The sequence below is a fragment of the Aquarana catesbeiana genome, linkage group LG03, assembly GCF_042186555.1.
Source record: "Aquarana catesbeiana isolate 2022-GZ linkage group LG03, ASM4218655v1, whole genome shotgun sequence".
Taxonomy (NCBI): Eukaryota; Metazoa; Chordata; class Amphibia; order Anura; family Ranidae; genus Aquarana; species Aquarana catesbeiana.
In genome coordinates this window covers 400827954-400900042 of record NC_133326.1, presented here as the reverse complement: position 1 = coordinate 400900042, position 72089 = coordinate 400827954, and positions in this window count along the sequence as shown.

Here is a 72089-nt window from a genome sequence, read left to right as displayed (position 1 = left end):
AAGTTCAGATGTGGTTTAGGCTAGATTCACATTGCAGCATTGCAGTATACATATTGGTGTAATGAGCTGACTACCATTCAACCATCCTGCGTTATGTATTGCTTGCAGTAATACTGACAACAGTTTATTGCAAGTAGAGAATGTTGGCAGCCAATCTGTCATTTTGCATTCTGTATTTTTTCTTGCAAATAGCTCCCACGTGGTCATGCAGCCAGTACAGTTATTAAATTGCTGACAAAGAAGATTCTAATATTGAATTATTTAGTATTTGCCAGTCAGTTTTAAGCATATATTGTGGCAAGTAATCCATATTTCTGGGGTTCTCACCAAATATCTCTCAGTTTGTACCTTTTTGAATTGTTATATTTTATTATCGTAAACCTTTTTAAATAAGTTTAAAGAGCACTCAAAACACCTTTGAGAATTTGCCTTCTAGGCATTGTCATCATTGATATTAGTTGAAACTATATGCTTTAAAGCAAACCTGTCACAATAATCGGTAACTGTCTGAACATGTATGACATACTGGTTTCAAGGCAGTCACATAATTTCCAGGGAAGCTCATTAACGTTGGGTTCAATCCCCTGCATTTAACAGAGCAGTGAACCCAACAAGTTCAATGAGTGAGCAAAAGTAACTTAATTTGGGTATTCTTATACAGAACATTTGCTCTGTTAAAGAGTTTCCCTTGAATGCCTAAAAGGAAAAATAAATTTTGCATTGAATATTAGGCCTGGGGTAATCCATGGCCACCTTTTAGAAATCCACTTTCATAAATTGTTTTGTTTGTTTCCTATGGCTAGAGAGAGAGAGAGTTATAGAGCACCACTCCCTGTTGCAGGGTTCTTTATAGTCCTATATGTACCGCAACACATGCTGTTTTATCATGCAACAAAATAAAAGTGTTGTGTCTACCACATAAGATGAATGAAATGCACACTGCTCTTTGTTCTCTAGAAATAAAGTGCAATGGTATAATAATGAGAAAATGAATTAGACAGCTCCATTGTGTGGAATTTTACACAGGGTGGATTAACCTGAATAATAATGAAATATTATCTTTTGCCAAGTACATCCTGAGCACAAATTATTTTTCCAATAAATTGGAGCCTCTATTGCTTCTTAAATCCTACACACAGCTTTATTTTGAACAGTTCCTTCCATCTGCAGAGAATGTCTTCATGTTTGCAAAAAAAAAAAAGCTGTTTTGAATTACAATTTAGTTTACTTTCAGAATTATTTAGCAGAAAGATCCATCAAGAGCCAAAGATAAAATATAAAACATGAAATGCATGCAAATCTGTTTCTGATGATTTTATTTCACTTCAGAAATATACTTGCCCTTTTAAGTTGCTTAGTATCTTCTTAAAATTGTTGCCTTCTAAATTGTTTTGCAAATAGAGCATTAACCACCCTGGTGGTGTGATTATTTCCGGTTTTTGCGTCTCAAAGCGGTACATTGTTTTGCATAGAAAATTAGCGTTTTATATTGTAGGCCTGTGATTCTTAGCAATAACACACTTAAATCTGTCCAAACAAGAGTCTAGTAGATATCCCGGGTATGATAAAGTTTGAAACACAATATCATAAATTATAATATAATAAATAACTATAAATAATTATGTAGCACTTACCCCCGAAGGAGCTGCTGATATTTGATTGGGCCTGTACTCTGCTAACCTTACCCCCTATAATTTGCTCAACCCGCTTGACACAGTTGTGGTGTAGTGTTGGTGTGAAGCTTAACACTTAAGGACACTCCCACAATATACAATACACAATAATGTACATTTTACCAGTTCCTGGGTATCCATAGCTTCACCTGCAGGAGAATTAACAACACCTCCACGCAATGAATTTAACCAGAATGTAATTTTACTGAGACTGGTATGAACAGTAATTACAATGGCTGCACTGCCACACAAACGTAATGGGACAATGAGCTGAACTTTCACAACTTATTAAGATATAAAGATTTTGTAGATAATCCCCTGCAGGTGCGTCTCTAAGTGGGACTAATGCTCAGAGTGCACAAAGCCTTTACACTGGGAACCTTCCCACTTCCAGCACGCTGTACTAAACACAGTACAATACAATTGCTAGTGAGCTCCTCCTGCTTTATGATGCAGTGCTTGTCACTGTGACTGAACCTGAAGGCCTTACAATGAAAGATGTAGTCTTTGATCCTCTGTCTTCTGCTAGCTATTATATTGCAGTGATTGTAATCCAAGGGTTTAACAAGCAAAGCAATAGTGTAGAATAATAAGTGAAACTGTTCTTGCTGTAAAACACACTTGTAGCTGCCTCCAGTACAGTTGTCTCTGAACCACACAGTATCAATCCTCAGTGAAGTATAGGCTTGAGGCCTGCTTGAACTTGGTCTATTTGAATGAGACCCCTCTGCGGAACTGCAGGTCTCAGCACATCTGTAGTATGATGTCTAAGTGTGTAAAGTGCGTTAAAGAACATTGGGCGACAGCCCTCTCACCACACCAGGCCTGGAAAGTTGGAAAACCTCTGCGCCGGCTGTCTCAGTCTTGCTGCCAGTCAGTACTGTCACACCGTTCCACTCCACAAGATGACCGGGACCCTCAGATGGCTCCGTCAGGCGTCTCTGGATCTTTTCCAATCCAATCACACTGTCTCTCTAACACCCAAGTGTAAAGCAGAGTTGCTGGTCGTTCCACTCCACGCGATACAGGCCGCTCTCTCTGGAACACCTCCTTCAGATCCCTGTAGACAGGCCACGCATTCCCCCAAAGAGAAATAAAATGGCCACACTGGGCCTTTTATATCCCACCCACCATGCAGTTCAGCCACTCTGTGTTTCTGGGTAGGTGAGTGGGCATTCTGGGTAGGTAAGTCCTTTTTCAAAGTAAATAATTAAGTCACTTCCTGTATGGGTTCCATGTGAAAGATTAACAAGTCTATTCATAAGTACACCAGTAGAGGGAGCCAAATACTAATTTATAACATTGTCCATTGTTTAACATTACATGGCATTAGAAGGCAAAAACGCCAGTGCTACAATTATAAAAAATAATAATATAATAATAATACAATTGATTTCCCCACGATTCACTATCGCTCAATTCTGCTATCGCTGTTTTCTAGCTGGTCTAAAACCACTTTTGACGCAAAGGGACACTATTTAGTTGCTGTGGACAATCTCAAGTTTCCAGACAGAAAGAACATTGTATATAATATAAAACTGCATGATGGGCATTGAACAAAGCACTAGGGACAAAAGGGATGTGACATGATTTCATACAGTAATGTAATCTGTAAGATTACATTGTACTGTATGTGTTATGAATTTTCCATTTTTTTCATTTGTCGCCGGGCTCTGCCCCATGCATTGCGATGCTCGCAGGGAACAGAGCCCAGCACACACAGGCATCGGACAGAGGACACAGCCCACTGACACAGCGGGGGGACATCACAGGATCCTGGGGACAAGGTAAATACACTGCACAAGGATCCTGCAATGCAATCCCGAGTGTGGCTCGGGGTTACCACTAATGGTACTGGAATTTAACCGCCAGCCACACTCGGGAAAACTGCCAGGGAGGTTAAGGGTTGTTCTGAACCAAACAAAAAATTCCCTCTTAAACCCATTTTTACCAGAACATATGTCCCTTTTGATCAATTAACCTTTTTTATTTCTTTTCGTGATTTTGCATCAATTTTTGGCGGTTGTCACTAACACAAACCAATATAAAGTGAATCGCCTCAGTTGGGACACATCACTTCTATACGCTATCTAAAGCTAAAAAATGTAAAGCTTTAAAAGTTATTTTATACATGTCATTTCACTAATGACCGTTTGTAATCCAGAATTTTATTTTTTATTGTCAGTTTAAATAGGCACTTGTCTGACAACAGTTTTTCATCACCTTTAACACTCCATGCAACAAGTAGAGGATTATTTTGATTTATTACCAGAGATAAGTCCTTTTAGTTATACATGTATATTAAGTGCCAATAGATATATAAAACCTAGAAGTACCTTCATCCTGGGATCACTACATGAAAAGTTTGAGTTTAGAGGCTGTATGGACTTTAATGGCATTGGCACAGGGCCTGTTGGGCCAGGGTTATTCACATACCCTCATGAAAAGAGCTTTCAACAAAACTGTGGCCCGACTGAGGACCTCTTTGCTCTACAGTGCTGCCTCCAACACTGTAATGCCCCGTACACACGGTCGGACTTTGTTCGGACATTCCGACAACAAAATCCTAGGATTTTTTCCGACGGATGTTGGCTCAAACTTGTCTTGCATACACACGGTCACACAAAGTTGTCGGAAAATCTGATCGTTCTGAACGCGGTGACGTAAAACACGTACGTCGGGACTATAAATGGGGCAGTGGCCAATAGCAAAATTTTATCTCCTGCTCTCCAACTTTGTGTGTTGGAAAATCCAATGGAAAATGTCCGATGGAGCCCACACACGGTCGGAATTTCCGACAACACGCTCCAATCGGACATTTTCCATCGGAAAATCCGACCGTGTGTACGGGGCATAAGGCTGGTCACTGGACATTTGGTGCAGGAACACCAACTGCGCTCTCTAATGTCCAAACGCTGGCATTTTTTAACAGAAGATTACACAAACTCAAAATACATCAGACCAGTCCCGTAATTAGTCTTTAGACGTGCTACGTCTCTAAGAGGCCAACTCACATTTAGTCATTATGTGAAAAAAGGAACAGAACTTAATCACCATGCAGTACATACCGATGTAGCAGATGGTCACATTGTCCTTGTGTCCATGAAGGCATTTATCTACCCAATGGCCAATGGCACCAATTACTGACCTTTGCCAATTGTACAACACAAGGCATGATTTATATTATGCTTTGCCAATGCAAATACTTTTACTTTTATGTGGGGAAAACCATAAGACAATTCAGACAAATAATTGGAGACCACATTTTGTTACTCAGGAAATGATAAAATTGTGACACCTGTTACCAGACATATTGGTTTACACCATAAATATAAGAGCCCTTTCACACTGCCAGCACCCAAAAAATGCTGGTAAAGCGCCGCTTAATATAGCTGCGCTTTACCAACATTTTTCAAGCGCTAGCGGAGCAATTTTAACCCCTGCTAGTGGCCGAATAAAGGGTTAAAAGCACCCACAAAGAGCAGCTGGCAAAAGCGATTTGCAGGCACTTTGCAGGCGTTTTGCAGGCGCTTCCCATTGATTTCAATGGGAAGGCGTGCTTTAGGAGCGGTGTATTCACCGCTCCTAAAGCGTTGCAAAGAAGCTGCTTGCAGGACTTTTTTTGATGCCCTGCCAGCACAGCGCCTCAGTGTAAAAGCACTCGGGCTTTCACATTGGGATGGCAGATGAGGCTTCTTTCAGGTGCTTTTTTAAATGCTAAAGCGCCTGAAAAACTCCCCAGTGTGAAAGTGGTCTAATAATGAGGTGTCCTTCTTTGTCCTGGAAGTGGTCCAGCCTGACCCCAGAGGAGGGAAATGGGACGAGCATAAATGAGAGCGTGAAACCCTATGGATTGAGCACTTAAATGCTATGGTCCCCATGAGAATTAACAAAATGAACACATATAAATCCTTCTTACAAGAGATACTGGAATAAAATAGGTTCCCTTTTAACCACTTCAGCCCCGGAAGGATTTACCCCTTTCCTGACCAAGCCCTTTTTTGGGATACGGCACTGCGTTGCTTTAACTGACAATTGCGTAGTCGTGCGATGTTGTACCCAAACAAAATTGACGTCCTTTTTTTCCACAAATAGAGCTTTTTTTTTGGTGGTATTTGGTCACCTCTGTGGTTTTTATTCTTTGTGCTATAAACAAAAAAAGCGAACATTTTGAAAAATAAAAGCAATATTTACTTTTTGCTATAATAAATATCCCCCAAAAAATAAAAAAACAAATTTTTTCCTCAGTTTAGGCCGATATGTATTCTTCTACACATAAAGTGATTTATACAAATTGTATGTATACATTCAAAACCATGTATAAACGCGTATTAGTGAATGGCTTCACTTTATACGTGTGCACAAATGTCTCCGAAAAAATAATTACTATATTTATGATTGTTCAAACAAATATATCATGAAAATTTCAAAACAGTTCATCAAGTTCACCATACATGTGAACGATCGATTGGAAAAAAATTGTTGAATGATTTCCAGGATTCAAGGAACTTGATTGACTGGAACTAAGAGGCCAAGCCCAACCCCTGAAAAACAACCCCACATCATAATCCCCCCTCCGCCAAATGGTTTTGGACCAGTGCACAAAGCAAGGTCCATAAAGACATGGATGAGTGAGTTTGGGGTGGAGGAACTTGACTGGCCTGGACAGAGTCCTGACTTCAACACAACAGAACACCTTGGGGATGAATTAAAGCGGAGACTGTAAGCCAGGCCTTCTTGTCCAATATCAGTGTCTGACCTCACAAATACACTTGAAAGAATGGTCAAACATTTCCATAGACACACTCCTAAACCTTGTGGACAGCCTTCCCAGAAGAGTTGAAGCTTTTATAGCTGCAAAGGGTGGGCCAAATGAATTTTGAACCCTACGGACTAAGCCTGGGATGCCATTACAGTTCATGTGCGTTTAAAGGCAGGCGTCCCAATACTTAAATCAAAATATTGTATATTGCTTGTGACACTGAGCATGGCTATGGACTTAGAGCTAGTTCACACCACAGAGATGCAGAGAACATGTGTGAGGCTGCCTGCTGGCTAAGTGGGTAGCACTTCTGTCTAGCAGCACTGGGGTTGCTGGTTCAATTCCCCAACATGCTTGTGTTGAAGTTTATGTCTGTGTGGGTTTCTCACCACAATCCAAAGACATGCTGGCACCTTATTTGTCTCCTGTTGAAATAGTCTCTAATATAAGAAAGTTAGTTTTGGACTTTAGATTGGAAGCTCATTGCAGCCAGGGACTGATGTTAATGTTTGTTAGCACTAACCATGCCCAGGGATAGGGATGAGCTTTGAGTTCGAGTCGAACCCATAATCGACTCGAACGTCGCATGTTCGACCGTTCGTCGAATTGCAAATGATATAGGCCATTCGCGCCAAAATCGAGTGGCGTGTCACGGCCCATAATTCACTGCAGCATCGCAGTGCATTGCTGGCTGATGAATGGCCAAGCATGAAATATGCCGTCTGTACAGAGAGCTGTAATTGGCCAAAGCTAGGGTGGCTTTGGCCAATTATGGCTCAGGGGGTTTAGTACACGCCCCACACTATATAAGGCTGCCTGCACGTCGGCCCTGTGTAGTGTGTTCCGGTGTTGAGAGAGAGATAGAGAGAGAGAGAGACAGTGTCATTTGATTTAAGTTGGATAGAGTAGGCAGGCGAGTCAGTTAGCTGCACTTACTGTGTATTGTGTATATACAGTGGGGCAAAAAAGTATTTAGTCAGCCACCAATTGTGCAAGTTCTCCCACTGCAAAAGATGAGAGAGGCCTGTAATTGTCATCATAGGTATACCTCAACTATGAGAGGCAAAATGTGGAAACAAATCCAAACAATCACATTGTCTAATTTTTGAAAGAATTTATTTGCAAATTATGGTGGAAAATAAGTATTTGGTCAATATCAAAAGGTAATCTCAATACTTTGTTATATATCCTTTGTTGGCAATGACAGAGGTCAAACGTTTTTTGTAAGTCTTCACAAGGTTGTCACACACTGTTGCTGGTATGTTGGCCCATTCCTCCATGCAGATCTCCTCTAGAGCAGTGATGTTTTGGGGCTGTCACTGGGCAACACGGACTTTCAACTCCCTCCAAAGGTTATCTATGGGGTTGAGATCTTGAGACTGGCTAGGCCACTCCAGGACCTTAAAATGCTTCTTACGAAGCCACTCCTTTGTTGCCCGGGCGGTGTGTTTGGGATCATTGTCATGCTGAAAGACCCAGCCATGTTTCATCTGCAATGCCCTTGCTGATGGGAGGACGTTTGCACTCAAAATCTCACGATACATGGCCCCATTCATTCTTTCATGTACACGGATCAGTCGTCCTGTTCCCTTTGCAGAGAAACAGCCCCAAAGCATGATGTTGCCACCCCCATGCTTCACAGTAGGTATGGTGTTCTTTGGTTGCAACTCAGCATTCTCTCTCCTCCAAACACGACAAGTTGTGTTTTTACCAAACAGTTTACTTTGGTTTCATCTGACCATATGACATTCTCCCAATCCTCTTCTGGATCATCCAAATGCTCTCTAGCAAACCTCAGATGGGCCCGGACATGAACTGGCTTAACCACTTGGCATCCGCGCTATGGCCGAATGACGGCCACAGCACGGACCTGAATTCCCGGGAGGCCGTCATATGACGGCCTCCCCTATGCACGCGCCCTGCAGGGTGAGTGCGCTGTGATCACTGAGTCACTGAGACTCGGCTGATCACCGATCCGAGTAAAGGGCCGCTCATGGCCCCTTACCATGTTATCAGCTGTCAGCCAATGACAGCTGATCACATGATGTAAACAAAAGATTGGTAATCGTTTTTTTTCTACTCACGCTGACAGCGTAAGTAGAAAAAAAAGCCGATCACCGGCTCAGATGTGAGGGACATCATTCCCGAAGTGGAAGAGGCACATCTGCCTCATCTGTGCCACCTAACAGTGCCACCTAACAGTGCCCACAGTGCCACCTAACAGTGCCCACAATTTTCATCTAACAGTGCCCACAGTGCCACCTAACAGTGCCCACAAGTGCCAGCTAATAATGCCCACCAGTAGTGCCAATCAGTGCCACCTAGCAGTGCTTCCTATCAGTGTAACTAATCAGTGCCCATTATTGCCACCCATCAGTGCCCATCACTGCCACCCATCAGTGCCCATCACTGCCGTCTATCAGTGCCCATCATTGCCGCCTCATCAGTGTACATCAATGAAGGAGAAAAATTACCTGTTTTAAATTTTTTATAAAAAATATGACATTTTTTTTTTTTAATTCAGTCTTTTTACATTTTTTTAACAAAAAATAAAAACCACAGAGGTGATCAAATACCACCAAAAGAAAGCTCTATTTGTGGGGAAAAAATTATAAAAATTTCATTTGAGTACAGTGTTGTATGACCGCGCAATTGTCATTCAAAGTGCGTCAGTGCTGAAAGCTGAAAATTGGATAGGAGGGGGGTTTAAGTGCCCGGTAAGCAAGTGGTTAAGCAGGGGGACACATCTGGCACTGCAGCATCTGAGTCCCTGGCGGGGTAGTGTGTTACTGATGGTAGCCTTTGTTACGTTGGTCCCAGCTCCCTGCAGGTCATTTACTAGGTCCCCCCGTGTGGTTCTGGGACTTTTGCTCACGGTTCTTGTGATCATTTTGACCCCACAGGGTGAGATCTTGCGTGGAGCCCCAAATTGAGGAAGATTATCAGTGGTCTTGTATGTCTTCCATTTTCTAATTATTGCTCCCACAGTTGATTTATTCACACCAAGCTGCTTGCCTATTGCAGATTCAGTCTTCCCAGCCTGGTGCAGGTCAACAATTTTGTTTCTGGTGTCCTTCGACAGCTCTTTGGTCTTCACCATAGTGGAGTTTGGAGTGTGACTGTTTGAGGTTGTGGACAGGTGTCTTTTATATTATTATTATTATACAGGATTTATATAGCGCCGACAATTTACACAGCGCTTTACAACATTAGGGCAGACAATACAAGTACAATACAATTCAATACAGGAGGAATCAGAGGGCCCTGCTCGTTAGAGCTTATAATCTAGGAGGGAGGGTCAAGTTATACAAAAGGGTAATAGCTGTGGGGGATGAGCTAATGGAGAAAATAGTGCAGTTGTTAGATGGAGGCAGGATAAGCTTCTCTGAAGAGGAAAGTTTTCAGTACTGATAGTACTGATAACAAGTATAAACAGGTGCCATTAATAAAGGTAATGAGTGGAGGACAGAGGAGCCTCTTAAAGAAGAAGATACAGGTCTGTGAGAGCCAGAAATCTTGCTTGCTTGTAGGTGACCAAATACTTATTTTCCACAATAATTTGCAAATAAATTCTTTCAAAAATCAGACAATGTGATTGTCTGGATTTGTTTCCACATTTTGTCTCTCATAGTTGAGGTATACCTATGATGACAATTACAGGCCTCTCTCATCTTTTTATGTGGGAGAACTTGCACAATTGGTGGCTGACTAAATACTTTTTTGCCCCACTGTATATGCATCCCAGGTGTTTTGTGTATATATATATATATATATATATATATATATATATATACACACTGTATTCAGTTTAGCTAGATCCGTTCCTGTTATTCTCTTACTACTGACAGGCAGGCAGGTGTTTTTACAGTATTTACAGCTACCTGAAGAAAATTGCTGGTGTTCTTCTGATCCAATTAGTCCTATTAGCTACAGTATTTACAGTTAGTGTAGTGCGTCTTCTGCACAGTGTGCACCTAAAGCTACCTGAAGAAAATTGGTGGTGTTCTTCTGATCCTATTAGTACCGCAGACAGCTGCAGTATTTACAGTTAGTGTAGTGCGTCCTCTGCACAGTGTGCACCTAAAGCTACCTGAAGAAAATTGGTGGTGTTCTTCTAATCCTATTAGTACCGTAGGCAGCTGCAGTATTTACAGTTATGCCCCGTACACACGGTTGGACTTTGTTCGGACATTCCGACAACAAAATCCTAGGATTTTTTCCGACGGATGTTGGCTCAAACTTGTCTTGCATACACACGGTCACACAAAGTTGTCGGAAAATCCGATCGTTCTGAACGCGGTGACGTAAAACACGTACGTCGGGACTATAAACGGGGCAGTGGCCAATAGCTTTCATCTCTTTATTTATTCTGAGCATGCCTGGCACTTTGTCCGTCGGATTTGTGTACACACGATCAGAATTTCCGACAACGGATTTTGTTGTCGGAAAATTTTATCTCCTGCTCTCCAACTTTGTGTGTCGGAAAATCCGATGGAAAATGTCCGATGGAGCCCACACACGGTCGGAATTTCCGACAACACGCTCCGATCGGACATTTTCCATCGGAAAATCCGACCGTGTGTACGGAGCATTAGTGTAGTGCATCCTTTGCACAATGTGCACCTAAAGCTACCTGAAGATAATTGCTGTTGTTCTGATCCTATTAGTACCACAGGCAAGCAGCTGCAGTATTTACAGTTATGCCCCGTACACACGGTCGGATTTTCCGACGGAAAATGTGCGATCGGAGCGTATTGTCAGAAATTCCGACCGTGTGTGGGCTCCATCGGACTTTTTCCATCGGATTTTCCGACACACAAAGTTTCAGAGCAGGCTATAAAATTTTCCGACAATAAAATCTGATCACGTCAATTCCAACCGTGTGTGGCCAATTCCGACGCACAAAGTGCCACGCATGCTCAGAAGAAATTCCGAGATGGAACAGCTCGGTCTGGTAAAATTAGCGTTCGGAATGGATAGAGCACTTTCGTCAGACTGCAGTGTTTAAAATTGTTTGATACAGCGCACTCTCTTCTTCTTTATAATGCAGGAAGAACGAAGTAGTTTTGCTGATGATATTCACACATACTTCTCACAAACTTATTTCTTTATTATTTATCGTGATTCCCTCAATTTATTATGATTTGTCACATCTGATTAAAAATCTATATAATTTTTTTGGTGTTATTTTTTTTTTCAAGCCTGATGTGATTTTTTTTATTTTTTTTTGGTTTGTATTTTTTTCAAGGCTGATCTTGTTGTTATTTTTTTTAGTTATTTAACATCCAGAATATTTTTGTGTGTGTTTTGTGTGTCAAGTTACCACAACACCATTATTATTTTGTATTATTTAATCTCAAGGAGATTGCTTGGTGTTGGTGTCTCTTGTTAATTTCACATTGTATTTTTGAAATGTACCTGCCTACTCACAAACAAACTATCCTTTTTGAAGGGAAATACACATAGGCGAGTCTAATTGAAACAAAAAAACCTTTATTAAGGGCTCACAACCAAACAAAGAGGGAGGCAACGCTGGAGAAACAACAGAGGTTGGCAAAGCCTTTGGCCCCCAGGGCAGACATCAATTATTTTACAGCAAAATTGGTGGTCTGAGGAGTCCATATGTAAGTGAGTGCAGTCTGGTCCAGAAATCCCAGAGCTCATGAAAGCAATAGATGACATCTGTGTCCCCAGGCTGTGGTCATACAAGAGCCTGCATCTTTTGCCAGACCAGACTGAACTCAGGCCATCACTCTCTGGTCTTCCTTCCACGCTTCCTTCCACGCTGTGGCTCTGGTGGTGTAGTTGTGGCAGGAGGAGGATGGTCCAACTCACTCAGGTGGGTATTGGGTGTGATTTCGCCCCTCACCCCCTTAGTTAAGACATTATAAAGAAGGTCCTCACACAGCTGGCGTTGGCCCTCCTGCATGCCCTGCAGTTTGGTGGCAGCCATGCAGGCAAAGGCCTCTTCAGGAGTGGGGGTGGCTCTGAGGGACGCAGAAGCCTCCTGAATCAGCCTGAGTGCTGAATCCTGCACGTGACTCCCCTTCCTGGGTCTTTTGGTTGGAAGGCGGAGGGAAGGAGCCTGCTATTCTGTCAGGCTCCTACTGGGCCCAGGCTTCTCCTGGCTGCCACTTAGCCCCGCCTCCTCCTGGCTACCACTAACCCCTGCCTCCTCCTGGCTGCCCCATTCCACAGCCTCCTCCTGTGTGGCACATTCCAGAGCCTCGTCCTAGCTGAGGTCTTCCTGTATATGAAAAAGGGACATAGTTTTTGTTTTTTATTCATCAATCACACACAATTTTCACCTCATGATTGTTGCAAATTGAATGTTAACAAATATAACAGACTATCATTCTGAGACCAGCATTTTTCATTCTTGTCCCAATTATTTTTGCCCACTACTGTCTATTGATATGTAAAACACTTTATTAAATCAGCAATTAGTGATCAATAATAACATCTAGTAAACATCATTTATTTATTGACCAGAAATCTGTAGAACAATGCTATACCTGGCTCAAGCTGGGCTCCTCCACTTCTTCCTGGCTGGAAGTCCCAGGTTGGACATCGGAAGCCTCAGCTAGGGTGGAAGATAGGGTGGAAGGAAGAGTGGAAGGAAGGGTTGAGAGGGATTCCCTGACTCCAGTCTGGTCTGACAGAAATCGCAGTCTCTCATAGTACCACAGCCTGGGGACATAAACGTCATCTGCTGCAGCTCCTGATCTCTGGGAATCCATGACCTTCTTGCGCTCCCTAAGATAAGTGCTCCTCAGGCCACCAATTTTGGCTTTTAAATAGGGGATGGTTGCCGTGGAGACCACCGGCGTCACCAACTCCAGCAGTTTCTCCAGCGCTGCCTGCCTCTTTTGTTTATTGTTGTATTGGGGGTGTTTGACCTGCCACAGACAGGGCAGCACCCTGTATTTGTCTATGAACAGAGGGAGGAAGTTGTGGTCATTGAAGCCATCCATTTTATCTGCAAGACACAACACGAGACAAACCCTAATGTCAGGCAAAACTCTCTTAATCTTGTTACAATATAGGCCTCAATCTAGAAGCAGTATAGGCCCAAGTTTAAATCTTACCTTCGTTATCACGATCGGCGCCTCTGATACTTCTTCCCCCGCTCACAGATCGTACATACTACGCACGCGTGTTACGCTTTATACACACTGCACATGCGTGTAACTCCGCCCACCCCTGACATTCTTTCTAGTCTATTCCCCGCCCCTTTTCATTGGGCGCAGTGGGGGAAGAGCACATGGCGGAGACGCAGCAGGTGCATGCTAATTACAGCAAGGAGGAGGAAAGCCCGCAGCCTGAAACGTCCCGATCCAGAAGGAGAAGATTTAAGGCATCAAATATGTCCTTTGGGGAGATGTTGGAGATGGTGGACATCCTGAAGAAGGCCGACTATGACGGGAAGTATGAACCTTACCCCAACCCCAATGTCCGAAAGGCCAAGATCATGGTGAAAGTGGTTAAAAGTCTGCACCGGAATTTCAAGGTACGACGATCAAAAGATCAGCTCAGGAAGGAAGGATCAGGAGAGTGCTGCAAAAAAAGTAGTTGTCCTGTGTTCCTATTCTTTATGTTTATAACGTTCGTGCTGCTCCATGTGCTTTTCTTAACTGTTGTCCAGTTTAAATTGGCAACTTTCATGTTCATGGGCACATTATTCATTCGTATAAAACATTGTTCGTTCAGCCTAGAAAACACCATTGTTTTGGCCATATGCATTTGCCAACATTTTTTATGGCCTACTTGTCTGAAAATAATTTGGTTGTGTAGATGGGTTTGTAACTAGAATGAAATGCAAACTAGATTCTGTGTAAGGAGAGGACACTCAGCAGCAGTTTTCACATCTGGACACTGGAGCACTAGTGTGGGACAAAAGAACACCTTTTTTATTGGGGGCCCACACAGGTGCTCCAGTGTATACTATAGGGGTGTCTCCATCTGTGAAGCTTGTACAAAACAGGTAAAGTATTGAAGCTTGACAAAGGACAATAAAAATTCTATATCTTGGAACTCTGCCAAAACAGACAATTGTACCCCACTTCCAAGCAATGTTTCATATTCCTATTTCTGCCATCAAGTATCTGTGTGCTAAGTATACCTATTTTTTTTTTACATAGGGGATAAAAGACTCGGAGGACACCCTTCATCCGAGGAGACCAGAGACCCCCCCACCTCATGAAGAAGTGGAGACCCACCAAAGCCAAAAGGAGGAGGAGGAGGAAGGAGACATGTTGGAACTAGTCACCACAACAGGTGAGTGTCTGCGACCACAGGCTCAGGTAAGAGATGGATGCCGGCATATTTATAATACATGGTGTTTTTTTGTATCTATCTTTTTAGGTGATTGTGATGTTGTGGATCAAGATCATTTCACCTCTGAAAGTGCCCAGATCCTGATTGGGGAGATCATGGAGTGTAATAGGGAAAACATCCAGAAAAACATCAATGATGTTCAAAAAAACTGAAGAACATCATTGATGTTTTAGGGAGAGTTTAAAACCAATCAAAATCCCTTCCCTTTTTTGTGCTTTTTGCGATCCTAAAATTTAGACCATTTTTTTTACATATTATAGAAAAGCCAAATTTTGAAGATGCACACAGTGTGTCAACATGTGCTATCTGACATCACGGGAGATGAATGGATGCGTTTTGGGGGTGCAACCCCTTCCTCGATAATAAAGTAGCTGGGAGGGAGGGGTTGCACCCACAAAACACGTCCCTTGATCCCCCGTGATGGCAGGTAGCACATGTTAACATTCGGCAATTTGTGTGCATCCTTAAAATTTGGCTTTTCCAGGGGTGACTTCACCCCATCTGAACACAATATCAAACACAGTTTGTAAATACTCATGTCTGATATTGCCTTCAAGTTCTACCAAATGTGAACTTTGTAAGTTCAAGATTTGTGTCTTTCTTGTTGGTTTTAAATATGCCTGTTTTATCTTAAATGGACATTTCTACTTTTTCTAATGTGACCCCAAAAATTGTTATACAACAAACATGTTGGTTTGTTTTAAAAACCTTTTACAAATGCACATGTGATTGTGCTGGTATTAAAAAGATTGTTAATCAAGAATGTGTGGATTATTGTTTCAACGCTCCAAAACTTTTGTTGTGCTCTAATTGGTGTTTTCACTGACAATGGGGGTTATTTCCTAAGGGAAAATCCACTTTGCACTACAAGTGCAGTTTCAACTGTACTTGTAGTGCAAAGTGTCTTTGCCTTTAGTAAATAACACCCAACAGTGTTTTGTAATGTTACACAATCACGCCATGTTCAGGACTCACCACATTTCTGTCAGGGTCAGCTAAAAGAAACACAAGCAGTAAATGTCACCAAAGATTTTAGTAGTTAAAATGTTATTTTTATTTGAACAAGGTTTCAGACATTGTCTGGCATATTGATAGCCCCCTCTACCAGCAAAGTATTCAAGGTATCTTAGACGGACATCACGGGCACTCAGGGGGGCAAACCAGGGCGGCCACTTTCAAGCACCGTCAGGGTTGGTTCATTTTGAATTCCAGCCTCAGGCCCAACTGAGCCAGCATAGTTGGCAGAATGTTGCCGTAAAAATTTGTAGAGAACACAGCACGCCAGGATAATATGATTCAGTTTGTACTCCGCCATGTGTATGGGTGTAAGAAATAGGTGGAACCGGCTGGCCATAATTCCAAACATGTTCTCTACCACTCTTCTGGCTCTGGCCAGCCGGTAATTAAAAACCCTCTGGTCCGGGGTGAGGGTCCTCATTGGGAATGGCCGCATAAGATGGTCCCCCAGCGCAAACGCTTCATCCGCAACAAAGACGAATGGGAGGTGGCAAGTCCAAGCTGCCATTCTGGAGATGCCTGTAGAACTCCGTCTGGGCGATGAATCCACCATCGGACATCCGACCATTCTTCCCCACGTCCACATACAGGAACTCATAAGTAGCCAACACCACTGCCAACATCACAATACTATTGAACCCCTTATAGTTGAAATAGTATGACCCCGAGTTGGGTGGTGGGACGATGTGGACGTTTTTCCCATCAATTGCCCCTCCGCAGTTAGGAAAGTTCCACTGCTAGGCAAAGTGGGAGGCCACAGTCTGCCATTCCTGTGGGTTGGAAGGAAACTGTGGCGTCAAACAAGAAAAAAAAATAGTCATTTTGCACATAAACAGGGAAAGCAGATTAGACACAAACATTCATGGCCAACATCAAGATAACATTTATTTGAGGGAGTTTTTAAAGACCAAAGTATAATAAGGTACACCTATCAGATTGCCCCTCCCCCCCTATCATGGGCCATTTCTAACATTATAGGGGGGGGCTCATGGACAGGTAACCCTCTCCACTTCATTGAGAGTTGAATGCCTAAATAATGTGTATTACTTTGGCCAGCCCCTCCTTACTTTACACTATTGGCAGCCCACTGGACAGGTAAGAAGTACCTTGTCATAATACAAAGATATAAATATACACTGTACACATTTTAGCACATTTGGACATTCTGCTATTACCTATCAAGATAATAATAGGATACAAAAACTTTAAACAGTACCATTTGAAAGTTTACAGGCAGGCCCTTGCACTACATGCTTTGGGGAATTCATCCATACATCTGACCACAAAAGAGATGGGTATAGTGTGTATGGGTTTGGCAAAGTCAGCAGATAGATGATTGAGGATAGATAGAGAATTGTTATCAGCAGACTTAGCAGTTGGGGGGAGGGAGGGTTCCAAATGATTTGGGGACCCACAAAAAAAAGCCTCTGGCACTCTGCATGAATTTTAAGCACCAATCAAATTTTAAAACATTTTAGGGGGTATTTATGGTTAAGCACTACTATGGAGCTGATAAAATACATTGTTAAGTGACTACACGAGGTGAATATAGGGCCAGGAGACCATGCTGGGGAGGTAAGTGAAGGCAAATATGCATGAAGAACAAAAAAATAATTACATAAAAATCCAGCATGCATGAGAACAAAGGGGACATTCACAGCATATTACAATCATGGTAATTAGGGAATGAGGAAAGAAATACAATATATTATCAAACATTAAATACAGTAAAATGTGATTTTAAAGGATAAATCTTACCTTAATATACTCTTTCTGCAGGACCTGGATGATGGCAGAACAGGTCTCTGGGATAATGATCCCCAGAGCCTGGGGGGAGATGCCTGTCGAGAACTTGAGGTCCTGCAGGCTTCTCCCTTTCGCCAAGTACCGCAGGGTGGTGACTAGCCTCTGCTCCGGAGTGATGGCTTGCCTCATGCAGGTATCCTGCCTGCTAATATAAGGGGTCAGCAAAGCCAACAAATGGTATCATCTGGAGAAAGTTCCTGAAATCATCAGGATTATTCTCACGGATCTCACGGAGCAAAGGCATGTGACAGAACTGGTCATGCTGGAGCAACCAATTCTTGGTCCATGAACTCCTCCCCACCCTGTTCATGGACTGAACTTGTGTCAAAGTAAGGACCCCAACACCAAGCCCCCGCACAGCACGAACTCTACGAGGAGTACGTATACGCAACATGGCTAGAAAACGGTCGGCTGCTCAGAACGAAGTAACAGAACGCACTGAAGAACAACAAGGCCTGTGAAGAGTGACCTGAAAAACAGTAATGAATGAACAAGAACACAATGACAAGAGTCACGCGTAACTCACTGCACGCATTGAAGAGCAGATACAAACCCTCAAGCACAAACTGAACAGCAGAAAATTATCTGAAAACCACGAGTCTGAAAAAGCACGAATTGTCTCTCACCAAACTTTTACTAACATGAGATTAGCAAAAGGAGCCCAAAGGGTGCCGCGCCTGGTTCTGAACTGGCCTTTTCTAGTCTCGTCGTACGTGGTGTACGTCACCGTGTTCTTGGCGATCAGATATTCCGACAACTTTGTGCGACCGTGTATATGCAAAACAAGTTTGAGCCAACATCCGTCGGAAAAAATCCATGGATTTTGTTGTCGGAATGTCCGATCAATGTCCGATCGTGTGTACGGGGCATAAGTGTACTGCATCCTCTGCACAGTGTGCACCTAAAGCTAACGGAAGAAATTTACTGGTGTTCTTCTGATCATATTAGTACCACAGGCAGGCAGCTGCAGTATTTACAGTTAGAGTACTGCGTCCTCTGCACAGTGTGCACCTAAAGCTACCTAAAGACAATTGCTGTTGTTCTGATCCTATTAATACCACAGGCAGGCAGCTGCAGTATTTACAGTTAGTGTACTGTGTCCTCTGCACAGTGTGCACCTAAAGCTACCTGAAGAAAATTGGTGGTGTTCTTCTGATCCTATTAGTACCACAAGCAGGTAGCTACAGTATTTACAGTTAGTGCACTGTGTCCTCTGCACAGTGTGCACCTAAAGCTACCTGTAGAGAATTGGTGGTGTTCTTCTGATCCTATTACTACCACAGGCAGGCAGCTGCAGTATTTACAGTTAGTGTACTGTGTCCTCTGCACAGTGTGCACCTAAAGCTACCTAAAGACAATTGCTGTTGTTCTAAACCTATTAATACCACAGGCAGGCAGCTACAGTATTTACAGTTAGTGTACTGTGTCCTATGCACAGTTTGCACCTAAAGCTACCCGAAGAAAATTGGTGGTGTTCTGCTGACCCACACCAAAGAACAAAACGGACCTCTCCTTGCTCCTCATCAGCTGGGATCTCCACTATACCTTAACTCCACTATACCTCTGAAACCTGCACTGAGAGGAATGAAGGTGTAGAATTAGGTGTGTCACAGCCAAGTACTTGCGTGCAATCTGCTATCGGTACACTGACGTCAGATTGTACCAGGCAAATTTCCCTGCCCCAGCTGCTGCACCGTCGAAAGAAGTTCGCTCCCAGCCATCCACAGGCCCAGCAGTTGAATGCTAGCTGGGCTAAATTGCTAGCGCTTCAACTGCTGCCTTCTCATTTGGTAGACTCTGTCCCCTTCTGTGAGTTTGTGGAATGTGCGGTTCCTCAGTGGCAGGTTCCCAAATGCCACTTTTGCTCACGAAAGGCAATTCCAGCTCTCTACCGGCATGTGGAAGGCAATGTCTTGGCCTCGCTGGACAGGGCTGTCAGCGGTAAGGTGCATATTACCACTGACTCATGATCCAGCAGGCATGGACAGGAATGTTACCTATCTTTCACCGCGCACTGGGTGACTCTTCTGGCAGCTGGGAAGGATGCAGGACAGGGTGCAGTAGTGTTGGAGATTGTTCCGCCACCATGCCTCCAAAATTCTACTAGTGGTGATTCTGCCACACCTCTCTCCTCCACCCCCTCATCTTCTTCTTCCTCCATGGCCTCTTCCTGTGCTAATTTGTCCTCGGAACCAGCGGTGCTCCATAGGCGTTCAAGGGGCTACGCAAGCATGCAGGCAAAAAGATGACATGCGGTGCTTGAGCTGGTGTGCTTGGGGGACAGGAACCACACTGGGGCAGAGATTCTGTCAGCTATGCAGGGGCAGGTTCAGAGGTGGTTGACGTCATGCCAGCTTAAGCCAGATATGGTGGTTTGCGACAATGGCACCAACCTCCTCTCCACCCTCCGACAGGGACAACTGACCCATGTGCCTGTTTGGCTCACGTCCTTAACTTGGCGGTGCAGCGGTTCTTGGGCAGGTACCCAGGCTTACAGGATGTCTTGAGGCAGGCCAGGAAAGTCTGTGTGCACTTACGCAGGCCATATAATGCCAATGCTCGGCTGGCTGACCTCCAAAAGGAATTTAACCTGCCCAAGAACCGCCTAATCTGTGACATGCCCACCAGGTGGAACTCAACGTTGGCCATACTGCAGCGGCTGCACATGCAGCAGAGGGCCATCAATGAGTATCTATGCGACTATGGCACCAGGACAGGGTCAGGGGACCTTGTTTTTTTTCCCCACGCCAGTGGGCTATGATCAGGGATGCATGCACTGTCCTGTCACCATTTTAGGAGGCCACGAGGATGGTGAGCAGTGACAGTGCATGCATCAGTGACATTGTCCCTCTTGTCCACCTGTTGGAGCACACAGTGCGTGGAATAATGGACAGGGCACTTGAGGCAGAATAGAGGGAGGAAGAGGAGGACTTCCTTACCTCTTAAGACCCCATTTATCCAGACAGTGCTCCTGCATGCCCGCCAATCACACAGGAAGAGGAGGAGGAGGATTGTGTCAGTATGAAGGTGGAGCCTGGCACTCAGCATCAGCAGCAGTCTTCAAGGGATCATTTACAGTCCGAAGAAACCCATGGACTTGTACGTGGCTGGGAGGAGGTGGCTGCGGATCATGTAGTCCTTAGTGACCCAGAGGACTTTGGACTGAATGCCTCAGCAAACCTACGCTGCATGGCTTCCCTGATCCTGCAAAGCCTGTGGAAGGATCCTCGTATTCGTGATATCAAGGGGAGGGATGATTACTGGCTGGCAACCCTCCTTGATCCACATTACAAGGGTAAGGTTGTGGACCTTATCTTGCTGTCACAGAGGGAGCAGAGGATGAAACATCTTCGGGAGGCCTTACAGAAAGGTTTGTGCAACGCGTTTCCAGAGCCTGGGAGGTTACAATTTCCTGGTCCTCCTGGACAACGTGTTGCTGAGGCTTCGGTCAGTCACAGAAGGAGTGGTGGAGAAGGTGGCCTTCTGACCGATGCGTTCAGAAAATTTTTTAGTCCGCAGCCCCAAGGCCTGATCAGTTCCAGCAAACATTGCCAGCGTCTGATTCACATAGTACAGGGTTACCTAGGGGCAAGATCAGACTTGGACCCCTTTCCCACTGAAAATTCTCTGGGTTACTGGGTCTTGAGAATGGATCACTGGCCAGAGCTTGCACAGTATGCAATTGAGCTACTGGCCTGTCCTGCATCTAGCGTTCTTTCGGAACGCACATTCAGTGCTGCTGGATACTTTGTAACCGATCACAGGGTGCGGCTGTCCACCGAATCGGTTGATCAGCTGACCTTCATAAAAATGAATCAGTCTTGGATCACCAGCTACCAAGCACCTGATGCTGATGTAACCGATTGATTTTTTTTTTAATGTGAGAGCCCTTCAAGACTACCTATGCTGATGCTGATCCTGTTATGCTGAGTCACAGTCCTCCTCCTCCTCAATTTTCATGCTGATAGCTTGTAAGAACATTTTTGGTTCTTGGCACCACCACCTGTGCCCAAGGCCCAATTTTTCAGCCCCTGTTTAACAGGGGTGTGTAATTACAATTTTTGATGCAATACTTTGCAGCAGGGCTCATTCCTGCTCTCCAACGAGAGTATCTGTGAGGGGTTGCAGTGTTGTGGCACCAGCACCAGTGCCGAAGGCCCAAATTTTCATCCCCTGTTTAAAAGGGGCATGTAATTACAATTTTTGAAGCAATATTTTGCAGCAGGGCTCATTCCTGTGCTCCAACTATAGCATCTGTGAGGGGTTGCAGTGTTGTGGCACCAGTGCCTAAGGCCCAATTTTTCTGCCCCTGTTGAACAGGGACATGTAATTACAATTCTTGATCTAATATTTCACAGCAGGGCCCATTCCAGTGCCCACCAAGAGTAACTGTGAGGATGTACAGTGTTGTGGCACCAGCACCACCACCACCACCAAAGGCCCAATTTTTCTACCACTGTTCAACAATGGCATGTAATTACAATTCTTGATCTAATATTTCACACCAGGGCTCGTTCCTGCGCCTACCAAGAGTAACTGTGAGGACTTACAGTGTTGTGGCACCACCACCACCAAAGGCCCAATTTTTCTACCACTGTTCAACAATGGCATGTAATTACAATTCTTGATCTAATATTTCACAGCAGGGCCTGTTCCCGCGCCCACCAAGAGTAACTGTGAGGGCTTACAGTGTTGTGGCAACACCAACACCTAAGGCCCCGAATTCTGCAGAGTGTATAGGGCAGGCCCCTATTTTCAAACATCCAACTTACAAATGACTCCTACTTGCAAACGAAAGAAGACAACAGGAAGTGAGATGAAATCTACCCCTAGGAAGGGAAATTCTCTCCTGTAATTCCCTGTACACACGGTCGGATTTTCCAACGGAAAATGTGTGATCGGAGCGTGTTGTGGGCTCCATAGGATATTTTCCATCGCATTTTCCGACACACAAAGTTTGAGAGCAGGCTATAAAATTTTCCGACAACAAAATCTGATCGCGTCAATTCCGACCATGTGTGGACAATTCCAACGCACAAAGTGCCACGCATGCTCAGAAGAAATTCCGAGACGGAACAGCTCGATCTGGTAAAATTAGCATTTGGATTGGATACAGCACTTTCGTCACGCTGCAATGTTTTAAATTGTTTAATACAGCGCACTCTCTTCTTCTTTATAATGTGAGAAGAATGAAGTAGTTTTGCTGCTCATATTCACACAGACTTCTCACAAACTTCTTTCTTTATTATTTATCGTGATTCCCTCAATATATTTTCATTTGTCACATCTGACCAAATTTCTTTTTTGTTGTTTTATTTTTGTTTTGTATTTTTTTCAAGGCTTATGTATTTTTCTTTGTTTTTTTGGGTTTTAGTCCATAATGTTTTTGTGTGTGTTTTGTGTGTCAAGTTACCACAACTCCATTATTATCTTGTATTATTTAATCTAAAGGAGGTTGCTTGGTGTTTGTCTCTCTTGTTAATTTCACATTGTAGTTTACTAATGTACCTGCCTCCTCGCAAACAAACTGTCCTTTTTGAAGGAAAACACACATAGGCGAGTATAATTGAACCAAAAATTCCTTTATTAAGGGCTCAGAACCAAATAAAGAGGGAGGCAACGCTGGAGAAACAGCAGAAATTGGCGAAGCCTTTGGCCCCCAGGGCACACATCAATTATTTTCCAGCAAAATTGGTGGCCTGAGGAGTCCATATCTAAGGGAGTGCAGTCTGGTCCAGAAGTCCCAGAGATCCTGAAAGCAGCAGATGACATCTATGTCCCCAGGCTGTGGTCATACAAGAGCCTGCATCTTTTGTCAGACCAGACTGAACCCAGGGCCATCACTCCCTGGTCTTCCTTCCACGCTTCCTTCCACGCTGTGGCTGTGGTGGTGTAGTTGTGGCAGGAGGAGGAGAAAGAGGAGGATGGTCCAACTCAATCACGCCGGTATTGGGTGTAATTTCGCCACTCACTCCCTTAGTTAGGACTTTATAAAGAAGTTTCTCACACATGAGGCGTTGACCCTCTTGCATGCCCTTCAGTTTGGTGGCAGCCATGCAGGCAAAGGCCTCGTCAGGAGTGGGTAAGGCTCTGAGGGATGCAGAAGCCTCCTGAATGAGCCTGAGAGCTGAATCCTGCACGTGACTCCCCTTCCTGGGTCTCTTGTTTGGAAGGCGGAGGGGAGGAACCTGCGATTCTGTCAGGCTCCTACTGGTCCCAGGCTTCTCCTGGCTGCCACTAACCCCCGCCTCCTCCTGGCTGCCACATTCCACAGCCTCCTCCTGTGTGCCACATTCCAGAGCCTCGTCCTGGCTGAGGTCTTCCTGTGTATGAAAAAGGGACATAGTTTTAATTTTTTATTCATCAATCACACACAATTTTCACCTCATGACTGTTGCAAATTTAATGTTAGCAAAAATAACAGACTATCCTTCTGAGCCCAGCATTTTTCATTCTTGTCCCAAATATTTTTGCCCACTACTGTCTATTGATATGTAAAAAACTGTATTAAATCAGCAATTAGTGATCAATAATAAACATCATTTATTTATTGACCAGAAATCTGTAGAAGAATGCTATACCTGGCTCAAGCTGGGCTCCTCCACTTCTTCCTGGCTGGAAGCCCCAGGTTGGACATCGGAAGACTCAGCTGGGGTGGAAGATAGGGTGGAAGGAAGAGTGGAAGGAAGGGTTGAGAGGGATTCCCTGACTCCAGTCTGGTCTGACAGAAATCACAGTCTCTCATAATACCACAGCCTGGGGACATAAATGTCATCTGCTGCAGCTCCTGATCTCTGGGAATCCATGACCTTCTTGCGCTCCCTTAGATAAGCGCTCCTCTGGCCACCAATTTTGGCTTTTAAATAGGGGATGTTTACTGTGGGGACCACCGGCTTCACCAACTCCAGCAGTTTCTCCAGAGCTGTCTGCCTCTTTTGTTTATGATTATAATGCGGGTGTTTCACCTGCCACAGACAGGGTAGCTCCCTGTACTTGTCTATGAACAGGGGGAGGAAGTTGTGGTCATTGAAGCCATCCATTTTATCTGCAAGACACAACACAAGACAAACCCTAATGTCAGGCAAAACTCTCCTAATCTTGTTACAATATAGGCCTCAATCTAGAAACAGTATAGGCCCAAGTTTTGCTCTTACCTTCGTTATCATGATCGGCGCCTCCGATACTCCTTCCTCCGCTCACAGATCGTACGTACTACGCAGCGTGTTATGCTTTATACACACTGTGCATGCGTGTAACTCCGCCCACCCCGACGTTCTTTCTAGTCTATTCCCCGCCCCTTTTCGTTCGGCACAGTGGGGGAAGAGCACATGGCGGAGACACAGCAGGTGCGTGCTAATTACAGCAACGAGGAGGAGGAGGAAAGCCCGGAGCCAGAAACGTCTGGATCCAGAAGGAGAAGATTTAAGACATTGAATATATTCTTTGGGGAGGTGTTGCAGATGGTGGACATCCTGAAGAGGGCCAACTATGATGGGAAGTATGGACCTTACCCCAACCCCAATGTCCGAAAGGCCAAGATCATGGCGAAAGTGATCAAAAGTCTGCACTGGAATTTCGGGGTACGTCGATCGAAAGATCAGCTCAGGGAGCGGTGGTCGGACCTCAAATTAAGAGAGCACGAGCAGTACAGAAAGATCCGGAGAGTGCTGCAAAAAAGTAAGTAGTTGTGCTGTGTTCCTATTCTTTTTATGTTTATTACGTTCGTGCTGCTCCATGTGCTTTTCTTAACTGTTATCCAGTTTCAAATGTCAACTTTCATGTTCATGGGCACATTATTCGTTCGTATCAAACATTTTTCTTTCGGCCTATAAAACACCATTGTTTTGGCCATATGCATTTGCCCACATTTTTTAGGGCCTACTTGTGTGAAACTAATTTGGCTGTGTAGATGGGTTTGTTACTAGAACGAAATGCAAACTAGATTCTGTGTAAGGAGAGGACACTCAGCAGCTGTTTACACATCTGGACGCTGGAGCACTAGTGTGGGACACAAGAACACCCTTTTTATTAGGGGGCCCACACAGGTGATCCAGTATATACTATAGGGGTGTCTCCATCTGTGAAGCTTGTACAAAACAGGTAAGTATTGAAGCTTCACAAAGGACAAGAAAAATGCAACATCTTGGAACTCTGCCAAAACAGACAATTGTAGCCCACTTCCAAGCAATGTTTCATATTTATAGTCCTGCCATCAAATATCTGTGTGCTAAGTAGACCTATTTTTTTTTACATAGGGGAGAAAAGACTCAGAGGACACCCCTCATCCGAAGAGACCAGAGACCCCCCACCTCTGGAAGAAGGGGAAATCCACCCAGAACAAGCAGAGCAGGAGGAGGAAGACATGGTGGAAATTGGCACCACAGCAGGTGAGTGTCTGCGACCACAGGCTCAGGTAAGAGATGGATGCCCGCATATTTATAATACATGTTGTTTTTTGGTTTCTATCTTTTTAGGTGATCGTGATGTTGTGGATCCCGATCCTTTCACCTCAGAAAGTGCACAGATCCTGATCGGGGAGATCATGGGGTGTAATAGGACTTGGAAAACATCAAGAAAAACATCAATGATGTTCTTCAAAAATGAAGAACATCATTGATATTTTAGGGAGAGTTTAAAACCCCTCAAAATCCCTTTGTTTTTTTGTGTGCTACAAATTTTTGACATTTTTTGACAAATTTGAGAAAAGCCAAATTTTGAAGATGCACACAGTGTGTCAACATGTGCTATCTGCCATCACGGGAGATCAATGGACGCATTTTGGGGGTGCAACCCCTTCCTCAATAATAAAGTAGCTGTGAGGAAGGGGTTGCACCCCCAAAACACATCCCTTGATCCCCCGTGATGGCAGCTAGCACATGTTGACATTCGGCAATTGGTGTGCATCTTTAAAATTTGGCTTTTCCTGGGGTGACTTCACCCCATCTGAACGCAATATCAAACACAGTTTGTAAATACTCATGTCTGATATTGCCTTCAAGTTCTACCAAATGTGAACTTTGTAAGTTCAAGATTTGTGTCTTTCTTGTTGGTTTTAAACATGCCTGCTTTATCTAAAATAGACACTTCTACTTTTTCTAATGTGACCCCAAAAATTGTTATACAACAAACATGTTGGTTTGTTTTAAAAACCTTTTCTAAATGCACATGTGATTGTGCTGGTATTAAAAAGATTGATAATCAAGAATGTGTGGATTATTGTCTCAATGCTCCAACACTTTTGTGGTGCTCTAATTGGTGTTTTCGGTGACAATGGGTGTTATTTCCTAAGGGTAAATCCACTTTGCACTACAAGTGCAGTTTCAACTGCACTTGTAGTGCAAAGTGTCTTTGCCTTTAGTAAATAACACCCAACAGTGCTTTGTAATGTTACACAATCACGCCATTTTTCAGGACTCACCACATTTCTGTCAGGGTCAGCTAAAAGAAACACAAACAGTAAATGTCACCAAAGATTTTAGTAGTTAAAATGTTATTTTTATTTGAACAAGTTTTCAGACATTGTCTGGCATATTGATAGCCCCCCTACCCGCAAAGAATTCAAGGTATCTTAGACGGACATCACGGGCACTCAGGGGGGGCAAGCCAGGACTGCCACTTTCAAGTGCTGTCAGGGTTGTTTCATTTTGAAGTCCAGCCTCAGGCCCAACTGAGCCAGCATAGTTGGCAGAATGTTGCCGTAAAAAGTTGTGTAGAACACAGCCTGCCAGGATAATATGATTCAGTTTGTACTCCGCCATGTGTATGGGTGTAAGAAATAGGCGGAACCGGCTGGCCATGATTCCAAACGTGTTCTCCACCACTCTTCTGGCTCTGGCCAGCCAGTAATTAAAAACCCTCTGGTCCGGGGTGAGGGTCCTCATCGGGAATGGCCACATAAGATGGTCCCCCAGCGCAAACGCTTCATCCGCAATGAAGACAAATGGGAGTCCTTCCACATTGTCTTCTGGAGGTGGCAAGTCCAAGCTGCCATTCTGGAGACGCCTGTAGAACTCCGTCTGGGCGATGACTCCACCATCGGACATCCGGCCATTCTTCCCCACGTCCACATACAGGAACTCATAAGTAGCCAACACCACCGCCAACATCACAATACTATTGAACCCCTTATAGTTGAAATAGTATAACCCCGAGTTGGGTGGTGGGACGATGTGGACGTGTTTCCCATCAATTGCCCCTCCACAGTTAGGAAAGTCCCACCGCTGGGCAAAGTGGGAGGCCACAGTCTGCCATTCCTGTGGCGTGGAAGGAAACTGTGGAGTTAAACAAAAAAAAATTAGTAATTTTGCACATAAACAGGGAAAGCTGATTAGACAAAAACATTCTTGGCCAACATCAAGATAACATTTATTTGAGGGAGTTTTTAAAGACCAAAGTATAAGGTACACCTATCAGATCCCCCCCCCTCATGGGCCATTTCTAACATTATAGAGGGGAACTCTTGGACAGGTAACCCTCTCCACTTCATTGAGAGATGAATGCCTAAATAATGTGTATTAGCCCCTCCTTAGTTACACTATTGACAGCCCACTGGACAGGTAAGAAGTGTCCTAATACAAAGATATAAATACACATTGTACACATTTGAGCACATTTGGACATTCTGCTATTACCTATCAAGATAATGATAGTATAAAGAAACTTGAAACAGTACCATTTGAAAGTATACAGGCAGGCCCTAGATGATTGAGGATAGATAGAGAATTGGTTTCAGCTGACTTAGCAGTTGGGGGGAGGGAGGGTTAAAAATGATTTGGGGACCGCCAAAAAAAAGCCTCTGGCACTCTGCCTGAATTTAAAGCACAAATCACATTTAAAAGCATATTAGGGGGTGTTTGTGGTAAAGCACTACTATGGAGCTAACAAAATACATTGTTAAGTGACTACATGAGGTGAATATAGGGCCAGGAGAGCATGCTGGGGAGGTAACTGAAGGCAAATATGTATGAAGGACAACAAAAATAATTACATAAAAATCCAGCATGCATGAGGACAAAGGGGACATTCACAGCATATTCCAATCATGGTAATCAGGGAATGAGGAAAGAAATACAATACATTATCAAACATTAAATACAATAAAATGTGATATTAAAGGATACAAATCTTACCTTAATATACTCCTTCTGCAGGACCTGTATGATGGCAGAACAGGTCTCTGGGATAATGATACCCAGAGCCTGGGGGGAGATGCCTGTCGAGAACTTCAAGTCCTGCAGGCTTCTCCCCGTCGCCAAGTACCGCAGGGTGGCGACTAACCTCTGCTCCGGAGTGATGGCTTGCCTCATGCAGGTATCCTGCCTGCTGATATATGGGATCAGCAAAGCCAACAAATAGTGAAATACGGGGTCCGTCATCCGGAGAAAGTTCCTGAAATCATCAGGATTATTTTCACGGATCTCACGGAGCAAAGGCATATGACAGAACTGGTCATGCTGAAGCAACCAATTCTTGGTCCATGAACTCCTCCTCACCCTGTTCATGGACTGGACTTGTGTCAAGGTCAGGACCCCAACACCAAGCCCCCGCACAGCACGAACTCTACGAGGAGTACGTATATGCAACATGGCTAGAAAATGGTCGGCTGCTCAGAACGAAGTAACAGAACGCACTGAAGAACACCAAGGCCTGTGAAGAGTGACCTGAAAAACAGTAACAAACGAACAAGAACAGAATGACAAGAGTCACGCGTCACTTGCTGAACGCACTGAAGAGCAGATACAAACCCACAAGCACAAACTGAACAGCAGAAAACAATCTGAAAACCACGAGTCTGAAAAAGCGCGAATTGTCTCAAAACTTGTCACCAAACTTTTACTAACACGAGATTAGCAAAAGGAGCCCAAAGGGTGCCGCGCTTGGTTCTGAATTGGCCTTTTCTAGTCTCGTTGTACGTGTTGTACGTCACCGCGTTCTTGGCGATCGGAAATTCTGACGACTTTGTGCGACCGTGTGTACGCAAAACAAGTTTGAGCCAACATCCATCGGAAAAAATCCATGGATTTTGTTGTCAGAATGTCCGATCAATGTCCGATCGTGTGTACGGGGCATAAGAGTTAATATGGGAAAAATGTGTCCTTTGTTGAATCCTTGTTTCACTAAAAACACCACATTTTTAAAAAACATTTGTCATTGGGACAGAAAGTGAGGTGAAATCTTCTGAAGAGGTGCACAGACAGCAAAACAAATGTTATATTTTCCAAAAAGCTTAAAAATAGATTTTTTGGCTGGAGCTACACTTTAAAAATGTACCAGTTCAAAATTACAAACATATTCTACTTAACAACAAACCTACAGTCCCTGTCTTGTTTACACCGCCTGAATACTGCTGTTCAGAGTATATAGGGCCTGGGGGCCCCACGTCTTTCCTCTTTTTAATTTGGGTGCAGTGTTCCACTTAATATCCATACAAGACCCAAAGGGCCTGGTAATGGATTAAGGGGTCGGGGGTACCCATGTCGTTTGTCTCACTGATTTTCATCCATATTCCCGGGACCCGACATTACATTGATGCCGCAAGCGGTTTTAAATTACTTTTATTCCTTTACAAATGTCATTTTGTACAGGGACTGTTCTAAGCACGGGAAAGACGCGCCACTTTACAGGCATACTATAGACACCCCCCAGGTATGATATTTAAAGGAATATTTCACTTTTTTTCACTTTAAGCATCATTAAAATCACTGCTCCCAAAAAAACACCCGTTTTTAAAACTTTTTTTGCATTGATACATGTCCCCTGGGCAGAACCCAGGTCCCCAAACCCTTTTTAGGACAATACCATGCATATTAGCCTTTAAAATTAGCACTTTTCAGGCGCATGCGCGGCAGCTTCTAAGATGGCCGCTGGTCACTGAAGCTCCGCTCCACCACGGCCCTGCTTTAGCCACTGGATCTCTCAGAGCGACTCCCCCACTACCCAAGCGGGGGAGAACCCCAAGACCCAGCGGAGGACAATGGCACAAGCCTGGAGGAGCCTCACGAGCCAGATGACCCGGCCTGGTCAGCTACGCAAAGATGGCGGCGGCCTCACGAGGCACTTGCAGCATAGGGGAGGATGACGAATCCATTGCGGATCAGGATATACGGTCACCGTTCTCCCCAGGTACCGATTTTCCACCTTTGCTTCTGGGCGCTTCCCCTGCTTCCACTGAGTCGCTGCTGGGCAGGATGCAGATCGGCCTCCCCTCCACTCCTATGCTAGACCCGCACACAGGCCTGCCATTATCAGTGACTGAAGCTACCACAAACTCCCCTGCCCCCACTGACATTCCTTCTATGATGGAAGCCTTTTCCCAACTGCTCTCCAAGAGCTTGGCCATGAACGCTGCCCAAATAACCTCCTCCATCCATGCGGACCTGCAGCAACTGGGGCAGCGAATAGATTTAATTGAAAAGAGGGCCAATCAAGTGGTTGCTCGTATCAACCAAAATTCAGACAGAATACAAGAAATGCAAGATCAACTTGAAACTGCCTTTGCCAAAATCGATGATCTCGAAAATCGCTCAAGACATTATAATTTTCGAATTCGCGGTCTCCCCGAAACTGAGAAAGATGTACATTCTGCTGTGAAAACCCTGCTGAAAGACCTCATACCTGATATAGCTGAGCATGGAACAGAGCTGGATAGAGCCCACAGAGCACTGCAACCCACCCGCACTGATGGCCTTCCAAGAGACATCATTGTGAAGCCCCACTATTTTGCCGTGAAGGAAGAAATAATGAGGAGAGCCAGAGGATCAGATAACCTAAAATTATTGGGCCACAAAATACAAATTTTCGCTGACATGTCACCATATACGGTGCAGAAGACACGTTCTCTTACATAGTTACATAGTTACATAGTAGGTGAGGTTGAAAAAAGACACAAGTCCATCAAGTCCAACCTATGTGTGTGATTATGTGTCAGTATTACATTACATCTAAAACCGTTGCTCCAACTCCTGACAGAGAAAGCCATAACATACTGATGGTCATTCCCCCTGAGACTGAACTTTTCCTACAGAAATAAAAATTTTGGCTTTTCATCGTTTGCAGAAGGAGAACGTTTGCTTTTACAATTGGGTCTGTTACCACAGGAACCAGTGCACCCCCAGTCAGGAAGGAGCACCCCATCATCAGCAAAGCGCCCCCCTCTGGCAAGTCCTCTGCAACCTACCTGGCTCAAGCAGAGCTCCAAACGCTCTAAAGAAAACATCCCTCCCTGAAGTCCAAGTGCTCTTTGGGATCCTATCTCGGATCAGGGTTTTCTCATCTCCCTTTGTGCCTTCCTTCGGACCTTTCGGGTTTCACAGTTTCCCTCTGTGATGAAGCCACCAAGAAGACATTGACTCTCATTTGACGCGTAACCAACCTCTCGCAGGATCCATGAACGATCTGAACTAGAGGAAGTCTACAAAACTCCATTTTGGGGTGGGGGTGGCGGGTTGGGGGAGAAGGGGGATCGATCCTTTTGATGGCCCTTTACAACCTGTGACAATCTTCAATGGTTTCTTACCCTTGGTCACACCTCTCTCCTCAACTGAACTGAAATAGGCGATTCAGGCGCCAGATAGGCGCTCAACAAACTTCTCTGCAGCCTTGAACGGTTCACATTAATTGAGTAATTTAGGCAAGGAGGTCAAGTATGAATGACACTATTATAAGACTGACACTCCCCTTTAGGCTTTTTAGTTCATAGATTATATGTGGCCCTGAGCTATGTCAGTCTTCCCATTGGGAGCCTGATTTCTCCCCCCCTGGGCCCCTTGGTGAGTTGGTGGGGACCCCGGGGGGAGGGGGCACTTTCTAAAAGGTACTCGGTTGATTATTTTAGATAAGGTTTTCCGCACAGTTGGACCGCTCTGATCTCTCTTTTTGACATTTAACAATATAGATTACTAGTTGGATTATAGTTGCTATGTATCACAGGTGGCGGGGCCATGGTGGTATCAATGCACCCCCAGTAGGTTCCAGGAGCACAATTCATGCCCCTGGCTCCCTGGCTGGCTGCCCTACTAGTAGGAAACCAGTCCTCTCAGGTTAAAGGGTTAGGTCTGGCTAGTCCATCCTACCCCGGGATTTGGGGGGGGGGTCTGGGGACCCTCGAGTTTGTATTCTGATTTCATATCATAATGTTGTACAGGAAAGTTTAATGTTACTGATCAATGTAACAAATATGTTTTCTCTTCTTCTCTCTTTCACCCCTTTACCTTTCTTCTTCTACACTATGCCAATGAGTGTTCCCAGGTTCCAGGTCCGCATCCGGTCTCTCCTCCCAGGTCTCACCTCAGCTAGTGACACATCCTCTCTCCTACTTGGAGTGAACTTCCCTCCTCAGCAAGGTAAGAAGCATTTTCTAAGCTTAGCGCCACTCCGACAACAACATGCCTGATCAGGTTCTGGTGCGAACCGAACCGGGGGTGTTCGACTCATCCCTACCCAGGGACTTGGACATTTAAAATTGTAGGCTTCACACTGCACAGGTACATATGCTTAGAAAACTGTTGCTTTGTTTATGTGCTTGCAAATGTACTTCGATCTTTGGCCTGTAGTTGGAGATTTGATGCACATAGCCAAGGGCTAACACAGTTGCAAATAGTATGTGTTCCTGCCCATCAGGTGCAATCACTTTAGACATAAACGCTAACAATACAACCTACCTTATATATAGGGCTGCAGTGGGGGGGTTTGTTTGGCCTGAGAAGGCCAGATTTTTTGCTGTGATTTGTGGGGGAGAATGGAATGATATTGTGCCTATTGACAAATGCCCAACTAGGGCTGTTTCCTGAAATTCTTGTGCATTTTTTCAATCAAAAGTGGGTTTATGTGGCCGTGCTGTCAATGTTGTGTGTGTATTGTTCCCGTCTGACCATGCAAACATGGTTTGGGAGCACATGCTGACCTTCTACTCTTTGATCTCATTGCTTAATCAGGTACACAGAAATGCAGCTTCTAGCAGAACATGGTCACTAATGTATGTATGTGTGTGGATTTGTGGGCTGGAGCTGGGTGTTTTATTTTGAACATGTGACTTTTTTAATATTATGTTGGAATGCTTTGTAAGAATAATGACTGTATGTATGTTTCTATAATCTTGCAGATAAAAATGTGATGTGTTGCCCGTTATACACTGAAAGTAAAGCTGTGTCCACTCTAAGGTTTAGACAAATTTTAGATTGTAAGCTCCTATGAGCAGGGCCCTTAAAACCCAATTGCTAACTGTTTTGCTAAATGTAGCACCATATATCCTATATATGTATATCCTATATCCTATATATATATCCTATAGAAATTTTTTTGAAGCTAGTGTAGCGCCCACCTACTTAGGTGTGTGCTAACTAGTTAGTGAGGGTTAGTGTTAGGCAAAAATTCCAGGCATTACATTGTTGGTTTAAGCCTGGTTGGGTTTTACTTTGGTTGGGAGAAATGACAGAGTAGAACTGGGGGTGTGACCACCTGCATTCTGTTGAGAGTGATGCCTTGTTTGTCCAGTGAGAGGTGCAGGAGGGCAGGTAAATTTGGAACAGGCTACAGTTAGTTGTATGGGTTACCCTGAGCCAATCATAAATTTGAATGGGCAGGGGCTTTCAGGCCTAAATAAACTGTGGGTCATATGCTCAAAGGAGGCTGGATGATGGGAAAGGAATAGCAGAGGAAGACAGAATGTAGAAGCTGGTGCAGCTCAAGAGCTCTCCCCTCTGGGGAGGGGAACCTGAATTGTGGAGAGAAATGGAGAAGATAACAGGAGGAATCTGAAAGATATAACAGGGGGAGACTGCTACTACCAACATAAGAAGGACTGGGAGAGGACCCTCTATGGCAAGCATGGACGGTTGCTCAAGAGTACATGTGAGTGTAATACTCAGGAAAACAGTAATTCCAAAGACTGAGGGTGTTAAGGTGCTGACCGTGGAGTCTTAAATAGTTATCACCCTGGAGGAATCCAAACAGTCAGTCTAAGAAATCTATTCAGCGTATTGTTCTTCGGTCTTAAATTTGGAAATCCTGTACGGTTGAGAAGTAGTAGTAAACAGTAGGGAGAAGATATGCAGACCATTACCGGAACCAAAGTTACAAAGGCAACTCATATCTCTTGCAGATATAGACTGTCCATATCGCCCATTCTTTTCCACCAGCAAGTACATTATTGAGATTGTTTGTTGTTCTTTTTTTCTTTCTTCTTTTTAATTTAGTTTTGGGGAAGTGCAATATCTTTTATATCTTATAATTTCTATATGTATTTGTGTACCAAAAAAACAAATCTCTTCAGCACACATTCAGCTGGTGGATAGGCAGTGTTGTATGTGTCAGCCCTGGTTCACATTGGTGCGATTTGACATGTCAAATTGGTGGCAATTGCACTATTCTATTTGGTTTAAGTTTGTAGTCTCTGTACTACTTTTTGACGACTTTGGGGTGTGACTTTTTTTTTATTGACATCAGTGCAGAAACCTGCACAGACATCTCTGAAATTCCCCCTGCAGTCAAGACTGACATGCGGGAATTAAATTGTGTAAGTTCAGCTGAATTCACACGATTTCCTCCCACTGTCAGTGTGAACCAGGACCTTTGTCTTTGTAATTCACCTGCTGCTATCTCAGGGACACCATTTCTTATCTAACTGTTTAAGTTTACCTTCAAATATCATATGTAGAAATACAGATTTGCATATCTGCAAATAAACAAAAATAAAACAAATTCTAATCATAGTTGCGATCAAATATTTGCAGCTGCAATCAAAAGAGCGTGGTTTCACCTTCTGACCCGGAAATGAGTCATTGTAATACCCCAGAATTGCCTGTGCTGGTCAGGATTGCCATCTAGGTGGACATGGCAAGGTCCCTCTTTAGCAAAGAGGAGGTGCTGATCATTTGCCGGGTAAGTGTGGGATATTTACTTGTGCTTACTCAATGTGGGGGTGGATGTAGTAGTTAGATTTGGTGTGGGTGGGGTTCATTGATTTGTGTGGTGATGCCAAACAAATTTGCTTCTGGCTCATGTGCACACATCACTTCCTGCATTTGTTCTGCTGGTGTAAATCAGTAAGGACTATGCAAATTTAAATGAGAGTTCCTTTCTATTAAAATATATATGACTTGTTTCACAGTTGGGCGACTTTTCAAGCAAATTTGGACCTCCGAGTTGCATGACAGGTTGTACCCTATGATTCTCAATGATAACCATTCATATCTGTGCTACTTCAAGTTGCAACAACTTCAAAGTAGTCCCTGTACTACTTTGGTGTGACTTTCACGTGACTTGAGGTACATAGGGCACAATATTACACAGGCATTCCCAGAAGTTGGGGCCAAGTTGCAGTAGCAAAGTAGTATGACTTTCAGGTCGCAGCAGTGTTAATGAGATTCATGGATAATACCTTTTGAATTAGGCACTATTCTCACTTGTGCATCTTGCAAGTGGGTAAAATTCGTCCCTGCACTATTTTGGTTTGACTTTGATGTGACTTAAGGTCCATATACAGCTAGATTACCAGGGCCATCTTTAAGGCAGGGCAAAAAGGGCATCATTGTTTTGGGGCCCAAAGCAGTTGCCTCATACTTGCCAACTATCCAAGTTCAAAATCCCTTGTCCCTTGAAGTTTTAGTCCCTGGCTGTGTCCCAATATCTCAGCGTGAAGTTGTTACTAATGCTGCTCAGCTCTGCCTGTTGTTGAGTACAGATGACTCACCTGCAGACACTGTGTTTATATGTAAATAACCTGCATTGATATGTAAATAGCGGTGGCATTAATGTGTAAATAGCCGCGGAATGGCTGCATTGATGTGTAAATAGAGTCAGCATTCATATGTATATCATGCCCCCTGAGGTCATATCCACCATTAGGGATGAGCCGAACACCCCCCTGTTCGGTTCGCACTAGAATATGCGAACAGGAAAAAAGTTCGTTCGAACACGCAAACACCGTTAAAGTCTATAGGACACGAGCATGAATAATCAAAAGTGCTAATTTTAAAGGCTTATATGCAAGTTATTGTCATAAAAAGTGTTTGGGGACCTGGGTCCTGCCCCAGGGGACATGGATCAATGCAAAAAAAACCTTTAAAACGGCCGTTTTTTCAGGAGCAGTGATTTTAATAATGCTTAAAGTCAAACAATAAAAGTGTAATATCCCTTTAAATTTCATAGCTGGGGGGTGTCTATAGTATGCCTGTAAAGGGGCGCATGTTTCCCGTGTTTAGAACAGCCTGACAGCAAAATGACATTTCAAAGGAAAAAAGCCATTTAAAACTACTCGCGGCTATTGCATTGCTGGCCCGATAATACACATAGAAGTTCATTGATAAAAACGGCATGGGAATTCCCCACAGGAGAACCCCGAACCAAAATGTAAAAAAAAATGACGTGGGTGTCCCCCTAAATTCCATACCAGACCCTTCAGGTCTGCCAGGCATGGCATGGGGGGAGGCTCCCGCTCTTCTCTTCATCTTCTTCTCTTCTTCATCTTCTTCTTCATCTTCTTCTTCATCTTCTTCTCTGCTTCATCTTCTTCTCTTCTTCGTTTTCTTCTCCGGGCCGCACTGCATCCATGCTGGCATGGAGGGAGGCTCCCGCTGTGTAACGGCATCTCCTCGTCTGACGGTTCTTAAATAACAGGGGGCGGGGCCACCCTGTGACCCCGCCTCCTCTGATGCACGGTGAATTGACAGGACTTCCCTGTGATGTCACGGGGAATACCACAGGGAAGTCCCATCATGTCCCGAGCGTCAGAGGGGGGCTGGGGGCACCGGGTGGTCCTGCCCCCGTTATTTAAGAACCGTCAGTAGAGGAGATCCCTTCACACAGCGGGAGCCTCCCTCCATGCCAGCATGGATGCGGAGCGGCCCGGAGAAGAAGATGAAGAAGAGAAGAAGAGAAGAAAAGAAGAAAATGAAGAAGAGAAGAAGAGAAGAGCGGGAGCCTCCCCCCATGCCACGGGTGCGGAGCGGCCCGAGGAGAAGAAGATAGAAGACGCCGCGGAGGAGATGCTGGACGAGAACGCCGGAGGAAGAACCAGAAGAGTCAGAAGAACCAGAAGAAGAAGAAGAAGATGAAGGAAGATAGAAGAAAGAAGAAAGAAGAAGCATTTAAATAAAGGAATTGTCAAAAACTGTCTCTTGCAATTTTTAACAATATTGACAGTTTTTTAGTGAAATGGTAGGGGTACTTTTGTACCCCCTTACCATTTCACACCGGGGGGGCCGGGATCTGGGGGTCCCCTTGTTAAAGGGGGCTTCCAGATTCCGATAAGCCCCCCGCCCGCAGACCCCCACAACCACCGGCCAGGGTTGTGGGGATGAGGCCCTTGTCCTCATCAACATGGGGACAAGGTGTTTTGGGGGGCTACCCCAAAGCACCCTCCCAATGTTGAGGGCATGTGGCCTGGTACGGTTCAGGAGGGGGGGCGCTCTCTCGTCCCCCTCTCTTTTCCTGCGGCCTGCCAGGTTGCGTGCTCGGAAAAGGGTCTGGTATTGGATTTTTGGGGGATCCCACGCCATTTTTATTTTTTTTGGTGCGGGGTTCCCCTTAAAATCCATACCAGACCTGAAGGGTCTGGTATGGAATTTAGGGGGACCCCCCACGTCATTTTTTTTTTAAATTTTGGTTCAGGGTTCCCCTGTGGGGAATTCCCATGCCGTTTTTTATCAATGAACTTCTATGTGTATTGTTGGACCGGCAATGCAATAGCCGCAAGTAGTTTTAAATGGCTTTTTTCCTTTGAAATGTCATTTTGCTGTCAGACTGTTCTAAACACGGGAAACATGCGCCCTTTTACAGGCATACTATAGACACCCCCCCAGCTATGAAATTTAAAGGGATATTACACTTTTATTGTCTGATTTTAAGCATCATTAAAATCACTGCTCTTGAAAAATTGGCCGTTTTTAAAACTTTTATTTGCATTGATCCATGTCTCCTGGGGCAGGACCCAGGTCCCCAAACACTTTTCATGACAATAACTTGCATATAAGCCTTTAAAATTAGCACTTTTGATTTCTCCCATAGACTTTTAAAGGGTGTTCCGCAGCATTCGAATTTGCCGCGAACACCCCAAATTGTTCGCTGTTCGGCGAACTTGCGAACAGCCAATGTTCGAGTCGAACATGAGTTCGACTCGAACTTGAAGGTCATCCCTATCCACCATCACTTCTGCTGAATGCTGCTCACCGGGGAGGTAAAGGGGCATGCTTGAAAGTCCTGCCTACAACTGTGATCATTAAGCCTAACATCAGCCTGTTCTGCAAAGGTGAGCAAATCGGAGGTGGAACCCTTTTTCAAAATAACATGGTGCCACAGCACCCTGAATTTTGGTGCAAGTGAATACGCACATCTCAGCAGATGTGTGAAGGTATCATTAACGATTAATGGTGCTGCTGTGTATCTGCTAAAGGGCAGCTCGTTTCTGTGGTGTCACAAAAGCGATTTTGCATGCGTTCCCGACACACATAAATATGAATGCAGGCTCAATGTCTCAGTTACATTAGTGGTCAGTGTAAATCTTATAATTACATTGGGGCTTGGTGTACACTCTTTTCATTCACACTAGTGGCCAGTGTGAGTGTCCCCCTTACATTGGTGGTCAGTGTAAATCCCTCCTTACATTAGTGGTTCATGTGAATGCTCCTATTACATTAGTAGTCAATGTAAATCCCCGTTACATTAGTGGTGAATGTGACTCCCAGTTACATTGGAGTTTTTTTGTCTATTGATGGGTCCCCTCACCTCCCCAGTCTATGGTGTGCAGGCAGTGATGAGATGATGTGCTGTAACCTTTAGCAACCAATCAGTGAGCAGTAATGATGTGCACTAAACTCTAGCAACCAATCATTCAGCAGTAAGGGATTTTCAGTAACCTCAAGCAACCAATCAGTGAGCAGTATTGATGTACAGTAATATCTAGCAACCAATCAACAAGCACACGTCATGTGCTGTAACCTTTAGCAAATAATCATTGAGCTATAATGTTTGTTGTAACCTCTAGCAGCCAGTCAGTGAGCGGTAATGATTGCATGGGAGGGCCCAAGAAAATTTTTGCCCAGGGTCCAATCAATATTAAAGACGGCCCTGCAGATTACACAAGCATTGCCAGTGCATTTTTGGAAATGGTTGGGGACTTTTTTCACGCAATTTGCGGGTAACAGATTTCAACGGAACCGTACCAGAAATGCAACTGTTGTGTTTGTGATGTGATTTTTGTGTTTTGCAGTTATTATTTTAACACTGTATATAGCTGGTTGCTAACCAGGGGGCCTGGAAGCCAGCTGCCTTGTCCTTAACAACCAATGAATCTTTATCTGTCAGTGGCTTCCCTACTGAAAGTAAAAAAAAAATGCCAGCCAAAAAAAAAAAAAAAAAAAATCGCAAAAAAACTGCATGGGGTCCCCCCAGTCCATTACCAGGCCCTTTGGGTCTGGTATGAATATTAAGGGGAACCCCATAATAAAATAAAAAAATTGCATAGGGTCCCCCTAAAATCCATACCAGGCCCTTCAGGTCTGGTATGGATATTAAGGGGAACCCTGCGCCAAAATGTAAAAAAAAAATCCATACCAGACCCTTATCCAAGGACGCAACCTGGCATGCTGCAGGAAAAGAGGGGGGGCAAGAGCACCTCCCTCCTCTTGAACCATACCAGGCCACATGCCCTCAACATGGGGAGGGTGCTTTTGGGGTCCCCCAAAACACCTTGTCCTCATGTTGATGGGGACAAGGGCCTCATCCCCACAACACTTGCCTGGTGGTTGTGGGGGTCTGCGGGGGGCTTATCAGAATCTGGAAGCCCCCTTTATTAAGGGGGCCCCCAGATCCCGGTCCCCCATGTGAATGGGTATCGGGTACATTGTACCCCTACCTATTCACCAAAAAAAGCAGTGAACTGTGACAAAAAAAACAATAACTGGTTTTTGACAATTCCTTTATTGTAAAATAGCTCTGTGTGGGGGGCGCATGCGCGGCGTGATCCTGGACGGAAGCAAGGGATAAACGCTCCGTAAGGACCGGAGACTAAAGCAGACTACTAAGCAGCAATTTCAGCACCAAAAAGCCCAGCACCCCTGGCGGAGCATATAGCGAATGCCGGGCCCAAGGATTCACCGTGGTAAACCGGCCCAAAGATCTCTAACGAGCTAGAGAGCAGAGCAGGATGTCTCAAGATGGCGCCCAGTCGGACCCTGCATCACCGCGCTCACTGCCTGCGGGCTTATCACCAGAGCACTCAACAGGAGACTGTAAGTACACAGCTCAGCTTACAAAAGCTGATTTAGAAGATAGCCTTTCCTGCATGTTCGATAAGATAGCTAGGAAATTTCAATCCGAGCTACACAAATCCACAAATACCCTGTCTATGGAGATAGCGGCGCTTGGCGCCAGAACAGACCTGCTGGAAACTAAACAAAAAATGAGCTTAGCCTTTCTCACTCTGTCCTCGGGAAAGATCATGAGTCCCTCACAGACACAGTACAGCTCCTGCAAGCCCACCTCGAGGACCTTGATAATAGAAACAGGAGGAATAACTTGAGGGTGTGGGGGTCCCTGAAACAGTGACAGACCTCCCCCAAGCTATACAGAAATTATTTTCATCACTTCTCCCAGAAACACCAGCAGCATCCTTTACATGTGATAGAATCCCTGCGCCCGAAGCCTCCTCCAGACAGGCCTCCAAGGGATATTGTACTATGCCTGAAGGATTTCTTAATTAAAGAGGAGATCCTCAGGGCTTCACGCAATACACCTAATATCCAACTGGAGGACATCGCTATTCAGATATATCCAGATATATCTCCCACCATTCTCGATAAACTCAGGAGAATGAAGGAGATAACAACAGTTCTTTAGGCTGCCCACATTAGATACCGGTGGGGCTTTCCCTTCAAGCTGCAAGTCCCACACAATGGTACTACCTATACGGTCACCTCTATACTGGAAGGAAAAGACTTGCTGGTGAAACTTGGCCTCTTGGACGCTGCAGATCACCCCATAATGCCGTCTACCCAACGTCCTTCAGCGATTTGGGCTATGCCATCTCCCAGAAGGGAGCGCCGCAACCAACACTAGGTCTAACTAGGCTCAGGCCTGAAGATGGGACGTAAATGGCCCGCATGTTCATTTTCCCATGATTGGTCTTTACCCTTGGCAGATGTTCTGTCGCGCCCGTTTGATTTACCCCCCACTTCAATCAAGCCGGTTTGGGATTGTGAACCTTGCCTTCTTGATTGGAGTTCTAGACCACTCGGTCTGAATTAGGAGGTTTTTGTTTTTGGTCAGGGAGATTTTTGTTTTGTTTTTTCTGTCCCCTGACCCCCGATGAAGAAAAACGGTTTTCACTACCTATTGCAAGATTTTTCAGAAGTTACGGTTAATGTTGTTCTTTTTTACTTTAATTTTTTTTTCTTATTTTTCAATGTTTGCCTTTTACTGCAGCATGCAGCTTTCTATGTAATCAAACCACATGATGTTGTCTTTGCCTTAACTTATAGTCCAGACTGGACATATGGAATCTCTCTTAATGCTATCAGCAACTGCGCTCTTATGCATATGGTTACAATAGAGTGTTTTACAAGTTTATTCCCCAGCTACCAAAGTGTCCTGAACTCATCAATGGTAAAGCGTTCTCTGATTCTTACTAATTATGGGTATTAAGGTAATTTCCCACAACATTAAAGGTTTTAATGCTCCAAATAAAAGGAGGAAGGCCTTTCGTGAATACAAGAGATTAGGGGCCGATATATTGCCTCACCAGGAGACGCACTTCTCTTCCCGAAACCACCCACAATATTTTGATTGGTCTTTCCAACAAGGATTTTATACCATATATGAGTCCAGGACAAGAGGGGCTGCAATTTTTATTAGAAATTCATTGAGATTTGATGTACAACATACATATAAGGACCCAGATAGCCGATTTGTGACAATTCAGGGTAGTATTCAGGGAAAGAACTTCACTATAGCATAAGTATACGCACCTAATGACTCCCAGGCATAATTTTTCAAAAACATTTTTTTTAACGCTAGTTAAATACTATTCCCCGCATATGATCATGGGGGGGGACTTCAACCTTGTGGCTCACTCAGAGCTTGACAGGAGTAGCAAAAGCTTGATTACAAATGCCTTCCCAAAATCCCTGCAACCCCTATTGAAAATCCACAAGCTACTTGACACCTGGAGAGCTCACAACGTGGGTTGTAGAGAGTATACTTTTTACTCCCACCCTCACTGGAGCTACTCCAGACTAGACTACATATTCTCTACTACAGTACTGACGGCCAATTCCACATCAGCCAGAATTCATGCTTGCGCGTGGTCGGATCATCACATAGTATCCTGCGTCTTCTCCCATATTGGACTTTCCAGGGAGGCGGGGGCCTGGAGGCTTAATGACTCACAGATAATGGGATACATTTCTGAATATTTCAAACATAATGATATTGGGGAAATTTCCCCGGCCTCATTGTGGGCGGCCCATAAGGCGGTCCTGAGGGGCAGACTTATGCAGTTAGCCTCGGAACGAAAACACCAAAAACTGCTTGATATCACCTCCCTCACGGCAGATTTAGAAAAACTATATCACAGGCATGGTCAGACCCCAACACCTGAACTACTTCAACAGATTACACAAAAGAGGAAAGCATTAGATGATATCCTCTCCGACCACACAGAGAAATCACTTAAATGGTCAAAGGCTTGTTTCCTTTTGTATAGTGGTTCGGCTACAACCCACACACACATACAAACTGAGAAATAGAAAAGGGAATCTCACCTCTCATCCTAATGAGGTAGTACAACTGTTCTCCACTTATTATCAAACTCTGCTTGCAGACCCCATGATTCCTGTCACACCTGCTTCCATGTCATGGTTGGAGTACATTCCCTTACCTAAGCTTACAGATGACCAAGTACAATCCCTGAATGTCCCTTGCACAGATGAGGAAGTTGCCTCTATTATATCTAAACTAAAACCTGCAAAAGCTCCAGGCCCAGACGGCTTTACGGCCCTTTATTATAAAAAGTTTTCTGGTCTCTTAACCCCAAAGCTGACAAGACTTTTTAATAAAGTTTTGGCTGGTGAGTCGTTCCCTAACGATATGCTTATGGCCAATATGTCCCTGATTCCAAAATCGGGTAAAGATCACACACTTCCCCAGAACTATAGGCCCATATCAGTCATTAACAATGACTTAAACATTTTCAGCCGCCTGCTGGCTGATCGCCTAGCAGCAATCATCACAGCCTTAATTTCCCCGGACCAAACGGGATTTATTCCCATGCGACAAATTACGGATAACATACGCCTAGCCTCAAACATTATACAAGTTGCTAATTTACACACTAATAAGGTTCTAATGCTAAGTTTAGATATAAACAAGGCCTTTGATAGTGTCCTATGGCCTTATCTGGACATGGTCCTGTCTAAATTTGGGATTCAAGGAGAATTCGTAAGTGGTTTTCGCGCCTTGTATCGCAAACCCCAAACCAGAATTAAAATACCTGGCAGCTCAATAAAATACTTTGAATTAGGAAGGGGAACTAGGCAGGGCTGTCCCCTATCTCCCCTCCTATTTGCCCTTGCAATGGAGCCCTTGACTAGATATATAAATAATAACCAGGACATTAGGGTATACTGTAAGAATAATCAAGAGTATAAACTAAGTCTATATGCAGACGATGTCCTATTATTTCTCACATACCCATTAGTCTCCTTGCCCAATCTTTTCAAGACATTGGACACATTCAGTAATGTTTCAGGCCTGGGGGTCAACCCCTCTAAATGCGTTGCAATGCCTATACATTTACCACCCTCCCTGATCTCAACCCTTAGAAACAGTTTTGAGTTTTCCTGGAATATGATGTCATTACAGTACCTGGGCGTACGGTTAGCGCCTACTCTGAAATCGTTGTATATCCTGAATTATCCTCAGTCCTTCTCTAACATCAAAAAGCTATTATCTCAATGGTCCCTCTGTAATATTTCCTTTTTGGGAAGAATACAGGCGATCAAAATTTCGATACTACCTAAGCTACTATTTTATTTCAGGGCCCTGCCTTTATACGTATCCAAATCTATCATACAATATACTCAAAAGGCCATACTAAAATTTATATGGCAGGGTAAAAAACCACGCATGAATAGGATTCAGATATTCAGATCCCAAGTTGGAGGGGGCCTGGGCTGCCCAGACTTGTGGAAGTATTACTTGGCAGCTAGATTAGTTCAAATGGCGCAATGGCACTTTTCCACATTGCGCATACCTTGACTACAATTTGAAAAAGACTCTATAAAACCCTGTTTCCTACCAGGCATTTTGTGGACTACTACGATAAACCACAGACGGATATCCCAGCTCAATGAAATAGTTTGGCAGTCCCTGTATCTCTGGAACCTTTACAGGGAGGGATTTGGACTTTCTTCTAAGCCCCCCTTGTTGGCCTCATTTTTGGGTGACCCCGGCTTCCCTGCTGCTTTCAATGCAGAGTTATGCCCCATACACACGGTCGGATTTTCCGACGGAAAATGTGTGATAGGACCTTGTTGTCGGAAATTCCGACCGTGTGTAGGCTCACACATTTTCCATTGGATTTTCCGACACACAAAGTTTGAGAGCAGGCTATAAAATTTTTGATTGTGTGTACACAAATCCGACAGACAAAGTGCCACGCATGCTCAGAATAAATTAAGAGATGAAAGCTATTGGCCACTGTCACCGTGTTCAGAATGATCGGTTTTTCCGACAACTTTGTGTGACCGTGTGTATGCAAGACAAGTTTGAGCCAACATCCGTCGGAAAAAATCCTAGGAATTTGTTGTCAGAATGTCCGAACAAAATCCGACCGTGTGTACGGGGCATTAGACTTCACACTCTGGGCCTCACAAGGACTAATAACACTACACTCATTGATGCAGGGCCCCGCTTTCTGCACATTAGAATACCTGAACCAAAACTTTGCCATACCCAACTCAGATCTATTTAAATACCTACAAATACGTCATTTTTTCCAAAAGGCCATATCTCAAATTGATGGGGAGGCTAGAACACCTTTTGGGAACATGTGCCACGACGGTTCCAGAGATAGAGGGACAATATCTATACTGTATATGCACCTGAATGACCTCCATGCGGAGGCTAAATCTGTGGCAATGTTGGATTGGGAAAAGGAGGTTGGTCTGGAGTTTTCAGTAGATGATTGGCATGAAATGGTCGAGAAAATGCATAAATGTACACGCTCTGTAGCTGTAAAGGCAACTGTACTTAAATTGCATACTAGATGGTATTATACGCCAGTCAGAATTCATAAAATGTTCCCTACTATCACAGATAGATGTTTTAGGGACTGTGGTGAGAGAGGGTCCCTACTCCATATATTTTGGAGCTGTAGGGAGTTACACTACCTCTGGTAGCAGACATCTGCTGAAGTATTACAAATTACAGGCTCAAACATCACCTTGACATTTCAAATGTGCATTCTGTTTGCAGACCTCCCAGAGATCATACCTCCAGTACAAAAACTGGTTCACACATTGTTTGGGGCGATACAGTGGGCAATTGCTTTAAATTGGCGCAAACGCACAGTCATCTGGGCTCAGGTGCTTCATCGCATGGAGTCGGTGAGACTGATGGAACGTATCCCTCACACTGTCACAGACTCCATGCGAATTTTTGATAGAAAGTGGGAATCCTGGCATAGGAGATGGGTCTGCTTGCTTTTATACTTAACACCAATGGTTTTTGGATATCGATAACCTTATGAAGATACAACAATTATATGTTTTGAGTTGCATGTCTAAATATATACCAATAATGCTCATGACAGTTTCTTATCCTCTTTTTTTATGATTATTATTTTCTTTCTCATTTCTAAGTTTTGTTATTCTGTTACTGTAAACTATTATGCGTTTACACACAAATTATGCATGATTTCCATACAAGATGTTTATAAGCACTACATAATGCAGTTTTGATATTGATATTTATACTTTGGATATGTACAACTACTTTCACCCTGATCCTTGTATGTAAGATGTAATTTCTCTGTAAATGTCTGACTATTCCTAATAAAAACTTTTGTAAACAAAAAAAAAAATAGCTCTGTGTGGTCTTCTCCCCTGAGCTGTGTCTCCCGCCGTCATCTTCTCCTGGTGCTGTCTCTCCCACCACTGCCTACTTCTCCCACTGCTGTGTTCTTCCTCGCCGCCTTCTTCCTCCGTTGTGTTGTCCCCCGCTGTCTGGTGTCTCTTACACAGCCATGGGGTGTGACCATCCGTTGATGTCGCACTCAGAGCCTGCCCCTTTATTTTCTGGAAAAAAGGGGATGGGTTTTACGTGTGACATCAACGGATGGTCACATTCCATGGCTGTGTAAGAGATGCCAGACAACAAAATGGAGGAAGATGGCGGGGAAGGAAGAACACGGCAGTGGGAGAAGTAGACGGTGGTGGGAGGCGGGGACAGAAGATGGCGGCAAGAGAGGCACCACCAAAAGAAGATGACGGTGGGAGACATGGCTTGGGGGAGAAGACCGCTCAGAGCTATTTTACAATAAAGGAATTGTCAAAATCCAGCTATTGTTTTTTGTCACATTTCACTGTTTTTTTTGGTGAATGGGTAGGGATACAATGTACCCCTATCCATTCATATAGGGAGAAGCGGGATATGGGGGCCCCCTTAATAAAGGGGCTTCTAGATTCTGATAGCCTCCACCCACAGACCCCCACAACCACCGGGCAAGGGTTGTGGGGATAAGGCTCTTGTCCCCATCAATATGGGGACTAGGTGTTTTGGAGGGACCCCAAAGCACCCTCCCCATGTTGAGAGCATGTGATCTGGTATGGTTCAAGAGGAGTGGGGAACTCTCTCATCCCCCCTCTTTTCCTATGGCATGCCAGGTTGTGTGCTTGGATAAGGGTCTGGTATGGATTTTGGGGGGACCAACACCGCAATTTTTTTTATTTTGATGTGGGTTCTCCTTAATATTCATACCAGACCAAAATGGACTGGTAATGGACTGGGGGGACCCCATGCAGCTTTTTTGTGATTTTTTTTGGGCTGGCATTTTTTTTAACTTTCAGCGGGGAAGCCACTGACAGCTGAAGATTCATTGGTTGTTAAGGATGTGGCAGCTGGCTTCCCAGCCCCCCGGTTAGCATACAGCTATATACAGTGTTAAAATAATAACCGCAAAATACATAAAAAGTCACATCACAAACGCAACATTTGCTTTTCTGGTGCAGTTCCTTTGAAATCTATTACCCGCAAATCGCATGGAAAAAAGTCCCCGACCATTTCTAAAAACGCACTGGCCGCAAAACGCATAGATGTGAACTAGTACCATAGGAAACCATATTAAATGGACTGTAGAGTGTTTCTAAAAACTGCAAACCGCACTAAAAAATGCATAGGTGTGAACCTAGGGTCAGGGCCAGTTCACACTCGAGCGATATGGGAACCCTGCAAATCCAGTGCGGGTTCCCGCATCGCATTCAACTCGCAGGCAGTTCACACTGCCATATGCAAACTGCTGGGAGTGTCAGTAGAAAGCTAATGACACCCCAAATCAGTTCTCATATCGCAGAGCAAACTGCAAATTCAGACAACGCCCATGCGATCTGATGCTGCTGTGGACCAAAAAAAGGGTCCTGTGCAAGTTTGGTCCAAATGCTATGCAAATTCAACCATACAATCTGTATAGCTGAGCTTGCATCACACAGACATCGCATGTGATTTGCAGTGTGGGGCAAATCACATCCGATGGCGGACAGCACAGCAGTGTGAACCAGCCCTAAGGCCCCTTTCACACTTGTGCGACTTGTCCTGCATCCATAGAACTCAAGATTACACTGGCATTGCTTCAAATCACATCAAATTTGCGGCATAAAGCGCTGAGGTCTTTATGGACCTCAAGTTGTATGACAAGTTGGCCAAGTGTGAAAGGACCCCATGAGATTCATTGATAACACCTTTGAATTAGGCCCCATTTCCGCAACCAATGTCTGTGTAATCTTGCTGCATATGGACCTCAAGTTGCATCAAAGTCAAACCAAAGTAGTGCAGGAACAAATTTGACCCACTTGCAGGATGCACAAGTGATTATAGTGCCTTTCAATTCAAAGTTATTATCCATGAATCTCTTTCACACTGCTGCAACCTGAAAGTCACACTATTTTGCTGCTGCAACTTGGCCCCAACTTCTGGGAATGCCTGTGTAATATTGCGCCCGGGGTACCTCAAGTCACACCAAAGTAGTACAGGAACTACTTTGAAGTTGTTGCAACTTTAAATAGCACAGATATGAATGGTTATCATTGAGAATCATGGGGTACAACTTATGCAGCTCAGAGGCCCAAATTTTCTGGAAAAGCCGCCCAACTGTGAAACAAGTCATATATATTTTTTAATAGAAAGGAGCTCTCATTTATATTTGCATAGTCCTTACTGATTTACATCAGCAGAACAAATGCAGGAAGTGATGTGTGCACATGAGCCAGAAGCAAATTTGTTTGGCATCACCACACAAATCAATGAACCCCACCCACACCAAATCTAACTACCACATCCATCCCCACATTGAGTAAGCACAAGTACATATCCTACACTTACCCTGAAAATGAGCAGCACCTCCTCTTTGCTAAAGAGGGACCTCACCATGTCCACCTAGATGGAGATCCTGACCAGCACAGGCACTTCCGGGTGATTACAATACCTCATTTCCAGGTCAGAAGTTGAAACCAAGCTCTTTTGATGGCAGCTATAAATATTTGATCGCAACCACGATTAGAATTTTTTTATTTGTTTATTTGCAGATATGCAAATCTGTATTTCAACATATGATATTTGAAGGTAAACTTAAGGGAGTTAGATAAGAAATGGTGTCCCTGGGATAGCAAGCAGGTGAATTACAAAGCCAAAGGCCCTGGTTTACATTGACAGTGGGAGGAAATCTTGTGCAAGTTCAGCTGAACTTACACAATTTTATTCCCGCATGTCAGTCCTGACCGCGGGTGGAATTTCAGAGACATCTGTGCAAGTTTCTGCACTGATGTCAATAAAAAAAAAAATCACACCTCAAAGTCGCCAAAAAGTAGTACAGAAACTACTTTTGGAAATTGTGACGTCTCACCTATTAGAACGGTGCAATTTCCACCGATTTGACATGTCAAATCGCACCAATGTGAACCAGGGCTGACACATACAACACTGCCTATCCACCAACTGAATGTGTGCTGAAGAGATTAGTTTTTTGGTGCAAATACATATAGAAATTATAAAGATATAAAAGATATTGCACTTCCCCAAAACCACCACCCCCGAAACTAATTAAAAAGAAGAAAGAAAAGAGAACAACAAACAAGCTCAATGTACTTTTATTTTGCCAGGAGAAAATTATGTACATTCATTTACTAGCTTCAAAAAAATTTCTACAGGATATATGGTGCTACATTAACACCCTACTACTACAAGTCCATGATCCACTACTCATATATTAGTGTTGGATAGCATCTTCTCTAAAAGGCATAGTGAGACAAAGTAGTGCATAATGATACCTAGAAATCTTTTGACAACAATAACAGCCATCTATACAGAGTAAGCAGGAGCTAGCCCGCCAACCCATCACAGAACAACAGAAGGACAACGGGCCAGAAAATGACCATGTTCATCCTCATTCCACCTGCACATAGAGATGCTTCCTCTCTAAGGTCTGTGAGTGTCTTCATAAGATATATCTGAGAAATGAGACATCGATCGATTGTGGGATTCGCCCTGTTACAAATCTTAACAATGCTACACCCCCCCCCCGATTATTCGCACCACTCAGGCTTGTAACAGCTGGTACAAGACCAATTGCAGAGGAGCCAGCCCTGGAGTTCCCAACCAGGCCTGCCATATAGAATGGAATTTGCGATTTGCATTTCTATGCCGATATGTCAGCTGCTCCCTGATAAGGATATATTTAACTTGGTCCACCCATTGTTTCTTAGTAGGCACACGTGGGGAAAGCCAGAATCTAGCCACTAACTTACAGGCAATATAAAGTAGTCTTATCACAGCTATGTTAATGTAGGGTGTAAATTTTTCCTCATCAATAGCTCCTAACACACAGATTAAAAGGTCCAATGGGAACTCAACCTGGAATACAGTAGAGATGGTTTTGGTTATTTCCCCCCAGTACCGATGCAGTTTGGGGCAACGCCAGATTAAATGGATTAGAGAGCCTTCCTACCTATTGCATTTAGGGCACAGTGGAGACTACCTCCTACCCCATCGATGCAAATGAATGGGTGTGCGATAAGCCCTATGTAGTAGAAATAGGTGGGACAACCTGTGGGACTGTGAGACCGATGTAATTGGACCAGATTGCAAAACACATCTCCCAGGCTTCGTCATCTACCTCTCCCAGATCCTGCATCCATCCCCTCCTACATAGCAAAGTTTCCGGATCTTCTAGAGTTGACAGTAACAATGAGCAAATATGGGCTACTAGGCCTTTTTTCTCTATTCCGTAGAAGACATCTCATACCAAAGGATGGCTTGATAACAAAAAGGAAGTTAAGAGCCCCTGAGCTTGTAGAGCATGTCTCAACTGGAGATGTCGGTAAAACCATTGTCTAGGTTATGGTGCTACATTTAGCAATTGGGTTTTAAGGGCCCTGCTCATAAGCGCTTACAATCTAAAATTTGTCTAAACCTTAGAGTGGACACAGCTTTACTTTCAGTGTATAATGGGCAACACATCACATTTTTATCTGCAAGATTATAGAAACATACTTTAACAGTCATTATTCTTACAAAACATTCCAACATAATATTAAAAAAGGCACATGGTCAAAATATAACACCCACCACCAGCCCACAAATCCACACACATACATACATTGGTGACCATGTTCTGCTGGAAGCTGCATTTCTGTGTACATGAGAGTTTGTCAATAGGCACAATATCATTTTTTTTTTCCCCCACAAATCACCGCAAAATACCTGGCCTTCTCAGGCCAAACGATCCCCCCCCCCCCACTGCAGCCCTTTATATAAGGTAGGTTGTATTGTTAGCACATCACTGACACATGCCCAATAGAAGTCCATGCCCATCAGTATCTTTCATTCTGTCTCTTCGTTTATGTCTAAAGGGATTGCACCTGATGGGCAGGAATACATAATATTATTTTCAACTGTGTTAGCCCTTGGCTATGTGCATCAAATCTCCAACTACAGGCCATAGATCAAAGTCCATTTTCATGCACATAAACAAAGCAACAGTTTCCTAAGCATATGTACCTAAACAGTGTAAACCCTACAATTTTAACTGTAAATGTCCCTGGGCATGATTAGTGCTAACAAACATTAACATCAGTCCCTGGCTGCAATGAGCTTCCAATCTAAAGTCCAAAACTATCTTTCTTGAATTAGAGACAAACACAAATCCAGCATGTCTTTGGATTGTGGTGAGAAATCCACACAGGGAGAACATATAAACTTCAACACAAGCATGGTGGGGAATTGAACCAGCAACCCCAGTGCTGCTAGACAGAATTGCTACCCACTTAGCCAGCAGGCAGCCACACACATGTTTGCATCTCTGTGGTGTGAACCCGCCCTAAGTCTATAGCCAGTGCTCAATGTCACAAGCAATATACAATACATTGCCCTAAGTATTGGGATGCAATGAATGCACATGAACTGTACTGGCATCCCAGTCCTAGTCTGTAGGGCTGTAGAATTCATTTGGCCCACCCTTTGCAGCTATAACAGCTTCAACTTTTCTGGGAAGGCTGTCCACAAGGTTTAGGAGTGTGTCTATGGGAATGTTTGACCATTCTTTCAAGTGCATTTGTGAGGTCAGACACTGCTATTGGATGAGAAGGCCTGGCTTAGAGTCTCCGCTCTAATTCATCCCCAAGGTGTTCTGTTGTGTTGAGGTCAGGACTCTGTCTAGGCCAGTCAAGTTCCCCCACCACAAACTCACCCATCCATGTCTTTATGGACCTTGCTTTGTGCACTGGTCCAAATCATTTGGTGGAGGGGGGATTATGATGTGGGGTTGTTTTTCAGGGGTTGGGCTTGGCCTCTTAGTTCCAGTGAAGGGAACTCTTAAGGCATTAGCATACCAAAACTTTTTTGACAATTTCATGCTCCCAACTTTGTGGAAACAGTTTGGGGATAGCCCCTTCCTGTTCCAACATGACTGCACAAACCAAGGTCCATAAAGACATGGATGAGCGAGTTTGGGGTGGAGGAACTTGGCTGGCTGCACAGAGTCCTGACCTCAACATGATAGAACACCTTTTGGCTGAATTAGAGACTGCGAGCCAGGCCTTCTCATCCAACATCAGTGCCTGGCCTCACAAATGCACTTCTGGAAGAATGGTCAAACATTCTCATAGACACACTAAACCTTATGGACAGACTTCCTAGCCTTCCCAGAAGCTGTTCTAGCTGCAAAGGGTGGGCCAAATAAATTTTTAACCCTGCAGACTAAGACCAGGCTGCAATTAAAGTTCATGTGTGTGTAAAGGCAGGTGTCCCAATACTTTTGACTAGATAGTGTATCTGGCAAGATTTACAATGGTGGTAGAACCCTCCTACACATAAATACTGGGATCTGCGAGATGAGACAACTTCTCTACATGAAGTGGCATGTTGGGGATTTGAACCTAGACACTCAGGAATGCTAAGCAGAAACTCTAACCTCTAAGACACAGAGCCGCCACGTGTGAAAACCTCCTACACAAATACTGCATATCTTTGGCCATACAGGTGATGGAATTACATTATTCAAGAGTTATTCTTCTTGATTTATTCTGTGATATTTGGTGGTTCTTTGTGGGTGAGTGTAGAATAGTGATATTACCCTCAAATTTTTAGGAATTACATTTTGATTTCTGATGTTGGTACACATCACATGTTTTGGGCCCAAATTATGATTATTTTGAAATAATAAAAAGCACAAAAAATTGTGATCCATTTTAAATTTGCATCAGCAATGGTATTGTTTGTGCTTTGTAAAGACACCTGTGTGAGTTTGGGTAAAGATTGTTGTGAGATTGAGAGTAACAAGTGAAAGTGACAGAGAATTTTTTTTTTTACCAAAACATCAAAACATTCCACATTCTAACATTCTTAAAAACAAAATATTTGAAGTAGAAGCAACAATGTTGCCAAGGAATTTTTTTTTCAGAGAAAGATACATTTCATCTCAATATTAAAAGGATTTATTTGGGAAAGTTACAATTGTACCATTAGAATCAATGGCTAAAACTTGCATTGGACTATAATAACACCAATTTTCACTTCCAAAAAAATGCTCTTTAACACAGCGCTCATTTTGGTATTTATATAGCGCCCTGTAAAAAAGACCCTGGAGCTAAAAGAGCTATTTGCAGGTCTGAGCATGCTCAGTTGTGTTGGCACCTAGTTGTACAAAAACTCTTCTCAGACTTTTAAAGATATTTCAGTGTAGAAATCACTTTTTCACACAGTTTAAAAGCAGATTTTCTTTAAATAATATACCGCATATTTCAGGACCATTTAGGCAATTATATCATGTTCTAAACAACATTTCCACGTGCAATTCTCCCGGTTTTAGCAGAGTAAGGGTTTGGGCACTATTTGGTTTCAGGGAACTATAGTAAATTTGATGTTAGGAGTATTTTTTACCAGCACTATAGTGAATACCGTTTTTATCACTAATTAGCGCGATTAGGGCTAATTAGCGATATTAGCACCAATTAGCGCTAATTCGTGGTAATTAGGGCTATAGTAAATGACCCCAATATCTGCATAAAAATATACATATAGCATGTGTTTTTCCTAGATAAATAAGTATTCATAGGATATACAAGAATTATACATTTATCCATATAGATAATAATTTTATGTGAGATTGATGAATCAAAATTATACTGAGTATATTGTACCGGTTACCAGATATATATTATGTGAATATTCATCAGCATCAATAAACAAACAGATACACATTATAAAAATAGAACATATTATTTACCAGACATTTTTCTGCCCTCAGACATGCATAGTGGTTGAAGGTGATATTACCGGAATTAACAAAAGTTAATCATTCGATTTTTTTTTTCAACCAATGAAAAAGAAGTCATACCTTTTTGGGCTGAGCTTATTATAATTTTATGATCCTATTGTATAACATGGTATTTAGGAGCAGGATAGATGCCATGAAAGGACTCTAGACACTCAATCACACACTTACTCAGACACTCACACTCAAGTCAACAACTCATACCTCTACATTCATGAAGATTCCTCGACACCTTATGCTTAAACTCGGAGGTCACAAGAAGTAATTCCTCTTTAAGAGTAGCCATCTTGAAAGCTATGGCAGCCATTCTAAAACCTCTAGTAACCAGCAATTCAGACCAGTAGCTATTTTGGAATGGGTAATTATGTTGTGTTGATTTTTACCTTATATACATTTGTGTCATCTTAAATATTTACTTATTGATTATTATACAGTTGGATAACTTTTTTTTTTTCATTTGCATAGTTTCCATCTTATTGATATAACAAACGTCTAATTTTATTTCACGTTGTTAACAACTTACTTACCTGCAGTATAGTAACGGTTGACATTGTGAAAAACAGACGTTCTGTATTATTGTTAATTTTACAAGGTTATTGATTCTACAGGGAAGTTTACCATTGCTGTGTCATTTCGTTTAACTGACAATTTTTATTATTATTTTTTTTTTTCACAAAAATATACAGCGCTACAGCATTGGGTACAAGGAGAAAAAAAAAAAAAGGGATCATAATATCACAGTTCAATTGGACACATAGTCAACTTAGCGTTGAACGACAAAGCCGCTCAATGCAAACATTTAGTGATTAAACGGAATGAGTTTACTGGATTATAATACATCTCAAACAGTATATCCGTTAGTACCCTTTGCACAAATGTATGGACTCATAAAAAAAATAAAAAAAAAAAGAAGGAAAAGAGTAGAAAAGGAGGGAAGAGGGGAGAGAGGACGGCCACCCATCCCCAGAGTCCAGGACAGCCCAGGAAGGAAGGGTCATAAGTACGTAAATGACATAGATCATTAGGTCGCTGGAGTCTCCAACAGGACCCAGGGTTCCAAAATACGGTTATGCTTATCTAGAGTATCATTTAATGAAGCCGTAAGATATTCCATTCTCTTAACATCTCTGATCCTGGAGTGCAGCTCAGTCAATGAGGGGGTTCTCTTTTTTTCCACTTTAGAGCCACCAAACAAGGTGCTGCAGTAAGCACATGGGCTAAAAGTTTTTTGGATATTTTAGAAAAGGTGGCAGGTGGGAGACCTAGGAGAAAAATCTTTGGATCAAGGAGCACTCCAATATCAAAGATGGACTGGAGTAAGGATTGTACCATACCCCAGTAGGGGATGATTAGAGGGCAGGACCAATAGACATGAAATAGTGTCCCCCTATCTTTATAACATCTCCAACAGCGAGAATCAGCCCTGGGATATATGGAGTGGAGCAGGTCAGGGGTCTGATACCAGTGAAATAGAATCTTATATTGATTCTCTTTATAAAGCATGCATATGGAGCTTTTAGTAGCCTGGGTCCATATGGATTGCCAGGTCTGTAAAGATAGGTCTGTACCCAGTACCTGCTCCCACTTAGCCGTATATGAATGTCGCGGCCCATCCGGTGAGAAATCTGTGACTAGGATCTGATACTGTAGGTGCGGGAAATCATGCCCTTAGGGGACGAACCCTCTAAACATAGCTTTTCAAAGTCTGTTAAGGGAGAAAATCTTAAGTTCGACCCTAGTGATTGTGCATAGTGGGGTAGTTGCAGATAACTGAAAAAAGCCTGTTTAGGAATATCAAAAGCAACTTGCAGTTCTTGGAAGGATCTTAGCAATCTGGTTTTAGGGTCAATTAGTTGGCCATAACGAAATATGGCCTTATCCATCCAGAAATGGGACATCTGTGAGGTTAAGCTGTCAGGAATGTTGGGTGTAAATAGAAATGAGGTGACTGTGGAAGATGTGGTGGAGAGCGGATATTTCGATTTGGCCCGACGCCATAATGTGCGTAAGAGGGCCATTGGTCCTAACAATTGTACGCTGCCAGGTGGTATATCAGAGCTCCAAAGCATGGAATTTGGGTGGATGGGGGCTAACCATAACTTCTCTATCTGTGTCCACCTATTGTAGGCATGTAGGGTACACCAGGAGGCTACATGTCTTAGTTGAGCTGCTAGATAATACTTAGCTATGTTGGGGAACGCCAGTCCACCTTGATTACGAGGAGCATATAAAACTGATCTGGCAACGCGATGTCTTTTATAATTCCAGAAAAAGTTTATCAGGTCACCCTGAAGTTTTTTTTAGGTGTGAGCACGGGATGGGAATAGGGAGCGTCTCAAAAAGATACAGAAGTCTGGGTAGTATCGTCATCTTCAAGGTTGCAAGTCTGCCAAAAAGGGACAATTTCAAAGATTTCCATTTAGTTAGGGAGGCTCTGATAGAAGTGAACATTTGGGGAAAGTTAGCTTTATATAGAGTATCGTATGTGGGTGTAATATGTACCCCAAGGTATTTGAAGGAAGAGGACTGCCAAGAATAGGGAAATGTTTGTGAAAGTGCTGATAATGTATGTAGGGATAGATTGAGAGGAAGAACCTCCGTTTTGGAACTGTTAATTTTATAACCCGAAAGGATGCTATATCTATCCAACTCGACCTTTAAGTTCGGAAGTGCTGTGTCATTTCAAAGGTACTACACTCCCATTTAGTGGTTGTTTCAATTGATATTCAAGCTTTTATGTAGCTAAATTATTATTTTAATTTTATGTAACATTTGTTTTGTCAACCAATCTATATATAACTATTTTGTATGGTTATATGTCTGGGAAATTTATAATTGCTGTGTCATTTCAAAGATACAACATCCCCATTAGTGGGTGTTTCAATTGAGATTCTTAATTTTATGTAGCATAAATCGGTATTTTTAATTTTATGTAACGTTTGTTTTTGTCAACCAATATATACATAACTATTTTGTATGAATACATGTCTGGTGAATAAATCTCCTATTTTAAGTCTGTGTTCATATTTGATTGATCCTGTATCTTAAAAATGTTATTGTTTAAAAACTACTCAAACATAAATACCGTGCAGGAAATTTATCCTCATAGGCACGACAACATAGTGCAAAATGTGGGCCAAACAGCTGCTAACACTGGATAGCTTATCCATGGCTAATAGTAATAATAAATAAAAAAGGTAGTGTTTCGCTGTCCATCAAATTATAAAAATAAAGTGACTCTCGTGCCATAAAGTGTCATATGTTTCAAAAGGAAGGTGCCTGTAAATCCACAAACAGGTGTAAATATAATGATGGATACAATGCTTACAAATGGGTAAAGTGACTGAGTGATACAATTGATATAAGTGCTGCAGAAAAATGAACCATTTTTATGAAACACACAGATGAATCCTCTGCTCCATTAAAGGTGCTAACGGTTCATATATAAATCAATAATCATGTGTCTCAAGGCTAGACACAGAGACAAATGTAATTCATATAAACAATGAAAGGTGCATTTCTTCTATCAAAAAAGTCTTTAGTATCCCTTCACCATAGTGAGAAATCCTTGTAATTTGGTGACTTAATCCATTTCTTCCCGTGCCACCTCTGTGCTCTCTGGCCTCTCACCTTAAATATGCTTTAAATCAGCATGTGTCATTTCCCAGGGATGGCGGCATACCATAGAATCGCCTCTAGGGGATCTCTGTTATGTATTTCCAATGCTCTATATGTTATTAGGGAATGCTGGATCTCTATTAATCCTAGAGATAGCTTCTTCCATATGCTCCCAGATATGTGTGGGTGAAGAAAGGAGACTCTCGTAGTGTATTACCATGATATAAATATATTTTTAAAGCAAACGGCTAAAAACTCGCATTAAAAAGCAGATGATCGGCGAAAATCCATGAGTGCTGAACTCATTAGTGTGCAGCATCACTTCTGGTATTCCTCCACTCACGCCCTACGCATTACGTCACAGCCACATGACTTCGCAGATCATCTGCTTTTTAATGTGAGTTTTTAGCGGTTTGCTTTTAATAAATTCTTTATATAATGGTAATACACTATGATAGGGCGTACACACGGTCGGACTTTGTTCGGACATTCCGACAACAAAATCCTAGGATTTTTTCCGACGGATGTTGGCTCAAACTTTTTTTGTCTACACACGTTCGCACAAAGTTGTCGGAATTTCCGATCGCCAACCACGCGGTCACGTACACCACGTACGACGAGACTAGAAAAGGCCGGTTCAGAACCAAGCGCGGCACCCTTTGGGCTCCTTTTGCTAATCTCGTGTTAGTAAAAGTTTGGTGAGAGACGATTCGCGCTTTTTCAGACTCGTGGCTTTCAGATTGTTTTCTGCCGTTCAGTTTGTGCTTGTGGGTTTGTATCTGCTCTTCAGTGCGTGCAAGCAAGTTCCGCGTGACTTTAAGTAGTCGTCGTAGTAGTTCTTGTTCGTACGTTACTGGTTTTCAGGTCGCTCTTCACAGGCCTTGCTGTTCTTCAGTGCGTTCTGTTACTTCGTTCTGAGCAGCCAACCGTTTTCTAGCCATGTTTCGTATGTGTACTCCTCGTAGAGTTCGTGCTGTGCGGGGGCTTGGTGTTGGGGTCCTGACCTTGACACAAGTCCAGTCCATGAACAGGGTGGGGAGGAGTTCATGGACCAAGAATTGGTTGCTTCAGCGTGACCAGTTCTCTCATATGCCTTTGCTCTGTGAGATCCGTGAGAATAATCCTGATGATTTCAGGAACTTTCTCAGGATGACGGACCCCGTATTTCACCGTTTGTTGGCTTCGCTGACCCCCTATATCAGCAGGCAGGATACCTGCATGAGGCAAGCCATCACTCCGGAGCAGAGGTTGGTCGCTACCCTGCAGTACTTGGCGACAGGGAGAAGCCTGCAGGACTTGAAGTTCTCAACAGGCATCTCCCCCCAGGCTCTGGGTATCATCATCCCAGAGACCTGTTCTGCCATCATACAGGTCCTGCAGAAGGAGTATATGAAGGTAAGATTTTTATCCTTTTATATCACATTTTATTGTATTTAATGTTTGCTAATATATTGTATTTCTTTCCTCATTCCCTAATTACCATGATTGTAATATGCTGTGAATGTCCCCTTTGTTCTCATGCATGCTGGATTTTTATGTAATTATTATTTTAGGTCCTTCATACATATTTGCCCTTCAATAACCTCCCCAGCATGGTGTCTCCTGGCCTATATTCACCTCATGTAGTCACTTAACAATGTATTTTATCAGCTCTATAGTAATGCTTTACCCCAAACACCCCCTAAAATGTTTGGAAATGTTATTTTTGATTTAAATTCTGGCAGAGTGCCAGAGGCTTTTTTTTGTTGGTGTCCCCAAATAATTTTTTGTAACCCTCCCTCCCCCAACTGCTAAGTCAGCTGATCCCAATTCTCTATGTATCCTCAATCATCTATCTGCTGACTTTGCCAAACCCATACACACTATACCCACCTCTTTACTGGTCAGATTTATGGATGAATTGCCCAAAGCATGTAGTGCGAGGGCCTGCCTGTATACTTTCCAATGGTACTGTTTCAAGTTTTTGTATTCTATTATTATCTTGATAGGTAATAGCAGAATGTCCAAATGTCCTCAAATGTGTACAATGTGTATTTATATCTTTGTATTATGACACTTCTTACCTGTCCAGTGGTCTGCCAATAGCGTAACTAAGGAGGGGCTGTTCCAAGTAATACCCATTATTTAGGCATTCAGCTCTCAATGAAGTGAAGAGGGTTACCTGTCCAAGATTCCCCCCCCTATAATGTTAGAAATGGCCCATGAGAGGGGAGGGGATATGATAGGTGTACCTTATACTTTGGCCTTGTTAAATTCCCCTTACTAAATGCTATCTGGAGGTTGCCACATAATGTTTGTGCCTAATCTGCTTGCCATGTTTCTGTGAAAAAATAGTAATGTTTATTGTTTTTTCCTCAACAGTTTCCTTCCACGCCACAGGAATGGCAGACTGTGGCCTCCCACTTTGCCCAGCGGTGGGACTTTCCTAACTGCGGAGGGGCAATTGATGGGAAACACGTCCACATCGTCCCACCACCCAACTTGGGGTCGTACTATTATAATTACAAGGGGTTCAATAGTATAGTGATGTTGGCGGTGGTGTCGGCTAATTACGACTTCCTGTATGTGGACGTGGGGAAGAATGTCTGATTGTGGAGTCATCGCCCAGACGGAGTTTTACAGGCATCTCCAGAATGGCAGCTTGGACTTGCCAGCTCCAGAGGACAAAGTTGAAGGACTCCCATTTGTGTTCGTTGCTGATGAAGCGTTTGCGCTGGGGGACCACCTGATGCGGCCATTCCCAATGAGGACCCTCACCCCGGAACAGAGGGTTTTTAATTACCGGCTGGCCAGAGCCCGAAGAGTGGTGGAGAACACATTTGGAATCCTGGCCAGCCGGTTCCGACTATTTCTGACACCCATCCATATGGCGGAGTATAAACTGAACCATATTATACTGGCGTGCTGTGTTCTCCATAACTTTTTAAGGAAACATTCGGCCAACTGTGCTGGCTCAGTTGGGCCTGAGGCCGGAATCCTACATCAAACCACACTGACGGCGCTTGAAAGTGGCCGTCCTGGCTTGCCCTCCCTGAGTGCCCGTGATGTCCGGTTACGCTACCTGGAGTTCTTTGCGGATAGGGGGGCTATCAATATGCCAGACAATCTGTGAAGCCTTTTTATAATAAAAAAAAAGAAATTCTTGGTGGACATTTACTGCTTGTGTTTGTTTTAGCTGACCCTGACAGAAATGTGTTGAGTCCAGAAAATGTCGTGATTGTGTAACCTTATACAAAGCACTGTTGGCTGTTATTTCCTAAATGCAAAAACACATTTCACTACAAGTGCACTTGCAACTGCACTGAAACTGCACTTGTAGTGCAAAGAGGATTTGCCCTTAGGAAATAACACCCATTTTTGCAGAAAACAGCAATTACATCACCCCAAAAGTGTTGTATTGTAGTGTTGAGACAATAATCCACACATTCTTGAGTAAGCAACTTTTTTATACCTGCACAATCACATGTGCATTTACCAAAGGTTTTTAAAACAAACCAACATGTTTGTTGTATAACAATTTTTGCAGTAGCATTATCAAAAATCGAAATGTCCATTTCAGATAAAACAGGCCTGTGTAAAACCAACAAGAAAGCCAAAAAACTTGAACTTACAAAGTTCACATTAGGTAAAACCTGAAGGCTATATCAGACATCAGTATTTAGGAACTGGGTTTGATATAGCGTTCAGATGGGGGGAAATCACCGCTGGAAAAGCCAAATTTGGAAGATGCACACCAATTTACGAATGTCAACATGTGCTATCTGCCATCAGGGGGATCAAGGGACGTGTTTTGGGGGAGCAAGCCCTTCCTCAATGCTACTTTATTATTGAGGAAGGGGTTGCACCCCCAAAACGCGTCCATTGATCTCCCGTGATGGCAGATAGCACATGTTGGCACACTGTGTGCATCCTCCAAATTTGGCTTTTCAAAACATTGCAAAAATATTTAAAGATTGGACCACAATCCAAAAAGTGATTTTGTGGGGTTTTAAATTCGCCCCAAAACATCAATGATGTTATTATTTTTTTTAATAACATCATTGATTTTTTGCTGTATGTTTTGCAGTTCGACATTACACCCCATGATCTCCCCGATCAGGATCTGGGCACTTTCTGATGTGAAACGTTCTGGATCCCTCACATCACGATCACCTAAAAAGAGAGAAAGCAAACAAAAACAGGTCTCAAAAATCTGCCACCATCCATCTCTTTTACCTGAGCCTGTGGTCGCAGGCGGTCACCTGTTGTGGTGCCAATCTCCACCACATCTTCTTCTTCCTCCTGCTCTTCTTGGGTTGGTGTTAGTTCCCCTTCTTCCAGAGGTGGAGGGTCTGTGGTCTCCTCGGATGAGGGGTGTCCTCCGAGTCTTTTCTCCCCTATGTAAAACAAAAATGGTATAATTAGCACACAGATATTTGATGGCAGAACTAGAAATAGGAAACATTGCTTGGAAGTGGGGTACAATTGTCTATTTTAGCCGAGTTCCAAGATGTATTTTTTTTATTGGCCTTTGTCAAGCTGCAATACTTTACCTGTTTAGTACAAGCTTCACAGATGGAGACCCCCCTATAGTACACACTGGAGCACCTCCAGTGTCCAGATGTGAAAACAGCTGCTCAGTGTCCTCTCCTTACACACAATCTAGTTGGCATTTCATTCTAGTAACAAACCCATCTACACAAACAACTATTTGGCATCCAAGTAGGCCCAAAAAAAATGTGGGAAAATGCATATGGCCTAAACAATGGTGTTTTAGAGGCCGAAAGAAAAATGTTTGATACGAACGAATAATGGGCCCATGAACATTAAAGTTGCCCTTTTAAACTGTACAAATAAGAAAAGCATATGGAGCAGCACAAACACAATAAAGACAGAAAGAATAGGAACACAGCACAACTACTTACTTTTTTGCAGCATTCTCCGGATCTTTCGGTACTGCTCTGGCTCTCTCAATTTCAGGTCCGACCACAGCTTCCTGAGCTGATCTTTCGATCGTCGTACCCCGAAATTCTTCTGCAGACTTTTGATCACTTTCGCCATGATCTTGGCCTTTCTGATATTGGGGTTGGGGTAAGGCCCATACTTTCCGTCATAGTCGGACTTCTTCATGATGTCGACCATCTCCAACATCTCCCCAAAGGACATATTTGTGGCCTTAAAACGTCTCCTTCTGGATCGGGACGTATCCGGATCCGGGCTTTCCTCCTCCTCCTCCTCGTTCCTGCAATTAGCACGCACCTGCTGTGACTCCGCCATGTGCTCTTCCCCCACTGCGCCGAACGAAAAGGGGCGGGGAATAGACTAGAAAGAACGTCAGGGGCGAGCGGAGTTACACGCATGCGCAGTGTGTATAAAGCGCAACACGCGTGCGTATTACGTACGATCTGTGAGTGGAGGAAGGAGCATTGGACGCGCCGATCGTAAGAATGAAGGTAAGAGACAAACTTGTGCCTATACTGCTTCTACATTGAAGCCTATATTGTAACAAGATTAGGAGAGTTTTGTCTGACATTAGGCTTTGTCTTGCGTTGTGTCTTGCAGTGAACATGGATATCTTAGTGAAAGACAATGACTTCATGTCAGTATTCATAGATATCTTAAGGGAACTGCCCTGTCTGTGGGAGATTAAACACCCCCATTACAAGAACCAAGCAAAGAGGAAGGCAGTACTGGTGCAATTTAGGGATGAGCCGAACACCCCCCGGTTCGGTTCGCACCAGAACCCGCGAACGGACCGAAAGTTCGCACGAACGTTAGAACCCCATTGACGTCTATGGGACTCGAACGTTCGAAATCAAAAGTGCTCATTTTAAAGGCTAATTTGCATGGTATTGTCCTAAAAAGGGTTTGGGGACCCGGGTCCTACCCCAGGGGACATGTATCAATGCAAAAAAAACTTTTAAAAACGGCCGTTTTTTCGGGAGCAGTGATTTTAATGATGCTTAAAGTAAAAAAAAAAAAAGTGAAATATTCCTTTAAATATCGTACCTGGGGGGTGTCTATAGTATGCCTGTAAAGTGACGCATGTTTCCCATGTTTAGAACAGTCCCTGCACCAAATGTCATTTTTAAAGGAAAAAATCTAATTTAAAACTGCTTGCGGGTTTAATGTCATGTCGGGTCATGGCAATATGGATGAAAATCAGTGAGACAAACGGCATGGGTACCCCCCAGTCCATTACCAGGCCCTTTGGGTCTTGTATGGATATTAAGGGGAACCCCGCACCCAAATTAAAATAAGGAAAGGTGTGGGGCCACCAGGCCCTATATACTCTGAACAGCAGTATACAGGCGGTGCAAACAAGACAGGGACTGTAGGTTTGTTGTTAAGTAGAATCTGTTTGTAATTTTGAACATTTTTAACGTGTTTAGCTCCAGCCAAAAAATCTTTTCTAAGCTTTTTGGAAAACATAGGGAAGGGTTATCACCCCTGTGACATTTGTTTTGCTGTCTTTCCTCCTCTTCAGAAGATTTCACCTCACTTTTTTGTCCCAATGAAAAATGTTTTTTGAAAATTTGGGTTTTTTTGTGGAACAAGGATTGGAAAGCATCAGTGGAAAGGAGAAATTGTTTTCCCATATTAACTCTTACAGGAGAGAATTTCCCTTCCTAGGGGTAGATTTCATCTCACTTCCTGTTGTCTCCTTCCGTTTGCAAGTAGGAGTCGTTTGTAAGTTAGATGTTTGAAAGTAGGGTCCTGCCCTATATACTCAGCAGAAATTTGGGCCTTAGGTGTTGCTGTGGCCACAACACTGTAAGCCCTCACAGGGCCCTGCTGTGAAATATTAGATCAAGAATTGTAATTACATGCCCCTGTTGAACAGGAGCTGAAAAATTAGGCCTTAGGCACTGGTGCTGGTGCCACAACACTGCAACCCCTCACAGACACTCTAGTTGGAACGCAGGAACGAGCCCTGCTGCAAATTATTGCTTCAAAAATTGTAATTACACGCCCCTGTTAGACAGGGGCAGAAAAATTGGGCCTTAGGCACTGGTGCTGGTGCCACAACACTGCAACCCCTCACAGACACTCTAGTTGGAACGCAGGAACGAGCCCTGCTGCAAAGTATTGCATCAAAAATTGTAATTACACGCCCCTGTTAGACAGGGGCAGAAAAATTGGGCCTTAGGCACTGGTGCTGGTGCCACAACACTGCAACCCCTCACAGACACTCTAGTTGGAACGCAGGAACGAGCCCTGCTGCAAAGTATTGCATCAAAAATTGTAATTACACGCCCCTGTTAGACAGGGGCAGAAAAATTGGGCCTTAGGCACTGGTGCTGGTGCCACAACACTGCAACCCCTCACAGACACTCTAGTTGGAACGCAGGAACGAGCCCTGCTGCAAAGTATTGCATCAAAAATTGTAATTACACGCCCCTGTTAGACAGGGGCAGAAAAATTGGGCCCTAGGCACTGGTGCTGGTGCCACAACACTGCAACCCCTCACAGACACTCTAGTTGGAATGCAGGAACGAGCCCTGCTGCAAAGTATTACATCAAAAATTGTAATTACACGCCCCTGTTAGACAGGGGCAGAAAAATTGGGCCTTAGGCACTGGTGCTGGTGCCACAACACTGCAACCCCTCACAGACACTCTAGTTGGAACGCAGGAACGAGCCCTGCTGCAAAGTATTGCATCAAAAATTGTAATTACACGCCCCTGTTAGACAGGGGCAGAAAAATTGGGCCTTAGGCACTGGTGCTGGTGCCACAACACTGCAACCCCTCACAGACACTCTAGTTGGAACGCAGGAACGAGCCCTGCTGCAAAGTATTGCATCAAAAATTGTAATTACACGCCCCTGTTAGACAGGGGCAGAAAAATTGGGCCCTAGGCACTGGTGCTGGTGCCACAACACTGCAACCCCTCACAGACACTCTAGTTGGAATGCAGGAATGAGCCCTGCTGCAAAGTATTACATCAAAAATTGTAATTACACGCCCCTGTTAAACAGGGGCTGAAAAATTGTGCCTTAGGCACTGGTGGTGGCGCCCAGAACCAAAAATGTTCTTACAAGCTATCAGCGTGATGATTGAGGAGGAAGAGGATAATTACTCAGGGATAGTCACTCAGCATCAGCATAGGCAGTCTTTGAAGGGATCTGAGATTTCAAAAAAAATTATTCGGTTACATCAGCATCAGGTGCTTGGTAGCTGGTGGTGATCCAAGACTCATTCATTTTTATGAAGGTCAGCCGATCGACCGAGTCGGTGGACAGACGCACCCTGTGATCGGTTACCACGCCTCCAGCAGCACTGAATGTGCGTTCCGAAAGAACGCTGGATGCAGGACAGGCCAGTAGCTCAATTGCATACTGTGCAAGCTCTGGACAGTGATCCATCCTCAAGACCCAGTAACCCAGAGGATTTTCGGTGGGAAAGGTGTCCAAGTCTGATCTTGCCCCTAGGTATTCCTGCACCATGTAAAACAGACGCTGGCGATGGTTGCTGGAACCGATCATACCTTGGGGCTGCGGACCAAAAAATTGTCTGAACGCATCGGTCAGACGGCCACCTTCTCCACCGCTCCTTCTTTGACTGACCGAAGCCTCAGCAACACGTTGTCCAGAAACAGGAGTTTGTAACCTCCCAGTCTCTGGGAACGCGTTGCACAGACCTTTCTGCAAGGCCTCCCGAAGATGTTTCATCCTCTGCTCCCTCTGCGATGGCAAGATAAGGTCCGCAACCTTACCCTTGTAACGTGGATCAAGGAGGGTTGCCAGCCAGTATTGGTCCTTCTCCTTGATACCACGAATACGAGGATCCTTACGCAGGCTTTGCAGGATCAGGGAGGCCATGCAGCGTAGGTTTGCTGAGGCATTCGGTCCGGAGTCCTCTGGGTCACTAAGAACGACATGGTCCGCAGCCACCTCCTCCCAGCCACGTACAAGTCCATGTGTTTCTTGGGACTGATCCCTTAAAGACTGCTGCTGATGCTGAGTGCCAGGCTCCACCTCCATACTGACACAATCTTCCTCCTCCTCCTCTTCCTCCTCGTCCTCTTCCTGTGTGATCGGCGGGCACGCAGGAACACTGTCTGGATAAAGGGGGCCTTGAGAGCTAAGGAAGTCCTCCTCTTCCTGCCTCTGTTCTGCCTCAAGTGCCCTGTCCATTATTCCACGCAGCGTGTGCTCCAACAGGTGGACAAGGGGGACAGTGTCACTGATGCATGCACTGTCACTGCTCACCATCCTTGTGGCCTCCTCGAATGGTGACAGGACAGTGCATGCATCCCTGATCATGGCCCACTGGCGTGGGGAAAAAAAACCAAGCTCCCCTGACCCTGTCCTGGTGCCATAGTCGCACAGGTACTCATTGATGGCCCTCTGCTGCGTGTGCAGCCGCTGCAGCATGGCCAACGTTGAGTTCCACCTGGTGGGCATGTCACAGATTAGGCGGTTCTTGGGCAGGTTAAACTCCTTTTGGAGGTCCGTCAGCCGAGCACTGGCATTATATGACCGGCGGAAATGCACACAGACTTTCCTGGCCTGCCTCAGGACATCCTGTAAGCCCGGGTACCTGCCCAAGAACCGCTGCACCACCAAGTTAAGGACGTGAGCCAAACAGGGCACATGGGTCATTTGTCCCTGTCGGAGGGCAGAGAGGAGGTTGGTGCCATTGTCGCAAACCACCATTCCTGCCTTAAGTTGGCGTGGCGTCAACCACCTCTGAACCTGCCCCTGCAGAGCTGACAGAACCTCTGCCCCAGTGTGGCTCCTGTCCCCCAAGCACACCAGCTCAAGCACCGCATGGCATCTTTTGGCCTGCGTACTTGCGTAGCCCCTTGAACGCCTACGGAGCACCGCTGGTTCCGAGGAAGAGGCCATGGAGGAAGAAGAAGAGGAGGGGGTGGAGGAGAGAGGTGTGTCACAATCAGCATTTTGGAGGCGTGGTGGCGGAACAACCTCCAACACTACTGCACCTTGTCCTGCATCCTTCCCAGCTGCCAGCAGAGTCACCCAATGCGCCGTGAAACTTAGGTAACGTCCCTGTCCATGCCTGCTGGACCATGAGTCAGCGGTAATATGCACCTTACCACTGACCGCCCTGTCCAGCGAGGCATGGACATTGCCTTCCACATGCCGGTAGAGAGCCGGAATCGCCTTCCGTGAGAAAAAGTGGCGTTTGGGTACCTGCCACTGAGGAACCGCACATTCCACAAACTCACGGAAGGGGGCAGAGTCTACCAACTGAAAAGGCAGCAGTTGAAGTGCTAGCAATTTTGCCAAGCTAGCATTCAACCGCTGGGCATGTGGATGGCTGGGAGCAAACTTCTTTCGGCGGTGCAGCAGCTGGGGCAGGGAAATTTGCCTGGTACAATCTGACGTCGGTGTACCAAAAGCAGATTGCCCACAAGTACTTGGCTGTGACACACCTAATTCTACACCTTCATTCCTCTCACTGCAGGTCTCAGAGAGGACTGAAGGTCTAGTGGGGTTGGAAATCTCAGCTGATGAGGAGCAAGGAGAGATCCTCTTTGTTCTTTGGTGTGGGTCTTTTAGATACGCTTGCCAACGAACTGCATGGCAGGTCAACATATGTCTGGTCAAGCATGTGGTACCCAAGCGGGAGATGTTTTGGCCACGCGAGATACGCTTGAGACATATGTTGCAAATAGCAGCGGTGCGATCTGATGCACTCGTCTCAAAAAAGGCCCACACCAAAGAACTTTTTGAATAACGCGCAGAGACTGCAGCGCCCTGCACATGTGGAGCTTTGGGGTGTGATGCAGTCAATGTGCTGCCCTTAGGCTGGCCCCTGGAGGGCATCCTGCCTCGTTGGTGATGTGCTGCCGCCTCCTCCTCCTCCTCCTCCTCCTCCTCCTCCTCCTCCTCCTCTCTCCTATCAGGCACCCACGTTGAGTCAGTGACCTCATCATCCCCTCCCTCCTCATCACTGGAGCAAACCTGGCAGTATGCTGCAGCAGGGGGAGCATGACTGCCAGATTGCTGTCCTTCTTGGGCACCCCCTCTGTCCGCGCTCATGTTACTGCCTTCATCGAGCTCAGTATCGTCATCAGAGCCTTCCAAACGCTGGGCATCCTCCTGGAGCATGTACCCAACACTGTGGTCAAACAGTTCGAGGGAATCCTCATGAGGACATGGTGGAGCTAGGGAAGGAGTCACTGATGACATTGAGCTGAGGGAAGAGGCCGCTGCTTTGCCAGACAAAGCACCCTGGGCATGGGTGAGAGAGGATGAGGAGGATGAGGACGGCTTGGTCATCCACTCGACCAAGTCTTCCGCATGTTGCGGCTCAACGCGGCCAGCTGCCGAAAAAAAGGCCAAGCGTGTCCCATGGCCACGTGCTGATGAGGATGCACCGTCTCCACGACCAGCACTAGACACAGAGCCTGCTTGCCCTCTCTTATTGGCTTGTGACTGTCTGCCTCTCCTTCTTGGCCTTCCAGACATACTAATGGCCTGTAGCTGCACTAAGCTGGGATAGAACACCTGTAATTTTCTTCAAGTAGCTTTATATACTGTAACCAGACAAGCCTGCCTGTCAGTAGGAAGATAACAGGAACGGATCTAGCTGAACACTGTGAGCAGGACGCACTGTACTAAATGTAAATAGTCTAGCTGCCTGACCGTGGTACTAATAGGATCAAATAGAACACCTGTAATTTTCTTCAGGTAGCTTTATATACTGTAACCAGACAAGCCTGCCTGTCAGTAGGAAGATAACAGGAACGGATCTAGCTGTACACTGTGAGCAGGACGCACTGTACTAAATGTAAATAGTCTAGCTGCCTGACCGTGGTACTAATAGGATCAAATAGAACACCTGTAATTTTCTTCAGGTAGCTTTATATACTGTAACCAGACAAGCCTGCCTGTCAGTAGGAAGATAACAGGAACGGATCTAGCTGAACACTGTGAGCAGGACGCACTGTACTAAATGTAAATAGTCTAGCTGCCTGACCGTGGTACTAATAGGATCAAATAGAACACCTGTAATTTTCTTCAGGTAGCTTTATATACTGTAACCAGACAAGCCTGCCTGTCAGTAGGAAGATAACAGGAACGGATCTAGCTGAACACTGTGAGCAGGACGCACTGTACTAAATGTAAATAGTCTAGCTGCCTGACCGTGGTACTAATAGGATCAAATAGAACACCTGTAATTTTCTTCAGGTAGCTTTATATACTGTAACCAGACAAGCCTGCCTGTCAGTAGGAAGATAACAGGAACGGATCTAGCTGTACACTGTGAGCAGGACGCACTGTACTAAATGTAAATAGTCTAGCTGCCTGACCGTGGTACTAATAGGATCAAATAGAACACCTGTAATTTTCTTCAGGTAGCTTTATATACTGTAACCAGACAAGCCTGCCTGTCAGTAGGAAGATAACAGGAACGGATCTAGCTGAACACTGTGAGCAGGACGCACTGTACTAAATGTAAATAGTCTAGCTGCCTGACCGTGGTACTAATAGGATCAAATAGAACACCTGTAATTTTCTTCAGGTAGCTTTATATACTGTAACCAGACAAGCCTGCCTGTCAGTAGGAATTTAACAGGAACGGATCTAGCTGAACACTGTGAGCAGGACGCACTGCACTAAATGTAAATAGCAGGAACGGATCTAGCTGAACACTGTGAGCAGGACGCACTGCATTAAATGTAAATAGTCTAGATAGAAGATAACAGGAACGGATCTAGCTAAACTGAATACAGTGTATATATATATATGCAACACCTGGGATGCATATATATACACAATACACTGTAAGTGCAGCTAACTGACTGACTGTTCTGCCTAATCTATCTAACTCAAATCAAATGACACTGTCTCTCTCTCTCTCTATCTCTCAGCACACCGGAACACACACTACACAGGGCCGCCGTGCAGGCGGCCTTATATAGTGTGGGGTGTGTACTAAATCCCCTGAGCCATAATTGGCCAAAGCCACCCTGGCTTTGGCCAATTACAGCTCTCTCTACTGACGGCGCTGTGATTGGCCAAGCATGCGGGTCATAGTGCATGCTTGGCCAATCATCAGCCAGCAATGCACTGCGATGCCGCAGTGAATTATGGGCCGTGACGCGCCACACGAATTTAGCGCGAACGGCCCATAACGTTCGCATTTCGGCGAACGATCGAACAGCCGATGTTCGAGTCGAACATGGGTTCGACTCGAACACGAAGCTCATCCCTAGTGCAATTGTGTGAAATTGTGAAGCAGGTGATCCCCACGGCAGACATCACCTATTTAAAGATCTTCATTGGTGGCCTGAGGAGCACATATCTAAGGGAGCGCAAGAAAGTCCTGGATTCACAGAGATCCGGAGCAGCAGATGACATCTATGTCCCCAGGATGTTGTACTACGACAGGCTGCATTTTCTGGCAGGCCAGACTGAACCCAGGCCATTCCTCTCCAGTCTTCCTTCCACGCTTCCTTCACCCCGGCTGAGGCTTCTGACGCCCAACCTGGGCCTTCCAGGCAACATGTGGAGGAGCCCAGATTGAGCCAGGTATAGCATTCCTCTAAATATGTCTGCTTGTCCAATCAATGATGTTAACTAGATGTTAGTTTGGAGTACTAATTTAGGAATGTGATTGATGAAGCAAAACATTACAACCATGTCCCTTTTTCATACACAGGGAAGTCTCAGCCAGGAGGTGGCCGGGCCGAGCTGGCTGGCTGATCTGCAGGTCCCTCCACCCCCCTGAAAAGAGAAAGTGGCAGTAGGAGGAGTGCCCTAGAGGAGGCTACCGGAGGACTACAGAGGTCCTGGGAGCACGACAGACCATGGAGGAGGACATTGCTGCCGTCATTGCATATAAAATGCAGAGGATGGAGGAGGGCCAACAAGTCTTATGTGAGGCGCT